The sequence below is a fragment of the Mesocricetus auratus genome, unplaced genomic scaffold (genome assembly GCF_017639785.1).
Source record: "Mesocricetus auratus isolate SY011 unplaced genomic scaffold, BCM_Maur_2.0 Super-Scaffold_4256, whole genome shotgun sequence".
Lineage (NCBI taxonomy): Eukaryota > Metazoa > Chordata > Mammalia > Rodentia > Cricetidae > Mesocricetus > Mesocricetus auratus.
In genome coordinates, this window is record NW_024429182.1 from 124,819,793 (window position 1) to 124,891,881 (window position 72,089).

The following is a 72,089-nucleotide window of genomic DNA, read 5'->3' on the forward strand; positions in this document are numbered from 1 at the left end:
TTTGGCGTTTGACTTTCTACCTCAAGATCAAAGAAGGGCAATGGAAATGGGGAGACTATCAGAGAAGGGACTATATTTTTTTGGTTTTTTGAGACAGGGTTTCTCTCTGTGTAGCTTTGGAGCCTGTCCTGGAACTCGCTCTGTAGACCAGACCGGCCTCGAACTCACAGAGATCTGCCTGCCTCTGCCTCCCGTGTACTGGGATTAAAGGCATATGCCACCAATGCCCTGCTGGATTATACATTTTTATATAGTGCTGCATGTATGATGTGAGTCCAGATACATGTATGCTGTGGCATATGTGTGGAGACCCGTGAACAACCTCAGGTATCATCCTCCACTTTCTTACCTTGTCTGAGGCATGATCTGTTTGTTGTAAGCCACTGCCTAGAATAGCTATCTCAAGAGGCTCCATAGATCATCCTAACTCTACCACCCATCCCACCACAACAGTGGGATTACAGCCATCTGCTACCATGCTTGGGTTTATGCAGCCTCTGGGGGATTCAAGTGCAGGTTCTCTTCAATGAGGGACAAACACTCTACCCACTGGATCATCATGTCAGGACAGGGAGAGTCTACTTCTTTATCCCGGGCCTCAGAAGAAGTTTCTCTATAGGCTACCATCTCCGAAGATGTTTACCTTACAAGCATTTCTCAGAAGAATTTTCAGGGTCAGTTGTGTCGTGAAGAATCAATTTGAGGAGCCTGGGTGCTGGACTGTGAACTGTCTGGCTTGATTTCTCCATTTAGTTAGGTGGTATGAATGTTGGTGGGTAAAGTTTTATTGGCATCCAGCCCATACCTGGGGGACCTTCCAGGCTAACATCAGCAGAATCAAGTGGTTACCTTAGAGACCATGTGTCCTTGAAAAGCTAAAGTATTTACTTAATGGCTTTTTATAGACACAACTTTCTGACCTTTGCTCTTTTCTCTACATTTCAAGACGCCTGTGATAATTGTTTTCATTTATCGTAGCTGTAGGCACTAATTCTTCTGAGCAGTACCCATATCCCCAATCCATTCTGAGAGCAATGCTGTCACTACCTTGTAGTTCATCCCTCTTCCCTGCAATAGCAGGCTTAGGATCTAAGAGGATTCCCCTAGGCAGTGGAAGGAGATGCTGGATTTATGGGAAGGTCTCTGGAAGTTGACTAGGGTTGATGATACCTCAACAGCTTCCCACCTCTCAGATAAACACAATTGCACAAATTATTTACACTTTCCCATTGAGAAGTCACAAAATTCTGATGATGGATAACACTTTGAAGCACTGTGACACACAGCAATGACTCCTTAATACTACTTAGCATTTTTCCTTAGGCAACAACATCTGTGGTTTCTACTACATGGCCACAACCTCTTTGCATCTTCCGATCAAAGATGAGTGTCTAATCCCAGAGCAGGTATATCAGACCTATGGGCTGTATGATGGTGAGGCTCCCAAGATCAAAGCCTTTGACTACAATGTGGCTGATGTTTATAATGAATACTTGCATCCAAGCATACCACGGATAATCTGAAATACACATCTTATTGTAGCCTAAGTATTTATAGATTTTCTGTTTTATTTTTGGAATGTTTAGGTCACACAGTCATTCCATCCCTGCTGAATCATGACTAAGATTTTCTGGAGGAAGTAATCTGGTGATAGGAAAAATGAGGACATTAGATTGTGCTGCCTAGGACCCTGGGGCTTTCTTTGCAGGGTGCCCTTCTCTTCTGTGGAATTGTTAATTCTGAGACATTCTATATTATAAATGAGACCTGATAATAGTTGTTCTGGAAAGATGGGAAGATGATTTAAAACACTTCAGGATTTTGAGAAACATGTAGATAAAAAGATCAAAACCCCAAGATATAAAATCACATATGAAAAATACTCACGCCATTCTATGATTATTCAGCAATGATGAAATATAAAAGTGTGGGTCTCAGAATTGTAGAAGCAAGAGCTCATGATTGAAGGAATGTGGATCCCACTTTAGGTGGACTGGATGGAAAGGAATCAAATCTGAGGGTTAGGCTTTTGTCTAGAATAATGTCTATTGGGGAATAGCTGCAGAGCCCCAAGTTCCAAAGTTCCCAAACTCAGGCTCCAGTTCCCATGTCCCAGTCTTCTGAACCCAGCAGTAAGCCCAATTGTCATGTAGCTTGCAGCCTGAAGTGGTAGCACACAGAATGGATTAATAGTCTAACTGGTAGTCACTAGGGAGTCAGCAACACCATTACTAGGCTCCTAGAAGGGAGTAGTTTCCTGTCACAATGTCTTGTGAGATTGCCTTGTAGAAACTTCTGGTATCCAGGTAAAGTCACATAAGCTGAAGAATGACTCCTCTAGAGCATTTTCATGGACAAAGAACAAAGTGAGCAAAAGAAAACATAAGGATGAATTGAGTCATCACAGAGTATGGGGAAAGAATGGCAACTAGAAACAGAGGTTGGTGAACCCAAAGACTGTTTCCCCAGGATGACTAGAAAGAACCTTGCATATATAAACACTGTACTCCATCTTTCTCAGGTCAACTGAGGAATCCTTAACTGTATTCTATTGCTAGCAGTTTTAACTCTGAAGTCAGTTAAGGCTGTTCTGTGATGCCTGCAAGTTAGGATGGGTACTAAGATAAGAGACAGTTAATTGTGTTTATCCCTGAGCTTACCCAGTATCTTTCAGTTCTTGTTAGCTCTAGGCCAGGAAGGAACAGATAATTATATGTATGGTCAGCAGCTTACCCTCTAGCTTTGTGGTCAGTTTAAAGCCCTGCCATGGGTTCATGTTTGAACCCAAGCTACCTTTTTGGTTTATCTTTAACTAACCATAACAAGCAGTTATTGGATTGCTAGATCAAAGGTTAGTGTTTCAGTTTCCTGTGACCTCCTTGAGAATCCACCCCTTTCTAATTTGCCTATCACATTCCTACCCCCATGATTTAGTAAAGAAAAGGCTGAATCAATTTTTAATAGAGTAGAGTGAATTACAGTTAAATATCATATCAAGCCACAGGTGGCCAAAGACCATGAAAATGAACATGGCATGAGTTACAGTAGACTTTCCTTAAAAGGTAGTAAATGTCCTTCTTTGTCAATGAGAAACTTTCTTTGGCAATGGAAAGGAGTTTGTCCAGGCCCTGCTACTCAGACTCATTTTTCTGCAAAGTCAATAAAGGAGATGAGGACTGATGAGTTAGCTCCATTGGTAAAGTGTTTACTGTCCAAGCAAAAAGGACCCGAGTTCAATCCCCAAGAGCCACTTAATAAAGGCAGGCATAGTAGTGAAATTTGTAATTTCAGTTTAGGCAGACAGAGACAGGAGGATCCCTTATGCTGACCAGCCAGGTTGCCTAATTAGTGAGTTCCGGGCAATCAGAGTTCCTGTCAAAACAAAATGAAGCAAAAGGACAAGATGGACAGCTGGTGAGTAATGGAATGGTACCAGAGGCTGGCATCTGACATCCACACTCAGGAGCACAAGCATACACACACACACACACACACACACACACACACACACTAAGTGCACACTGAGTGTACTGTCATACACATTAATAAGCATAGACATGCACATACATGTGCAAACACACAGAAAATAAAAATGAAAAGATGGACAGAGGTTGGAAGGAGACATGAAGGAGGGGTCAGAGAGCAGGGAAGAGGAGGTAGGAAGAATGGAGAAGAGGAAGAGTCAATTTGTGGTCCAGAGTCAGACATTCTTTTTCTTTAAGAAGTTCTGTGAGTAGAGTTTTTCAAACTCCTGGATGGAAGTCACCTGGATAACCAAGGATAAAAACCTTATCCACAAAATCAAACCCAGTAATGTATTATTAGAGAGCTGGGACTCTGGTCTAATCTAGCCCCTAATTAAACTGATCATTTCATACACATATTTGTGATTATAATTGCATTTGCTGCAGTTAGAAATTAGAAGCGAATCCTGGGTGTAAAAAATGGTCTCTTATTCTTGTACAGAGCTGAGGCAACAAATCGTAACAATTTAACACATCGCAATCATAAGACATGACCACATCAAGGATATTTTACAATCCCCAGCTCTTCCTTGTTGTGCCTAAATGTCCAACCAAAGTTCAGTTTTCTGGTTTTCCCTTTCCCTATCTATCCCACATGGAACTTTGATCATCTTGGGTGAAGAAAGTCTTAGTCCTCCACGGTTGCCAAGGTCATGCTGTTTGGTCTGCCTAGAGTGGAGGGAAATTCTTATGTGAATGAGGAAAAAATTTGGGGAGAGGAGGAGATGGACAACAGCACAGGCCTGCAGGTGCCATGTCCTGAGCTGAGGCTCATCTTCCATCAAGAAGACCATGAGCGTTCCCAATCAATCTCTGGCTGAATCTGCTGATATTTAGCCCCAGCCAAGATCCTAGTGTTTTGTAAAGCTTGCTTCTCACACAGACCACAGGATTCCTGCTTGAAACACAGACTCATAAGAAGTCAGTATGAAGGGCCAATATCTGGACACCTGGATCCAAAACACTTTCAAGACTCTGAAGGTCTCTTAGTAAGTAAATGAGATTCAATGGTGGTTCTTTAAAATTTTAAACCTTATTGGATAGGTAGTGAGCACCTTATTTAATGGTACTACCAGCTTTGAATGGGTCAAGAATAGATATCTTTGAATTATCTGTAACATGGGTGCAGACAGGTGTTTTCTATGATCCCCCCAAAGGGTCAGGTAACTTACTCATGGCAAGAGAAACAGTGTCACCTCTCTCCTGTAAATGTCAAAGATGGCTGAATAGTTTTAGATTTGCAAGAAATCAGTTGTTTGAAGTAGTGGTAGCTGGACTTCAGCTTTAGGTAGCCCCACTTAGACTTTGACTCTTCAAGTGACTAACAGAAAGACTTCTAACAAAAGTGATGTATAGTCCAACAAAAGTAAACACAGGAATGGTCACAAGTGAAAGATAAGTAATCTTTGGGGCTCAAGGTAACCCATTTCCATTGTATATTAGTTAAAGATAGACCAGGCTTATTTTTGTGGTCATTAGCATCACTGGTATGTAGATGCCATCTTAAACTTGAGAAAACCCCACACCAACTAAGAATACCTTTTACTCTAGTCTTCAGGGAAGCTCTTGAACAAGACCTATCAGATTGAATATGGTCAAATTCAATGTTCCTTCTCCATGAAGTTGTTTGTGCATCATCCCCTGTCTGAGACGTTGCATGGAAGAAATAAGCACTGCCATATTCCCATATGCAGCAGCCAACGAGGGTTAGCTTATGAATTTTGGTGAAACATCTATGTAAAGGGTAGCTTTTGTGTCTTTACTCTTTTTAAATAGTGTAAGGAAAGTATGAGGGTCCACATAAACCATTTGGGCTAAACATGGAAAGGTCCTTTTGACTAAGCGCTCATTTCACCACCTCTTAGGTACACATTGCCTGTGACCTCTTTCAAGTTTGCTGCCTTGTCCCTCCAGATCAACAATAGAGTTTTAAGTTCCATTCAAAGGGGTCTAGATTTGAACTCCCTTTGTTATGGGAGAGCAGGACAGCAAATAAAGGAGCTGTTTAAACATTTTAGAAGATGTTTAGCGAGAGTGGTAGTTTGGAATTAATTGACTGTTTAGAAATAATAGGAGAAATCATGCCACATAGGGGGAAAATAGATGGTGTCCTTTCAGAGAAAATTGTCCCTCCACCTTTGTCAGGCCTGTGATGTTGGCAAGAGAGGGCTGGGAACTCAGACAGCATCTGGCATGCCATGTCTGGATCCCATGGTGAGCAGTAATAATCAGGATGAGAACTCATGCACAGCAGGTGTGAACAGGTGGGAGAAGAGTGGGAAGCAGGCCCAGTGTGGTACAGGAGTTGCAGAACACAGACTGGTTAGGATAAACCCCTGAAATTACTGCAAGGGACTTGTAGGGCTATTAATTTTTAGCAGTCAGGCCCATGGGTGCCCAAATGCCATAATTAGGTCATTAAAAGCAAATGTGATAGAACTTTATATTGAACCAAATGCTTCCTCAGCAGGGGTCATGGAATAAAAACATTTTCTGATATTAAACGGATATGAAATTTCATTTTATGCATAGATAGTATCAGAATCTTCTATGTATCTTCACAGTTACAAATGAGCACTGCCACAGGCTGAGCAAATGGAATATAGTCTCCTTCTACCGATTCCCAGAAATAATGAATAGCACATTATTCTTCATTTCAAAGCAGGTTCTAGATAACCTAGGCAACAGTTCTAAAGGAGCAATGCCTCACCTGTCCAACTACCACCAGAATCTGAGAAATTGGAAAGGTATGGCCAGTGGGAACTTGATGTTGACATGTATAGTCTCATGTCCTGTGAGTTTTGGATGGCATAAATCTGTAGAGAGGTTTATTGGGAGGATTTGATCCTGTGCCTGGAGCCTCTGCTCCTCTGCTGCTGTTTGATTCAGTTTTAGGAAAGGCCTGGAGGATGGGTTTGACCTTAATGATGGGAACCATAAAGTGGAGATCTGTGGTTGTGAGACTGGAGGCCTTTAATGAACAGCAGCCAATGAGGTTTAACTGGCAGGATATGTGGACATGCACATGTTTATAAGAGGCTGGAGCTGAGTTTACTTGCTTCTGTGGAGGAAATCTTTTGGGTGTATGTGTGTTTGCCAGGATCTACCTTGAACATGTGGAGGCCAAACATCAACTTAGTATATGTGGAGGTTGGGCATCAGTCAAAGATTGCATTCTTGCTTTTTCAGGACTATCTGTTTCCTTCCTTCCTTCCTTCCTTCCTTCCTTCCTTCCTTCCTTCCATTCTTCTTTCCTTCCTTCCTTCTTTCCTTCCTTCCTTTCTTCTGTTCCTCCCTCCCTTACTTCTTCTCCCCCTATTTCTTTCCTAACACGTTGTCTCACTGGCCCAGAGCTCATTAAGTAGCTTAGACAAGCTGGCCAGCTATCCCCACCTATCAATCTCTCTCCACTTCCACACATTGGGATTACAAATTATGCACATTGATGGTTCTTTTTCACATGGGCTTGGAGATGCAATTTAGATCCATCTAGTCCACATCAAATGCTTTCCTTGCTGAGGCACCTTCCTTACTCAACTTTGAGGGACCCTAACAAGAAGAGCTCAAGAGCATTGGGAAGTAAAAAGCAAAACAAATGTCATCTTCAACTGGTGTCTCCGTTGAGTAGAATAGAAAATTCTGTTTTATTACTACCATCGCCACTAACTTACTGCCTACTTTACAACAAAGCAAAAAGTATATGTTGGGATCAGTGACCTCATTAAGCAGAGGAAGAGGAGGGGAAAGAGAGGACAAGGAGAAGTCTGATAACATAAAGGCTATCATAATTACATCAGGCATAGAATTCACTGCATTGAGACCATTTTAAAGAGTAAAATGTCTAGGAGCTGTTCTATTCCAGAAGAAAAAGTAGAAAACTCATGGACCAGCCCTTGATGTCATGAGACACAGGAAGAAACCTCATCCCTCAGAATGTTTGAAGGGCAACTGTTGATGGAGGAGAATGTGGAAAATATTTGTTAACCTCCTCTGGTGAGGGAAGGCCTTCTGTGTTTGTCTAATTGGTTGATAAATAAAGCACTGTTGGCCAATAGGGAAGCAAGATAGGTGGGACTAGGATTCAAGGAGGATGCTGGGAAATGTAGTTAAGAGAAGAAAGTCATGTGATCCTGGGAAGAGAGGACACATGAGGCTGTGTCCTCGCTAAGATAAGACTTTATAAAAGTATATATTAGTTATTATAGGTTAATGATTAAGCCAGAGCTAGCCATTAAGAAACGATAGCAAATGACCAATAGCTTCATAACTAATATAGTGTCTCCTGTGTTATTTGGCGGCTGAGACAGTGGGGGGACCCAGGCCACAGGCAGGAAGTTACACTCCTCAATGCAAAGTCTTTCATCTAATACAAGCTGTTAATCACATCTGCCCATGTCTTGTCACTAATGCTAGGTAACTCGGTTCCTGACTCATTTTTTTTCATCTCTTGTTTTCTAGTTTTGGAAAGTCACCTTATAGTCTTCTCTGTACCATGTGTATATGGCTCTCAGTCCCTCCTGTTATTGGCACTGCCCTGAAGCCCCACCAGCTTGATGCTAGCTCTAAGATACACCCAACCCCACTTGGCAGAAGCTCCTCTCAGAATTGAATAAAGCCTCAAATCATCCAATTTAGCTGTAGGTTGAGGTCCAACCAAGTGTGGACAGACTTACTTGGCTCTCTCTTCTCGTTCTCCCTTCTCATTCCAGTTCCACTGGTAGAGTTTCAGATGACACACATGGCACTCCCCAGAATAAAAGTTGGAGACACAAATGACTATTGGGAATTTTATATAGGTTTTGATCTAGAACTGCCTTTATGTTTTAAAATTTAAGAAAAGAGCTTGCCTACCCTGCATAAGTACCTGTTTAAAATTCATTGTGTGCTTCTCATGTCATGACTCAACAATTTAATACTTCCAAGGGTGGGGTTTGTCACTTGCAGCCTAGGGGCAAACACAATTGATCTTAGAACTTTAGTTGAGAGAATATATGTCGCATTAATGTGGATATAAATGATCATGTGAGACAGCCAACAAGCCTCACATTCTAAATGCAAACTTTAAAATATACTTCGTTGAAATAAAAAGGAAGACTATAATTTATTATGAACTTTTGTGGAGTTGCAAAGGTGTGGGTGGTCAGAATCTTTCAATGTTCTTGTCTCTTTGGTCACCTTGACAGCTAAATTATTAGGAGGTAGGATGTGAGCATACGTTTTAGCCAAGAAGGTAGGTTTCTCAAAAAATAGTGTTAAGGTTAAGCTAATTTATTGAAAATCTGGATAGACATGTTCTTAATTTCTTCATGACTCGTTTTGACCTCTGGGGAGGAAAGACTTTTCAAAGTTGTTATTTTTGTCTTCCCTAAGTAAATTGTTTGGTAGTGAAGATGTTATATTATTCTTTATACTTGTTTTTCTTATTTGAATAAACTCAGAGCTTACTTTTGGGTTGTTATCTTGGTTTGTCTCCAAGTGAATATGCAAGGCATACACACTGAACTAAAGAGCTTTATGTCAGGCTAATATGTGAGGCTACCATATAGGATTATTCACTTAGAAGAGTGGTAAGTTTATGCATTTTGACTTCATACTTTAGCCTTAGGTATGAGACCACTCATATGCTTTTGTGGCCAATGACCACTCTTCTCTCTTTACAGAATCTTGCTGTCCTTGCTGGTTTAGCAATAATTTGAACCTGATATTATCTCCAAACTATAAACACCGTAATCATTTAATATAAGTGGAAACTAGACAACATAGCTGGTATAACACATTTAAAATAACCAGTTGAATGCCCTGTCTCAGGAACACCTGAAAAGCCCAATCAAGTCAGAACTAGTGGTCATGAGCATAGGCAGCAAGTCACTCGTGTGTGGTACATTCATTGGTCAGCAATAAGTCTGCCTTCCAATTATAATTGTGGAATGGAGGTGAGTATCCCAATTCCTCATTGAGGTAATGCTGATGGATAAAGGATGTATCTGCATAGTGGCCAGAGTTTGCCATTCGTGTCCTACTATTACCATCATAAAGAACTATAAAATTGAGAACATTATATTATTATACTTGTTGTGAACCATCACTTTGGAACACCCAGATTATTTTTGTGTTCGTCCCAACACATCAGTAACAACACATCAGTAAAGGGGGAACTAGACAAACAGCAAGCACACAACAACAACAAAAACCCCACAGGAATTCTGGACAAATCCAGAACTCTCACAAGGGCTGCCTTCCCTAAACTCTCATCCACCAGACTCTCTGGTAATGGAGGATTACATAGAGGCGGAACCACAGTGAAGACACCATTGTAAACACAGTCTTCTGTGAAGAGGAACAAGCTGAATATGCTCAGATAATTGAGCACAATCTACCACTTTGGAGGCCAATGTTTCCTCTCAGATTTAAAGGCAATGAAACAGAGGAAACAATGCAAAAGTGTATTACTTATTCAAAGAGGCAAAACTCCGAAGATAGATGTCATACTTAGCTGTATGCCATGTATACTTACTAACATGTAAAAGCACAGTGTTTTGGTCTCATACAGGGCAGAGCTTGTAATATAGACTTAAAAAGGCTGTGTGTGCCAGAGCATGAGCTCTGTAGGACAGGCAGGAAAACAACCATAGACAGATATAGAAAAGCTCATGGGAATGACATAAATTTGTGTCAGTATTTGTTTCCTCCACCTGGCAGCTATTTTTCTGAAGCTGGGTCCTTTATCATGGTGCTAAAACACATTTACCCCAGGAGTTCCAAAATCTCCTGGAGGATCTACAGGAAAGGAGAAGCTATGGCTGGACCAGCTGCTGCCTCACTTAATCAACAAGGCAAAACACAGGCAGACAGCATTGTGTGAAACTGCCCTCCACATTTGCTGATTAGTTATCTTATTATTGTTGCTGCCTTCCACATCTCTGATGAGACACATGCTGTGCCCTACCCCAAAGAGAAACATACAAGTCTTGAAATGCTGGGAATATGGTTCTGATTATACAGTAAGAGATAAAAGATATAAGTAAGCCTGGCCATTATATATTTATCAAATTCTATCTGCTGCTGTACATTATCTGCCCATAAAGTCAGGGTTATAAAGAGCATAAAGGTTGCGGGGAGCAACTAGACTGCCTAACCCCTATAAACATAATGTTTTAGCTCTGAGACACACACTAAGGAGGAAGACTGTCCACCCAAGGCTATCAGAATAGGCTGAACACCAGATGCTGTTGCTAAGAGACAAATGTGCAAAGACAGCTCTTTCAAGTGAAAACAATTCAACAAGATTTTCAGTGCTAGTTATCAGAACATAAGACTTGTGATTTCACTTTCTAATTTGAGCCTGAGGTCCTCCCATGGAGTGTGGCCCTCAGCCCACATAAATGCTCTCTCAGGGGCTCCCTTAACAGACTTGAGAAATTAGGTAAGACACAAGAAGGCATTGAAACCAAAATACAGGATCCAGAAGAAAGCAACTACATGCAGATTCCAGGGAGGGTCAGGGATTCAGACAGAAGGATAAGATCTGCTGATAAGTGTCACCTGTTGTGGGCATTACCAGCAGGTAGTGGGCAAGAGATACCATACCTCAAGAACCATGCCCTTAAAGCTACTGATCCCCAAACCTGTTGATGCACATTGTGTTGTCATGTCTCATGTTGCAGGGGCTTTTGTCAGGTCTGTCTGACTTGTCTGGTCCAAAACTAAGAGGGGAGTATGGATTAGGAAATGGCAGGTAGAAAATTAAAGATATTAAACACACAAGCACTGGATAGAGTCGGGAGGTCATCTGGTGAATAACAGGATCTACCTCTAGCTTATTATTCAAAACACTTTTATACCCAATCAAAAGAGGAGGAGGCTAAAAACATCCTTACCAAGATACAAAGCACTAGCAAGCATAATTACCTTCTCAATTCCCAAAGCATCAAGAAACCACACCCTAAACCAAATATCCTGTTTTCAAGTCAAGACATCCACTAGTTCCTCCCTAGGTCAAATATCCTGTTGTTAATTAAGACATCCATTAGCCACACCTTAGGCCAAACATTCTGTTGTTAAACCTTGAAAGAACAATAGTGGGTTTGAACTCTCTGGCCTTAAGTCAAGGTGAAGAAGAGCCATTTTTATGGGCTCTTATATGTTCTTTGTTCCTTTGAGTCAGTAGGGAGAACAAACATTCCCTGGTCTACTCAACCACTGGAGAAGAAGGTTCAAGTAGGCCTTAGGTGCTGGTCTATGATTCAAGTTCTTGTCACTTATATCAGCCCTGGCAACAGGTACAAAACAACAACTCTGCTAACTCTATTTATAAGAGCATACCAGAAGAGAGACAGAACAGCTGCTCTTACAGCAGCATGTTTGCAGAGAAAATTCAAGTCTGGCAGCCAGGGACTTGCACCTTTTCATGCAACTCTATCTTTCTGGAGATCCAGGTACAAACAACTGTCTGATGACTGATGGAGAGCCTGGGTGCAGCCTGGACAACTCTCTCCACAGGCACTGTGCTAAGTAACAGGCTCTCTTTTACAACACAGCAGGTTGTTCATGGTGGTCCAGGGTCTCCAGAGTAGAGGTTTGTGGGTGATTGTGTGTGAATCCACAAAAGCCCAAATAAAAGGATATCAAGATTTATTAAAAAGTACTCACACATAACAACAAGGTAGAGGCCACCACAGTCTTCCCTTCTGCTCTGGGGTCAATGAAAGAAGCAATATGATCTCAAACCAACACATAAGACAGCAAGTGCCTGTCCCCTTTCTTTTAAAGGAGTTAAGTCAGCAGACAAGAAGACACGCCTCAGGTTGGTACCCCTGAATTAATTCCCACACAGAGGTTTCTCCACCTGGAACTAACAAGGAAGAACCCTTCCATTAGCTTGGACTTTAAACAACATGAAACATGTACACTTGCCTTTGTATGCTCTGACTTTGGAAGGGAGCACATTGGTTCCTGCAAGCCTTTTCAGACATGGGAAGTGTTTAAATAAGAATCATACAGTTAAATGACGGGCACAGGGTACTGGGTTGCCTGGAACTGAGATGTAGTGGATATGAGCGACTCTTCAGAAGAACCGAAATTTCCTTGTAATGTGTACAACTCAACGGCAACTTCAGTCATACCCTAGACTTCTTGATCAAAATGATGATCTTTGCATCCAATGTATAGTTTACTGAGCAGCTGATCTGCACTCCTTTCTGTTTACTTATCTCAGAGATACAGAAAGGATACAATCTACCCTTTTAAGATATCATCTGTCCATTATCTGGCACCTATCAACCATTCTAGGTGTATATAAATGAGGATGAATGTGTGCAAGTTAATGTCTCCAACAAAAACAATACAGCCAGAACCCATACTCCAGTTCTAGTTTCATTTTGGTTTCAGAGGCTTACATCTGAATACATTTGGCCAGTATGGAATGCTGGGTTTTATTTGTTTTATTCATTCTGGTTTTGCTTCTATTATGTAGAAAACCCCAAAATTATAGGGAAACATCCTCTCCCTTTCCCTTGGCTACCAAAGCTACTCAGAAAGTTTAAAGTTAAAGCCACAGTCATACAGCTCTTAAGTGACTGACCTGGCCTGACAGTGCAGGTCTCTGAGATTGCTTGCCCCTCTGGTAAACTCCTAGTTCTGCAGTCATTCTTTGGAACTCAAAAGGTGGACTCCACTTAGACTTTATACCAGACAGCCAGATTCATGAATTAAACTATTTAAGTGGCCATTATTCAGAGTAGGTACAGATATCAGAGTATTATTAAAAGCAAATGAGGGTTGCAAGAGTCATGCTCACGAATAGAGTTAAGGGTTGGTGGTGCATTGTTTTGGTCTATGTATCTCTTAGGTGAATGGAAGGAAATACATGGAGATCCATTATTTTCTAAGACTCAAGGTTTGAGTAGGTAGAGAAATGAAATGAAACTGTGAAGGTATCAGAGAGCCCAAGGAGGACAATGGACCAAGGGAAAATCATAACAGAATGTGTTATGAGGAGTGGAGGAAGGGAGCAGAAGGAAAGCAATTTGGGGTACATCCCCATTGCCGGAACAGGAAACCTTAGTTTTGATAGTTGCTCAGCTCCATTTATAAGAAAGAGTTTGGTGGTTGAGATTCAAGATTAAAAGAAAGAGGGGGGCATGTTCTTTTTAATGAAATAATCCAATATTAATGCATGTGAATTTGGTTTAAAAATATCTGTGGGAAAGAAACCATTTAAAAATGTGATTTCTCAATAACCCTAAAATTAATATTAGGAAGAATGGAAATGTGCAAATAGTCTGAATTTTAGCATTAATAAAATTAAATGGGAATTTGATTATGCTGTGTTGCAGCAACACATAATGTTCTCAAGCAGAACCTCTGCAAATCTGTTAATTCTGCCGGTGATTAGATATGTGCATCTCAACACATTGTGCTGCCCTTTGAATCTAGCACAATCAAGATGTTAGAATGTAAGTTATTTTCTGGTTATTAGGATGCGCTTCAATCTTTATCTTTAATCAACAAGATGGCTTTGATAAGCAAATTGGTGTGTGTGTGTGTGTGAGTGTGTGTGGGTGCGCATGTTCACGCATGCGTGCATGTACCACAAACTGATGAACTGTCACCCTCATCATTTGCATTTCAGAATTTGCCCTCTGGTATAAGTTATTAATAAGGACTCTTGTGAGTTTCAGTCATTGAAAAGTTTTTTGATTCTCTTAGGCCAGGCTGGGGAGGGGGTGCCTTGTGGCTTGTCCCCTTCTGTCAGAGTCTGAGAGAAGGTGGGAGTTAGTGAGGCAGAGGGAAGGCAGCCTGTTGGTAGATAACGCCTGGCTGCCCTCTGACCTGTGGGTTAAACTGCTGTCTACATGATTCAATCTGGGAAGCTGTGTTCCAGGGAGGGAGAGCTGCCAGTTATCTGTCAGCCCACCACGGACTTAATGTCAGGAAGATACACAGAGGAGATGGTGGTGTTGAGCTGTACTTCTAGCCCCCCCCCCCTCCAGTGGCTGCTCTGGGCACTCCAATGTGTGCAGCATGCAGAGTTCTCAGTCACCAGGAACCAATAACTTCTTTGGAACTTTCAGTGAGTCTGAAGGGGGCCATGTATTTACGGAGTGCTGCCTTTCAGATCTTTGTAGAGTTAGACCTGAGAGGATCGGGTAAGACTTCTCTCATAGTACTGCTATGTCTGGGAATACGTATGTAATCTGGTTTTAAGGTGTAAGGTTTCTGTGGGGGATCTGAGTGAGGGGGAGAGGTGAAGAGATAGGAAGGAAAGACAGTCGTTTTATCTGCCAAATGCCACCGGAATATGCATAGAGAGACCAGAGCTACTAAGAACAAGTAGGACCCACACTGAGACACAAGGGAAGTTACAGAGGAAATTAGAGCTCCAGGAAGAGAGACAGAGATATGAATGGAGACAGTGGCAGTCGCAGAACAACACAGACACGCAGTCAGAGAGATGCACAGACAGAGCTAGACCCAGATAGACAAAGAGACATACAGAGAGAGCAAGAAGTACAGACAGAGTGATACACACACACACACACACAGAGAGGGGGGGAAGGGAAAGAGAAGAGAGGGGGGCAGACAGAGAGACAGGCACAAAGAGACAGACACAAATAGTGAGAAAGAAAGGGGCGATCAGAAATGCAGAGAGGAAGAGAAAAAAGAACAAGATGGCAAACTGTTATCCCAAAGGAGATAGGAAGACCAAATACCACAAAAGAGGCACTGGCTGCAGAGCTTTAGCGGGAGAGCCTGCTAGGAAGCAGGGGCTCACACAGGCTTAACCACTGAGATCCATGGAAGCAAATGCAGCAGCCTGAACCCCACCCCCATGCTCTCCTAGGTTCTCCTCTAGGGACTGGGTTTCTCAAAGAGCCTTGTGGGAGGCAAAAAGGGATAGCTGATGACATGGGAAAAAAAATGGAGAAATGGAGATGGCAGTGTCAGTGGCTTCTTTGCCGAGATGCAGCCTTGAGAACCTCCTCCTTTGAGCGCCCACTCTTCATCCACAGGTTTCTTTCCCTCCGCTGTCCTGTGAATACCACTCTGCTGGGCTTTTCTTTAACTGGCTCTACAATTCAATGTATCCCTTGACTTACAATCAGGTGATGTCCCAGTAAACTATATTAAAAACGGATCCTCCCGAAGCTGAAAATGTCTTTGATGCAGGTAGACTCTCAAACAACAGAGCTTGCCACCACAGCGTGATGTGGGACATTGCTAACCTTCATCATTGCCTAACTGAGAAGTCTACTGGCCCCATATTATGAGAAAGGGTTGCCAACCAAGGAAGAGATCAAAATTCACAGAATGCTCTCCACTAAATGGATATCACTTTTTGCATAAATAAACAATAGTAGGTGGAAACATTATAAGACTTTTTGTGTTTTGTTGAGACCACTGCTATATGCTAAGCCTTTACATACAGGGCAAGTGGGTGTCTTTCCTTAATTTAAAGCTGTGTACTCTGGGGTCCTGAGCCTCACACAACATGAGCGGCAGAGTTGTAAGTGATGGATGGTGGGGGCAGAAAGAAAGGTGCAGAGATTGGTTTATTAAAGGCACGATGTCAGGGTGGTCAAGGAAGGGGACTTTGTGGTATTAGCAGTGCTGGGCATTGGCTGAAAACATGATCTATCTCCCATTTGCTGGACTGGTGGCCTATGCATTACATCATTGACATCTCAAATGTTTACAAAACTTGCACCGTATACCAGGACCTGTGTTATATTTTAGCTATCAGTGATACCAACTACTGCACAAGTAGAAACTGCATTCTTCCACCCTTCCCTTCAACTGACATCTAGATGCTTAAGAGGAAAATAGGTAAACCGGCTCAAATCCCAGAGTTGTTTGCTTGTGGCTAGTTGAAAAACCCAGGCTCTGATGACCTCCTCCCCTCTTTTGAGGGCACCCTAATAGTGACTGAATCAATTGAAACCCATACACTTCAGAGAAATCTTTGACCTCTGTCAGTGTTTGTAGGAAAGTTTACTTCTCTGAGAAATGCAGATTTGTGAGAAAAAAATGAACCCTAGGAAATTCCAGATTGATTCCTAAATGAAACTACTCAGACAGCCACTGAGCTGCCTGCCTCCAGGGGAACACGCCAACAATGGCTCATATGTGATGAAGAAAGACACTGTAAGCAAAGGGAACCCTTCCCTTCCTAGAGACATTGTCTTGTACAGGATCCTGTCCCTTTCACTTAAGATCTGGTTAAACTTAGACATGAGTGCCTGGACTTGGCCTTGACAGGGCTTGCATCTGGCCTCTTTCCAGAACGTGGAAAATCCCAGTTCAATAGGTGGTGCTGTCTTCCTTCCAGTCAACCTTAAACTGCAACCTGGCCTTGAACTAGGGCAGCCTGGAGGTAGGAGAGATCACTTATTATATTAAAGGGGGCTTTAAAGATCACTGCGGCATCAAAGAGCATGCGCTGTTCTACTTCTAAGGATTTAGGTGTAAACAAAGCAAATAGGCCCTTTTCCATGTTCTTTTAGGATGAGTTATTTACATTACATGCACATTATTCATGTGTTTGCTTATTCAGACCCTAACATATTTTTCAGCTGTTGCTCTATGCAAGGAAGTATCTGGAATTCTTATATCCAATTACAAGGCACCCAAGACAATACAAACACACACACACACACACACACACACACACACAATACATACACACTACAATACACATACATACATAGATATATATATTGTCTTGGTGGCTTGTAACTGGATATATTCTGGTGTCTGTTACTGACAGACTTCAAACTGCATTAATAAAGCAGACCAGTTAGGATAATAAAGCATACCAGTGATTTGATTTGGACATTGAACCTTGTTTCCTTTCTGTGGCTATGATCCATGGCTTGTGCTAGACAAGTGAAGGTGCTGGTTAAAAAAATAGATTAAGGATTCATTCACTAACACCCTGATAATATATAAGAATTGATGGAGGACCACATATCACTTATAAGGAGAGCCTATCTTTCTGTCTCTGAAATCCAATGTCAAGCTTAAACAACTGTCTTGCCATTTAACACTTCCTTCATCTTCCTGCATCTCAGTTTCTCAGACTGTGAAATGGACACAACATCAGCACAGGGTTCGCAGAGTTACTGTAGGCAGAAATATCTATGATGTGTTTGGGGTCTTCAAAGTACCATGTGAGTGGGTAGAAGACATTTTTATTGCTGTATTACCATATTCATGCAGAAAACCTGTCTATGGGAAATACCTTCTGCAGGTAGAGTTTATCCAAGTAAGATGCAGAGGGGAGGAGACTGATGTCACCTCAGGTGATCCATGTCCTCTTGGGAACTGGAAGATTTTGAAAACTGGAGGTCATAACTTTTGATCACCACATCTTCTCTTTTACCTCGCATAACCTGTTCTGCTTGGTCCTTTCTAGTTCATGTTTCCTTAATCCTGGCAAGAAGTCTATGATTTAGTTTTCTTATCACTTTTACTTGACCCTGTATTCTTTCTGCCTAAGATGTTTTATAATAATTAAATTAATTTATACTTTATTGCTAATAAGTGGCAGAACAGGAATTCTTCTAGATCAGAGCTGCCTGCCCCCACATCTGTCTTCATCAGCTAGAACACAGAGGAAAGGGAAGGAGGCCTCTCTCTCTCTCTCTCTGTCTCTCTCTCTCTGTCTCTCTCTCTGTCTCTCTTTCTGTCTCTGTCTCTCTCTCTGTCTCTCTCTGTCTCTCTCTGTCTCTGTCTCTGTCTCTGTCTCATCTCTCTCTCTCTCTCTCTCTCTCTCTCTCTCTGGACTCCTGTTTATAGCAAAGTGAGAAATCCATTGGTTACACAATGGTTAAGGAAAGACCTGGGATTTGACGGTGAAAGGATATCATGTCTGGCGTGTCTTTAAGGACAAGTTAGAAAGTTTAGATGGGGGAATGATTCTGAATCATATTTTTCCCAGATATACTTACATGATAATTGAAAAAGAGCTAGAATGACCCATAGTTTGGTCAGACCGTATTTTAGAAAGGGACAGTTTAGGATCTAGTCCTCCCATCGTGTCCCATTGTTGAAATTATAGGGTTATTTGAGTCTATCTTAAAAGAGGCTGTCTGGAATGTTAGATGAACGAGGAAGAAAGGTGAGAGAAATGAGGTATTTTAACAAACCAATTGGCTGCCTTCAGCTCTGCATCTCCCCCTCTTTCATTAATTCCTAGGCATGTACCACCTAGGGAAGCATTTGGAATATGCTGCCAGCCACTCTTTCATGAGAGCATGAGTTAGGGCACTTCTATAGAGCCCAAAGAAAATTGAACTCTGAATGTGGAATTTAAGTTTAAATCAAGATCTTTCTATTATCCAGAAAGATCTGCTTACAATACTCTCCCGTGAATACCCAAACACCTCCGTTCCTTTCTCCACCCTCCTCCTGCACAGTACAGCAGGATGCATGGGGTTTCTGCTCTTTTTTAAAATCATTCTTAGTATTACCAAATGCCAGGAGTGTGGCTGGTAAATGGCAGGGCTCCATTCCTCTTGCCTTTCAACAAAGCATGTAGGAAAGTGGGGCTCTTAGTAACTGCCTTTGTGGCTTGTTTATTGTTTTAATGAGCTGTGGCTGCGTAATCACAGTCCCATTATGACCTGGCTGTACCACAAGGAGAGGAAGTTCCCGGAAAACTCCTTCTCGCTGCTCATCTTTTCATGTTGCTGGAAGCCTGTGCCTCTGTCTAGCTTGCTCCACAAGCTTCCGGAGTTCACTGTGTCTTTGTTCTTATCAGTGATGCCCTCCTGTCCCTATCCCTCCCTCTCCTCTTCCTTCTTCCTCTAGACTTTGAGGCTTCAAGTATCAAGCTGAGATGGGGAAAAGTAAAAAAGCACCAGGGTGAAAAACATTTCTTAAGCCGGAACTATTCAGGAAAGAAAGGCTGGCCAGGAAAGGGCGTGTGGCAGGTCACAGGGATAACAGCCAACCCCCCTCTCTTTACTCCTCCTGCCTTTGTCAGTTGTAGATAGAAACTGATACATTTCACATGGTTTTCTCTGGAGACCACAGTTATTAAGAAAGTGCCAATAGTATATTTAACTGGACTAGCACAGAGCGGAGAAGTGTATGTATGTGTGTGAATTGGTATGAAACTGTACGGTGGGGTTTTGTGCACTTTGGGAGGAATCTATCCGTTGAATTAGGAGAATGAGCTAGACAGATTGTTCCCAAACAGAGATAAAAATTCAAGAGCAACAGGCTTCCCGTCACGTCTGCTGCATCACCAGGGCATCGCATGTGAACTCAGCACTGTCTGATGTCGCTCAGATGCTCTGCTTTGATTCGACAGCTCCGTGCGGTCCCAGGTAACATGGACTTTGGCTTTGTAAGAACTTGAACATGAATCGTAATCTCAGATATTCACTAGTGTGTTACACTAGGGCTCATTTTCTTCTGGCATACCATGGGGGAGATAATAACAAGAGTTTTGTGATGATTGGGAAAGGCAAGTCGCATAGAACACTCACAGTGGCAATCATGAGACCCTGTGCAAAAGCAGAGGGGAGGCAAGGACCAACTGCTGTTCTCTAACGTCCACATCCTCTCTCTTGGCATCCGTGTACACACACACACACACACACACACACACACACACACACACACAGAGAGAGAGAGAGAGAGAGAGAGAGAGAGAGAGAGAGAACGCTAAGTACATAGTACTTAGTACGCTAGTACATACTATGGTAGGAGCTTTATCAATATCAGCTACTCCTCGAATTCTCTTCTACCATCTCAAGCTCCTCCTCCTCTTCCCCCTTCTCTCCATAATCTTCCTTGAACATAGGTAAGTCTAGGAGAATAAGTCTGTTTCTGAATCTTTCCATGAAGAAGGCCCAGTCCAATGTGACTCTGCACTGGGTTACCGCTGAGGGCTGAGTGGACACCAAGCTCCATGGGTATCATCAAGAAGAAGAGAAGCCAGATATGTGGCAGTGGTTCATTCTCTGATCATTTTTCAGTCTTCAGAGTTACACCCAAGCTCAGCTTCCTTCCGTGATTGGGTGAGGATTCAGGGGCTATCTAGCCAGTTACTGCTTAGCAATACTCTGATTTAGAATGCAAAAAACAAAAAACAACCTAAGAAACACATGGGCTGCTGATCACAATGGTATCGTTTTATCTGTATTCCCTAAGTAGCATTTTTTTTCAGAAAGAAATACAGAAGGGTCATTTTAAATTAAGCAGACACAAAAACTTAAAACTACCAAGGGAACTTCATTCATATTCTTTTGATAAGTATTTCTTAAGTACCCCTTCTGCTTCAGGCCTGGACATAGAGTAGTAGAAAGCAAATCATCCATAGCCCCTGCTTCCATGTCAGTGGTGGCATAATGATGGCCAGAAACCTTGTTTGCCCCTCCTCCTGAAATTCCCTGTGATCTGGGCTGGCACTGTGACTATTTTGATTAAGATTGATGTGTTCCCATGTTACTCTCCTATGCCTTCAGGACCAAAATCCCACAGATCAGGTGACTTAAATAATGACAATGGATTGTCCCCTGGTTCTGAGGCTCCTTGTCCAAAATACACACAAACTATTACTTCCTTATGAGGACTCAATGCTTAGTCATCCTTTCAATGTCCCCCTAGTGATTTCATGGCAAATTTTGGTACCCCTCAAAACTTACCTTTATCTTCATATAGTGTTTTCCCATGTAGCCTTTCCTCATGCTTGCCTTTATAGAAACGACGGTCATATCGGACTTGGGCCCACCCAGTAGTCGCACCTTAACTTGACTTTCATTATAAAGATCCCCTTTCCAAATCCAGTGACAGTCCTTAAGGTTGGTAGTTGGTAGTTAAGGTTTTGGTACATTTTAAAGAACAAGATTCATTTCCCATCCATTGGTATTTGGCTCAGATTCAAACAGATCAGACCTCTGCTTCTTGTTCCTTGGATTTTGGAATTTACAAATCAGCTATTATGATGCGAGGAGTTGCTATTTGGGGAGGAACTGCGGTGACACTCCCTTAACCATTCCCAGAAGTCACATTTCCACTGGGTGAGGGTTCCATCTTGGAAAGGGAACCTGTGTTTTTGCCAGAAGAGCTGGCAGAACTCACTCCGGTGGAGCCAATATGTGGGATTACTCGCAAACCTGACCCAAACTGCATCATTAGAAGTAAAAGCAGCTGCCGTTTTAAGCTACGTGGTTACATGGGAATAGGTAAGCTTAACAATATTAATGAGGGCAGACATAATGCAAGTAGCTGCCTTTGGAAAGTGTCTCAGGGGACAGTGAGCAAGACATCCAGAATGGTGCAGTCCCAGACTGTTTGCTTACTAGATCCATGCTTATCTGGACAGCAACCTGGGTGCTTTACCTGTCGGACATTCCAAGCAGAGATATTTGGCTTTGCCTAGCTGAGTCTGCAAAGCCTCTCCTTTGAAATCACCTCCACTCTCTTTGCATGTGTGCTTCCCTTTTAGGGAGCAGGAAGGGTGGACAAGCATAAGTGGGTGATGACGGGGCCAAGGTGAAGTCCATTTCCTTTCATCTCCTTCCCAGTGGCACAGAAAATGCAGCATAAGAATATCCCATGGAAGGTTAAGTGCCCTGTAGCAAATGTAGAGGAGGCAACGAAATGAGGGCCGGCCTGAAGAGCGAGGGGGTAGTCACAGGCAAATCGTGTTTCTTTTCCTTCTCCCAGTGCTGTTCAAATTGAGCCATGTGCTACAGCAATTAATGTTAATGGGAAACCGCACAGCAGGTAAGCAAGATGGCACCTTTCGATGGGAGAGAAGCTAACACCAGCCCAGAACAAGACTGTGATCTGTAAGTAAACCAATAGCATTTTACATTCCGAGGCAGCACTGAAGACTGGGTAACCATGGACCGAGCTAGGTTTGGGCAGCTTTGTTCAGTGCCAATGGGGCAGTGCTGTGTGGGGATAGCAGGTGTGTTTAGTTGAAGGTCACTGGGTGATTGAGGTTGAAGTAGCATATGTACTTTGAACCGTATGTTCTTGGTTGGACACACTACATATTGCCTTACACGTCGCGACCACTGTTGCGGGCATTGAGGACGCTATGCAAAGCCAGTCCTGCAAAAAATTCGGTTCGTGTAACACAGAGTCAGGAAGAAAGAGCCTCCATGTACAAAGCACACACACGATTTCTCATTAGAATAAAGTGACAAACTAATGGGTTAAAGCTGTCAACCCTTTCATTCAAAGACCTTTTGTTTAAAACCTGATATTTCCTTCTGACTTACAGAATAAGGTCCAAATGTCTTTTCATGGCATTTAAGATCCTGCACAGTCTAGTTTCTATTATAGTTCCAAAATTATATTTCTTTCTGCTCTCCTCATTTCAAATTCTCATATGCTATGGTCTTGCATGGGGTAGAGGAATACCTTTCAAGTTTGAGTTCTCAGGTTCATATCTATATTATATCATTCATTCGCCATACATGTGATTTTGGGAAGAGTATTCAAGCTCTCCAGATCTCAGCACTGACTTCTTTTGTAGTTGGCTAGAATCTCCCTACCATCAGCCAAGTGACTGAAAATGATGTGGGATTATGAATGTGGGTCAGCAAAATCCATAGGAGAGCAAGCCCTATATAGCTTACTTGGTGGTGTTATTATACCTTAAATGTGTATGATTGATTTACACACACACACACACACACACACACACACACAATTTGATACTTGCTGTATTTTTATTTTGAGTACATTTGCTTTCATGTCACACTGGAAGGCTTAGACTGTGTCTATATCACAGGAATACTTGCTAGACACTGAATAAAATGAACTCAGCTTGCTGGCATGCCTTGCAGAATGGCTAAGACCCCTAACAGGAAGGGATATTGTTTCAGGGGGCCTCAAATAGGTAATTAGGATGCTGTCAATTGAAAGTGGTGAAGAAGTGCACTCTTTAGCTTAAAGAACTGCTGTTGGGAGCTGTATCAGGGGACACCATGTGTGCCAGTTGGCAGTGTTAGAATTCAGAGACAGAGCGATCTGTAAAGATTGCCTCACTCATAGCCTGGGCAGGAACTGTTCTGGCCCTCTGGAAACCATGGTGAGCCTTTTATCATTTAAATTTCATTCCAGTAGGGGCAGCAAAAAGACAAAATACTGAAAATAAAAGTTAATTAAAAAATAAAATCAAGACAAATGTGTCTCCAAGGCCACCTCTGTTACAGAGGCCACCTGTCATTAAGTGTCTCCTGTCTATAAACCTGAGATTGGAAGCCAATTGACACTTCTGTTGTTTAATTTTTAGTACCTCCTGTCTGGTCTCTGCCTCAACTATATAGGTGGAGGCTGCTCTATGGATATGTCCCTGGGCCAGAGCAATATGAGTGTTCCTGAGGGAGGGCCTGGAACTCACAGGGAAAGCCTACAGCGAGTTACAATTCCCAGCTGTCTAAGGAGTTGCTTCTTGCAATGGTGCAGGTGGGTTCTCTCACAACTAGTAAATTTGTGCCATAGGGAGGAAGGATGCACCCTGAAGAGAAGAGAACGAAGGAACATATCTTCAGCAGTAGAGCCTCTTCTTATCCATTATCTACATCTCTGGACTTCCTCAGCTTCCTCATTCAATATAAATGTGCTAAGCACCTGCCATGTGTGATACATTGCATTACATATGCAAATTAAGGCCATGACATCACAGAAAGAACTCTTTTCTTAGGACCCCAACATTCTAGTAAGAGAAAGGAAGAAAATAAATAGTAATTTGGGGTGAGTCATCTTTAAAGGTAGTAGCGCAAATTACACACACACCATCACACACACACACAGTAGCATGGTTCCCTGGTCACAGTGCTCTTAGAAGGGGGGGCAGTAGATGCAAAGGTCCTCGGCTGGACATACATGAGCATGAGTTCTTTGAGAACGCAGAAATGTCACAATGCTTTTAGGTATGGATCCATGCATGTGACAGATGGTCAGTAACCAGGCCATTCAGGACTTTAAAGCTTGGGAAACAGGGGAGGTTTTGACCCATGGATTAGTTATCAAGCCCTGGATTAGAGCATCCACTATGATGCCAAGTTCATTCTAGTAAATGCTAAAGAAATGTGGGAGATTGTGAATCTGTGGTGAGGGGACACCCCAGAATGAGCCTCTGTTCTGTTGCCTCGGCCTTGACTAGGAAACCATCTGTTCCTCACTGCAAAAATTCCATGGCTCCTGACTCCATCAGAAGCCTAGAACATTGAACTCTGCTGCCCCTCTATCCATCCCTTCTGCTCCTTCCTTTCTTAAAACACCCCATAATACACTTCATGTTCACTGTGTCTATCTCTAGCTTCAACACTGAATTCTATCTCCCCTGCTCAAGCTTTTCCACTTCGCATGGAAAACATTGAAGTTTTGCCTTCTGTCAACCACACTCCACAAAGATGGGCATCAGTTTTACATGCTGATGGTGTAGGACCCCCTACATGCCTCTACAGACCAAGATCTTACCTCTTTTCTCTGTATGGACTCCTCTGCCCCCCAAGTTCTCAGGTCTGGAGCAGGCATTCAGAGCCCTTGGATGCCACTCCACACTTAGGAAGCCTTCCTCACCGTCCAAACTAGGTGTAGGAAGGAATATTTCATCCTGTAGCAGGATAACAAGACCTGGAATAGGGTCAGCCTACAAAGAATGCAGGTGGGAAAGCTTTGCAGTAAAGTGAATGCCCGTGGAGGAGCATTGCAATGGAAGGTCTGGGAACTGGAAGTTGGAAGGGTGATTTCCATTCTGTCTCCTCGCCCTCCAGCTTTGAGCTCCTGAAGAATTTTCTAGTTTCTGTGTGCCCACCCACCACAGTAAGAACCCATTCTCTTTCTTATCTACCGTTTTTGAAGAAATCTAAAACTATTTGGAGGAATAGGGAGATAAGCAAAACTGAGGATGCATTTATAAAGTTAGGCCAGGGAAAATGCATTATTGTATTGTTTATACTGAGAGTCATAAATAACAGTTAGTGTGTAGAAACTCACTTGGGGAGGGTTTTAAGTTTGTTGTCCCAGAATGTTTATAATGTAGAAATGAACCCAAGGCTACATCAGTGGGGAGAGCAGTTTCAAAGGGGAGCAGGAGGAGATTAATGGGGCTTTTTGAGGCTGCCCTAATTAAGACATTTGTTAGTATGTTTTAATAGCTTTAAGGTACCTTGCACTCCCAGAACTTGGTATATGGGCAGTTTCTATCTCCAGAGAAGGTAACTTTTCTGTTCCAAATTACACACTGTAACTTTTTCAGGGCGAGTTTTATCTTGTGTCTTCTCAATTTTCTGTCCTTATAATGTCATCTGTTGTGCATTGTAGCTGGTACTCCAATAATTTTTGATGCCCACTGTGGGAAGGATTCTCAGGGCTAGTCACATAGTGGGATCTGTGATAGCCTAAGTGAGATCCTCAGATCGGAATCCCCAAGGTCAAACAGGAGCCTGTGATCTTGTGTGAGCCCAGCATAATCAGTCATTGCACACATACCTTACTATTTAGTCCCCAGAGTTAATCTCCCGACTGGCATGATCATCATCTTAGGAGTCTTTCTAAAATTGTCCTTGAAAATCTTTCTGTTCCTGGTCTTCTTTAGTTCAGCCATTTATTTCAAGCATTTCAACAATTCACAATAAGGCTTCAGTTTAATACCATGCCTTCTCCTTCCTGAGTAAATACTTGTACTGATCACCTCTCTCTCCCTTAAGCTTATTCGTTCTTCTCCCTTAAGCTTATTCGTTCTTCTCCCTTCCATCACCAAAATGTCACTCAGTACATTTTCTTGACTAGTTACTTATTGAATGTTCTGGTCAATTATGCAACCCCTATATTATGGGACTTTAGAAGTGTCTTTCCATGAGCTTTGCGGTATGTGACTTGTAAAATGGCTCACCATGTCTCTCCTGGAGCACTCATCCTTGCACAATCTCTTTCCCTAAAGAGTGGATGAAGCAGATAGCTTGCTTACCACAAAGATTCTGGGGAAATTATGGGGAATGAAGGGAGAGGTTCATAACAAGCTGTACCTTTTGTCTTGCTCAGTTTCTGTTCTAGTGTCTTTTGGGGTGCTGTTCACTGCCTTATCAAAAGATTAATGTATTGAGGATTTTATAGACCTACTCTTTCGTGGGGTAATTTGAAGTAATTAATAACTAATAGAGACTCCTTGCATTAGAGACAGTCAAGTCTATGAGATGGGAAGAAGGGATTTGTGCTTGCTCTAAAATTATACAGAGCATTCCAGAATAGGAGGGATTGTGGCTGTCTAACAATGTCTGCTTGTCCTGTCAGGTTTAGGTATAGTATAATGTATATCTCCTGGTATACCTTAACTCCAGACAAAGAATTATATTGACTTGAAAGACAGTTAAACTTGCCTAGAAGTGTTAAAAAACTTGAATGTTGGAAGTTCTAAGGATATCTGTTCCCCCCTTTTTATTGAAAATAGATTCTTCTCTCATATAACACATCATAACCACAGTTTCCCCTCTTGATATTCCTTTCAGCTCCTTCAACTGCCCCTCTTTCTCAAATCCACTCTCCATGCATTTTCTCTTCAGAAAAGAGCATGCCTCCAAGAGACAACAGCCAACAGAACAAAACAAGATACAATAAGACAAAGTTCTCCTATCAAAACTGGACCAGGCTACCCAACAGGAAGAATAGATTCTCAAGAGTAGGCAAAAGAGTCAGAGACATACCTGATCCCATTGGTAAGAGTCCCACAAAAACACCAAGCTAACAGTCATAGCACATATGCAGAAGCCCTTGTTTAAATCCATAGAAACTCTGTGATTATCACCAAGAATCCCATTAAAAGGGATTGCTTTATGCTCAGTTTTTGCTTGTCAGGTTGTTGAATGCAGAGGACATAGAAGAGGAATGAAAAAGACATTAAGTGGTTCTAAGTCCAAATGACTACTGGGAAGGAAAAAGTTGGGAACTTACATGTCAGACTTTGAATGAGCAAAATCTTAACTACTTTTTTTTTTTGCGTTTGATCCTTGAGTTATTGGTGCTGCTTGTTATACCAGCTAACCTAAAAATACTGACCAGAAAATAATGTTTTTCTGTATTCCATTTGTTCTACATGTCCTATATTTTAAGAACAGTTTATATTTATCCCCTTAAATAATTAATTAATGACATTATGCATTGAGTAACATTTATTTATTTCCCCTTACTTATTTGTTGAAAAGTACTGGGCTTATCTTCAGGACAATTTCCCTGGTTGAAAGAGGTAAGTAAATTGTAATTCAATTTAGTAACGATATACAAGGAACTCAATGTTTATATCACCTGATGTTCATTTTCATCACTGAGAACCCTCTGTGTCACATTTGTTGGGCATCTGTTGCATTGTAGAGGTAGGGAAGCATCCTTGTTTTAAAGTACAATGAATTTGACTCATGGGGATATGGGGTTCATACTATATATGAAGTGTTCTCATAAAAATAAAATGTACCTAAAATTACAATTTATTCAGTAAGACTTGGGGGTTTGGAGATGGAAGAAAGCGTTGCAGTATAGATTGGGAGGATTTATTAGTCAGAGAGTGAAAACTATTCTCAAGTATGAAGGGTAGCATGTAAGACTAGCTACATCATCGATTAGGCAGGATGCCTGTGGAGCCTTTTCTGCGGGCAATAGGCCAAGATACTAATGGGTAGAAATTAGTTATGAGAACAAATTCTATATGTCCAGCTACTTAGTGTGTAGTGTCTCTTTTCTTCCAGCCATATTCCACCAGCAATCTACATTTCTAGGTGTTCAATGTTCATTCCTTCCAGTTGTCTCTGGATATGTGTGTTTTAGCATTTTCATTATGTGAGTCGCTATACTATCTTATTTGTAAGGTATAACTGTTAATTAAAGCTATAACGGCTTGTGTCTAATTTTACCACAATAAAAAACCCAATAGGGACAAATATATGTGAACTATTTATATTAAAATACATTTCCTATACCCTTTTGGGGGGATTTTTGAGACAAGACCAGTCTAGACAACAAAGGCTAGCTGTTCATTGAGAAATAAGATTTTTCTAGTGGGAGTGGTCTGTGTTCCTTGTGCTACCACCACTAATTCCTGGAACAGAGTGGATGATTCACTTTTTTTTTTTGGCTGGTTGGTAGAAACTTCAGGATTGCTTGCAAAGTTTAGCAGGTGCCACCTGTAGGATGAAGATGGCTGTTTGGCCATCAGGAGCAAGAGATTCATGGTGTTGGTGAGATCAGGCCTCAGGCAGCCTTGGAGGTAGAAGACTGTGAGATATGTCAAGAAGTGCCTCTGCTTAGGCTTAATCTCTTGGGTCTGCTAATGTGTTAGAGCAGCCTGAATGAATTAAGTTGATCTTTGATACTGACCCTTCCTTTACTTAAAACTTCCTTTACTTAAAACCTTTAATTATTTTGAAGCTTTGCAAATGTTTGTATTAAAATACAATCTGTAGCCGGGTGGTCGTGGTGCATGCCTTTAATCCCAGCACTTGGGAGGCAGAGGCAGTCAGATCTCTGTGTGTTTGAGGCCCAGCTGGACCAACAGCCTCCAGAACAATACAGAGAAACCCTGTCTAGTAAAACCAAAAATAAATACTATTTGTACTAGTATTTCTGAATTGCTGAATTTCTTTCAACATCTTTGATGTCTCTTCAGTTCTGTGTCTTGGTTACTCCTAGCCTTTTAGCCTTGTGTTCCCCAACTCAATGTCATCATGGCCCATTCTTTATGGGAAGAGAAAGTAGGAAAACTCCCAGGATCAGGTTCAATCCCCCGTGAAGTCTTCTACCTGTAAGCAGACACCTCAAGCCCTTAAATTTGCAAAGAACAGACTCGGTGACCCACACAACAGTGCTAAAATTTGAAGGCTTTTCATTCATTGGAAGGAGAGAGTATTCTTTACCTGCCCTAGCTATATAACATCACAAGAACAGGAACGAAAAATCTGAAAATACTGCTTGTATCAATGGGAAACATATTCTCCACCTTCCCACCCTGCATGACTGTTGATAGAGTGCTAACGCAGCTCCCAGGGTCTCCATGGGTTATAACAGCAGAAGTAAACAGCAGAGACAAACAGCAGTAGAACCATGCGTTATAAGTCAGTCACACGCTTTAATGATGTCTACTAGATTTATAAGAAGGAAACCCTGGGAGAGATATTTCTTTCCTCTCCTCATAAGATGTCATGGCTAAGAGCATGGTCTTCAGTTCTCCCACAAGCTCAAGACAATCTTATTTCCCACTCTAAACCTTAGTTTATTCCCCTGTAATGTGGGGCCTGATAGGACTTGCGCAAGCATTCAAACTTTGGTTCAGTTCAGCATTTCTGGAAACTATCATTCAAATGTCATGGTATGAAAAATGAATCAAGAAAAGTATGTGGGGGGAAATTACAAAGTGTCTTTAGCTTCATGAAGGATTCTGTGGAAAAATCCATGCTCAAACCTCCACTGTATACAGACTACATACACATTAATCAATAGTGATGGGAACTATTAAAATTTTATAAGGTCAATAATGTTGTTAACACTACAACTGCATGAGAATACACATGAAAGTGTTATCTTCCTTGGGTGTGTAACCCTTTAGACCTTCAATCAATCATTTTAGCTGTGGCTTAAGGAAAGAGATTTGGGGGAGAGGAACTTACTGAAGACCTGAGTTCAAATCCTTAGCATTCCCACAAAAAGTTAGCCATGGCCACATGCACTCACAACTACCCTGGAAGTGTGGGAAGAAGAAGATAGGGTGACCAATGGGGTTGGTGACTCCAGCATAGATTCTGGTTCAGAGAGAGACTCTGTCTTGCGGGAATTAAGGCAGAGAATGACAGGGCAGGACACGGGGCATACTCCTCTGGTCTCAGTATGCAAACAGGGGAACATACACCTGTACATACTGGTGAACACATACCACAGACATATACAACACAGACATGCATGCATACATATATACGTACATACATTCATACATGCATACACACACTAAATTAACTAAGTTAAATGATAAGGTCGCAAATATGGAAGTGTGGTTAAAGAGAAAGCTATAGGATACCCTAGCCTAGTCTGGGAATATTGTGTCTGGGGGAAAACTACTGAAGCTAAAGTCATATACAGGCATCTTGGAAGTAAAGGGTCCTTATGATCAAGTAGCAGGGTGAGAGTGCCAGATTGGTTTCTGGTGTGACATGTCAGCTCCAACTGACCTGCAGTGACTTCTAGGCAGAGTACTCTGAGAAGCACTCTGACACCACATCTGGTTCCATGATTGCTTAGTGATGTCACCTTCAGGGACCTACTAATTCCTAGAAGAAATTAGAGCTACCAATGTGACCTGCCAGGATATCCATAGCCTGAGGCTGCAGAGGCCACCAAGTTGTCTAAAGAATAGAGCTGTGCTCTTATGCTTTGCAACATAAGAATGAGAGGACACAGGATACAATGTCTCTTCGCTGCAAACCTCCTGCCCACAACATAAGAAAGGAATTTCCAAGGTCTCCACTGAATGAACTAGACAGGATCTCCTCTCTGGTAGGAAATAGGCAATAAGAAAGTGGGCAAGTGTCTTGAAATCACGTTAGTGTAGGCATGGTTAGAGCAGGGAAGCATGAACTCATCTCCAGTTGTAAATTTGTATTCAGAGGACTGATAAAACATTGGACCTATCTGAGGACAAAGCTGCCATCGTGAAGACAGCCTTAGGGTGGATGGCCCAGCTGGCTGGAGCAGAACCTGCCTTGCCCAATCAAAGTCAAACCAACTAGCAATGCAGTAGGGGTACTTTGAACTAGAATGACACAACTAAACCAAATGTCTATCCTGGGGACAAGACAGAGTTGGAGACAAATTAGGGTAAGGTGGATATCTATGTCTTGACCAAGCTGGAAAATGGTATAAATTTAGACATAAGACATTAATGATGTTTCCTCTGTAATTTAAACTATTTTAAGCCATTAACCAACCTCAGTGTGTTACAGGAAGGGATCATCATCTATATTATTTTTTCCTTTTCAATACAATTTTCTAACTGATTTTCTTGCTTTGATTTTTGTAGAGATAAAGGTTAGCCCAACAACCTTGCACAAGGATTAGTGGGCTTTGAATTAATCAGTCAGACTGTGGGACTCTTTGTTGCTGTATCACAAATGTATGCACACATGTATCTCTCTCTCTCTCTCTCTCTCTCTCTCTCTGTGTGTGTGTGTGTGTGTGTGTGTGTGTGTGTTATGTACAAAGAAGTCAGAGGAGGACATCAACTGCCTTACTCTAGCACATCAGTTATCAAACATGTGGTTCTCCATCCCTTTGGGAATTGAATGACACTTTCACAGGGGCCACACATCAGATATCCCGTATAACAGATTTTACATTATGATTCATAACAGCAGCAAATTGGTAGCTGTGAAGTAGCAACAAAAATTGTATGGTTAGGGGTCACCCCAACATGAGGAACTGTATTAAAGGGCTGCAGCATTAGGAATGTCTAGAACAGCTGCCCTGGTCCTTTCTGCTTGATTCCCTTGATATAATCTCATTCAACCTGGAGCTCACAGTTTGCCAACTAGGCTTGCTGGCCAACAAGCCCTAGCATTTCTCTTTTAGTGCCCACCTCCATAGCTCTGGGGGCCATGCCTCAATTCTTATGTTCCAGGGGTTCAGATGCAATGGGCATAGGGATGCACGGTCTTAACTCTGGAAAAGTTCTCGGCAGAGTTCCCACACAGTGCAGGAAAGGGAGCAGTGATTGTTATTGGTATTATCGATCTACCTGTGTACTAAAAGATGTTTGCAGAACCGTCTGGAAAACTAAAAAGACAGGGTCAAAGTAAATGGCAGATTCAATCAATTTTGTAAAATAAAAGTCATTAGTGAAAAATAAAAGCATATTGCTCCGAGTGTTATTTGGTTTCACAGAAATACAAAATACAATTTAATGCATTTCCCCTGTTATTTGGGTGCCCCAGATTCTTAGGTGCATGACACAAGCAAACCTTTGGATTTGTTCTTTACCAGAAAGTATAAACAGAAAAATTCAACATGTCATGTTATCTATTTTCTTCCTTTCTTTATTCACCCATTCATTTGGAAAGTATCCGGACCAGTTTTCCATGGCAGTTACTAATAGACACATAATATGTAAGGTAGCTTTCTTCTGAGAGGTTTCAGTTTAGTGAGTGAGGCAGTATTGGGTAAATCAGGAGACACTATAGGGAAGAGCATACGGACTTTGTGGAGAAGAAACTCACTTAAGAGTCTTCGGGTAGTAGGAGTGGTATTTAAATTGAACAGCATGGAAAAGAACAGCAATTCCACCAGGTGAGGCAGGAAGTTACTCCAGCAGAAAGATGTAAGAGTCTGGAAACACATTCCTAGATTCTTGTTACTCAAAATATGATCCTCAATGCCAGGCTGGATGGCTGGATGGATACATATATAAATAGATACATACACACGTACATACGTACGTACGTAAGTACATACATACACACACACACACACACACACACACACACACACACACACACATCAGAATGGCTTCTCTGTCCCATGGGAAAGCAGAGTTTTGGGAGCCAAGATCCAAAGATCCTCATGTGAGAGCCTTGTGTGGAAACTGCTGTCCACATGCTCTGTAGGGCAGTGACTCATAGCTTGTAACTCAGCATCTCCCATTCACTCACTGGGCATAATGATGTGGAGCCAAAAAAAAATCATGGTTGTAAGGTTTTTGCCAGTGACTGAATGAACCCTAGTGTCTTTTACTGACTTCTCAATTATGCAAAAGCCCAACAGTACATTGCCTTTGTGTCAGAAGATCAACAGCAGCAAGAGACCTGGATGGTGTTTTGTCTTTGATAATAGCTCAGGACTGTGCCGGGGAATCCGGGGAATACAGATGTTCCTCTTTCTGTTTGGCTTCCAACAGGTCAGCAGATTCTCCATGGTAACCTCTCCTGTCACCCTAACTGAGGAAGCAGCTCTGAATTCACTGGTAAGGAAAGTAAACCCCAGTTATCAGTAGCAACATTTCTAAAGTACTTGAAGGTCACCTGGGATTCAGGCAGGTACAACCCACACTTTAATATAGCATGCTGCTGTTTTAATTATGAAAGTCCCTATGAACCAAAGGAAAGTCCTGGAAAGAAAAGAAGAAAATCCCAGCCACTCCCAACAGGTGAATAGCCTTTGGCTGGAGCCTGGGGCTCAGGCATAGGCTTTCAAGGGCTGCTGATCAAAGACGAGGCAGAGGCAGTGTGTGGAGACTGCCATTCTCATCTCCTTGACAGTATGATTTTGCAGACCAGTTTGCCTCTGCTCTTCCACACCTCCTGTAGTACTGAGCAGCGACTACCCTGAAGAGATTGGAGGCATGCAGTATTAATGTGCACCTATTTCTCCCTTGTGCTCTTGACAAAAATGTGCTTATGGCTATCACATTTTGCCCAGTTCTTGCTTAATAAGAAGCAGTGATTTACTTGACAGAGTGCATGTGTTTACTCTCCCTGCTGCTGCTGGAGGTGATTTGTTTTCGTAAGAACAGACAAAGTGTACCCGTGTCTCCGACTTCACAGAAGCTCTGTGACTCTGCTTCCCTGGGAGAAGCCCGTGCTGCTAGGAGTTCCTCTCTCTCTCTGTCTCTCTTTCTCTCTCTCTCTCTCTCTCTCTCTCTCTCTCTCTCTCTCTCTCTCTCTCTCTCTCTCTTCCCCTCTCTCTCTCTCTCTCTCTCTCTCCCTCTCTCCCTCTCTCTTCCTCTCTCTCTCTTTCCCTCTCTCCCTCTCTCCCTCTCTCCATATATATATATATATATATATATATATATATATATATATATATGATTTTGTAGTATGCCTGATGTCTCAGAAGAGGGATGTGTCTATTCTAACAAGCATCATTTTTACATAAAATAGAAGGTATTCACATTATGTCTTTATCTTCTATATCTCAACTAGTAACAATATCAGAACTGTTCCCTCTTGACAACTATATTCATTTCTCATTAAAGATATTTCATGTTTTATTCAGGAATTTAAATGAAGCTATCAGAGCCCGGAATGGCATCCGTTTGGTATAATTGTATCCCTCGGATGCCAGCCCCAAGAGTTCTAATTAATATATATTTAGCTCCCTGACTGTCTTTAGACCAAACGGTTGAGTGTGGAAGACAGGAAGGGGGGAAAAGCATAGAGATTTGAACAGGGGAGTCTGTCTTTAGAAAGACAGAGTTTCAGTAATTGTGCATTTTGAGTGCTTGGCTCTTATGTCAGAATTACTTTCAGGCCACCGAGCACTTTATGAAAAATGGGCTGCAAGATGATAATTATTTTTATTGATCACACATTCAAGTTATCAATTTTTTAATCTCCTTTCTTTCATTTTTTTCCAAGAAAAAAATGTTCCTGTCCAGGGAATTACGTGCATTCACAAACCTCCTTCGCTCTCCCCTCCCCTCTCTCTGCCCCTTTTCTTCCTCCGACCTCACACTATTAAAAAGCAATATTGTTCCTCTTTGCCAACGTGAAAATAACTGGAACTATCATGGGATTCCTTGGCCTCCCTAAACCCATAATATGAAAAGAAGCTAATTGGGTACCAACCTCGTTCCTTGTGGGCTTTGCCATCCTCCCTCATTCCCTCCAACCGCATCCCCATTCTCCCTTGCAGGAAATGAGTTTGGGGACATTTCCCATGCTATCCTAACATTGGAATTCATAGCACTTGTGTGCACTTAGAAGCCTCAATTCACTCCCGTTTCTGGGATGCTCTGGGACCATGGTTTATAAATCAATCCTGTGGTGTACTGTATGCAGAGAGCAGGGCCTTTGTGAACTCTAGTCAGATTGAATTGCACAGGCAATAGGGCGACCTTAAGAGTCTACAGTAAAGAAAAACAAAGGCTGAATAAATAGGACAATTCACCGGACACTTGCAACTATCACAAGGCACTATTGGAAAGGCAGGGGATGCTATTTTCTTTTGTTTCCAATCTTGGTCCCTCTTATTCACTATTTACTGAGAATGACTGTTTGATAGGGCATGGATTGGGGTCTAGAAATAGCCAAGATTTCAACCTAAGTTGCTTTTTAAATAAGTTAAGGCATTGTTCTGTAGGGTTCCCCCCCCATTCTTAAACATACCATGAATCTGACTCACACTCTAAAGACCTGATCTCTTCCCTGAACCTCTGCAATGACAATGGCACTGCCATTTCTTTGCATCTTCATGGAAGACGTCAGCAGCTCTTCTCTTTTTGGCAACTTGACTCAAGGAAGCAAGTCTTCTAAAGCTGCAAACATTTATAAACTAATTTGCTTCATTAGCGATTCAGTGTAACAGGATTAACAACCAAAGGAGCAACTTGGTACACTGCACTCATCAGCTGCCCAGTCACTGTGTGCAGGCTTAGCATCCACCTTTCATGGGCCGTAACAAACAAGGATCATTTGGGAGCTTGTCCAAAAACTACATGACTGTCCTAGTAAAATCAGTGTTTTAAAATCTATATTTAGCAGGGAGAAGCTCTGTCTCCTTGGCAGCCAGGGCAGGTATTTGGAGGGAAGGAAGTCTGCAACCGTCTTGATGCAGGTAGGGTTTGTGTCATGCACAGTATAGCTCCATCTCTGCTGATTTCCAGATAGATCATCCCACAGTCTCGCTGGCCACTATGCCCATCTGGCCAGACTCAGAGGAGTTTGTTATCTGACGCTCCTCACTTCACGGATACAGTGACAGGTGTGTCAAGAGGGGAACAATAACCAGAAACAGATGTGTGGAATATTCACCAATATGTCAGCAACTATGTTGCACTTCAGCACAGTCCATTCTTATCCTGGACAAATAAAAAATATAAGAAAGAAAGAAAAGGGGGACATTTGTTTCCATGAGGCCAATATCCATGCCAAACAGTGCATCAGTCTGGCTCTTGTGTTTGGTATAAACAGTACTCAAACACTCAAAAGTAATGTCAAAAGTTCAAAGGGTGAAGAGTTAAGAATTCTCACATGGGCAAATAAATGAGGTCTGCCAATTGGCTGGCCTTCGCTCTGCTCTCCGTGAAGTGTCTCCTTGGGACTGGGGTGATGTGTGGCTTTGATTCCCTGGCCTTGTTCTTCCATAACCTGGTTTGGAATGTATCCCAGTCCTAAGAGATTGGGGGTCACTCTGGCTTGATAGAGTAAGGTCAGAAAATGGAATGAAGCTAGGATATCTCAATTGAGATTTGAGCGTATATAAGTATAAATCAAAAAAGGAAAATCCTTGAAGGGACACCTTGCAGCTGTCGCCACAAATGAAAAGTTTCAAAATAAGGAGATCCAGAGCACTGGGATGACTGCAGATGATAATTCCCTGCTGGTCCTTCTAGAAAAACACCAATGTTCAGATGAGCATTCCCAAGTAAAGGATTCATGCTCTCCCAAGAAATAATGCTCACCCAGATTCTTTAAATAAGTCTTAAAAGTTACTTCTAGGACAGGATTTTAGGTATTGAAAAAAATTGCCTCCATTACATACCTTTCTTGGCATGGTGGAAATTAGAAAATTTACCTCGCAAGCCCGTAAATATTAGAATTTGCAGGAACATTTTTTTCTTGGAAATTCATATTGCTTTCACAGTTGAGTCATTCATTCAGAAAGAAAGGAGAAAGCAAGTAAATTATGTCTCCTTTCCTTCCTAAATGCCACTGTCTCATTTCGCTGTAGGATAGTCCTGATTTTATGTTTATTTAAACAGACATTTCTCTGGTTTGTGGGCATATTCCAGAGTAGAGCTGCATGTTGCTTCGAGTGCAGTTCTTATGGGCAAACACCTGATCCCCCTTAATAAAAGATAAAAGGGAAACAGTTCCCTTGCCATTCATATACCCCCTCCATGCCCTGCCGACTGGCACTCAGCCTCCTTGTTTGACCTTTCTTTTCTGGCACACCACTGAATGTACTGAACATTGTACAGTGGTTGCAGAAGATGCCTCTAGTGCCAATTGAAAGCCACTACTGCAGAAATTGTTTGCATTCAAGAGTGCTTAGGATTATGGTGAGAACACAAGTCCCTGGAGTTTCAGTAGATCACGTGACAACACGGAGAACTGCTACTCAGCCGAGTCAAAGTCACCTCTCCCTCTCATATTTTCAAGGCAGCATTTTCTAAGAACCTCAGTTTAGCATCCCCTGCCATGCTCAAGAAAGGCAGCACTACTCACACAACTTTCCCTCTTAATTCAATTCATCTCTTCAGTGGGCTTCTCGTTCTTTGGAAGAAGTCAACGCATTGCGTTCACACAACGGAGTTTGTGTGCTCATCACCTTGATGAGCATTCTCCAAAAGACTTTATGTAGAACACAGATTCAGAAGACTGGGAGAAGATTTTTGATTTAAGAGTGACCCAGGGTCAGATAATTTTAAGTAATATTGAATTAAACTTAGAAAGCTGTATTAAGTACAGAATTTCTCAGGACCTTTCATCTGTGCAATTAGATGCATGGGATTGCTGAACAAGGGATGAACTTGTGATTTTTCTTATTTAGGTTCATTATCAGTTATTATTATTACTATCATCATCATGATTATTATTATTGTTTTTGTCTTTTTGAGCATTTTATATAGTGTTTCACACTTAGTCAATTCTGGCCTCAGACTCACAATATTCAGCTTGCCTCAACCTCCCGTGTGCTGGGACAACAGGTATGTGTCAACACAGAAGGCTTTTTTCCTACATTGAAAAATTTTCCTTCACTTTAAATATTATCTCCTTTTTCTGGGGATGCCTTCCTCTGCCTAACGTTCCAGGGGACTTAGGAAGTGCTGTTTTAATGTGGTGATGCTTTTCTTCCATCCCAGAAGAAGAAAACTTGCCACTTCTCAAGATGGCTTATGTCAAGAGCAGGTGACATTGGAGTTTAAATTAGATTAACTGGCCTATAATTTTATTTAAGCCACACTGAGAGATATTTTTTTTAAAAAATTCCCACAAATTGACAAACTGTTATGCACTTGAAATGGAAAAGAAAAAAAATGGAATAAAAGCTTTAAAACATGAGGACTAACCTCTTCAGCAGACACCCACATAGAGCTTCGTAAATCATTTAAAATGTGACAAGAAAAAGAAAACCTGATCAAGTGATTGTCCAAATAATTATAGTTTATTCTTCAACTTTTCCTCATTGAAATCACATTGTCACTTGAGTAGTCATCTTGACACGACTAATTATTGCTATCCAAAGAGAAACGAAAAAAAAACCCTTAAAATGTAGTTTAACCAATTTTCAACTTCAGAAGCAATCACCGAGACAAGGGGTCTGTGAGGAATGACACACTCCCACCTCCCTGCTCCGGCTATGCTGGCCTAGGCAGGACGCTGCGGTCTACTCACTAGCCTTGTTTGTAGCCCTTCACCTGCCACCTTGACATCCAGCGTTAGCTTTCTGTTTCATCCAAGACAATGTAAATGTGCCACACTGATAGAGAAAAGCACACTTAGGTATGGCCAAGGTCCTTAGGTGACATGAGTCAAGGCTGACCCTGTGACATCTTTACCATACACTCAGCCTCTGTTGGCTCCACCTCTTTCCCTGTGACATGCCTTTGTGAGGTCAGATAACACCAAGTATTCCCTGAAGCTGGAATGGCATATGCTGCTCTGCCTTTCTGTTCCCATGCCCAGTCTTCCCCAGGAAGCCAAGCGATGACATCTGAAATGTTGGAATTAATGTCACAGTTCTCAATGATTGGTTACATTTGCCCTCAATGGAAATGGGGTTGGATTAAAGAGGAGATGAGATTCAATGCCATCTATAAGGAGCTATCTGAATACGTGTGCTCTCAACTACTGAGCCTTGATTAGAAACTATTAAATTTTTTTGTTCTACACTCTGTCACAGTGGACAGTGCTCAAACTAGTCACTTTGATGAATCATTCTCAAAACAACTAAGCAATGAACTTGAACACATCCATGGGCTCCTATGCACCAAAAGCACTAATTGCACTGGGATTATCACCACTTTGCTCATAGGGAAAGGAGACTGCACATCTGCATGATTCCATCCAAGGCTCAGGCACTAGCTAAATCACCCCTGGAAAGGGAATGTTATACAGCGATCATCATATTCACCACATTTCGTTCTGTTTTGATGTAATCTCAAATCAGGTATAAGGAAAACAACTCATTGAAAATGAAGTTGCCCAAATATTTCAACACAAGCATGGTTTCAGATTGCCTGTGTTAGGCTTGCTTTCCCACCCTGGAGAGTTCCAAGGTCCTTCCAGGGAACTTGTTCTAGGCGATGAGAATGAGGCCAGTATTTGCTGATGTTAAAAAGACATGGCATCTGCACTAGGCCGGAGAAGGGGCTGGTTGAACAAATTAAAGTCAAACACATCATAGCCAGATTAGCAGAGTTGAGTGAGCTGCCTCCTGTGTTTCTCCCTTTCCTTCATTCTTTTTTTAAATGTTTATTTCCCTCTCTAAATAACAAGAAAACAACAACAACAAATCTCTCTAATTGTTTTGTGTCATCATCCCTTCTTACATTCACCAGTTCCCATTTCACACTCTGTTTTTTGGGAATTGCTTTTATAATACAACCTGAAGGAAAATTTAAATACAGGTAGCTACATAAACTGTCTCTGATTTGTTCTGGTCAGTAGGAGTTTTCACTTACATACAGCTTGTATATACAAACCCACTGGAAAATAATAATGCTTGCATCTTGTATTAGAAAAAAATTGTCCTGTTGCCAAAAATCAGACAAAAATAATGTACTGTGTCCCTCCCATCTTAAGCAGATTTAGAACTCATTGGAGCCACCTTTTCATGTACTAGATGGTTGCTCTCAATGGGTGAGTTCACCCATGAAGAGCTTTAATTACTTGATATTTTAAAAGAATTCTTTATTTTATTAGTAGAGGGAGAAGGGCAAGAGCAAGGAGGGAGAGTCATCTGTGTGGGAGAAGTTGAAAGCAGCATGTGGGAGGCATGAGTTTTAAAATATAACATCCTTAATGCACGGAAACTTCATTCTCAAAACAAGGAGCTGATGTGGGAATCGGTCTTGGCCTGCCAACAGGATAAAAGCACAGTTTCAGGAGACATCCTTATTTTGAAGCAACTCAAAAAAGTAAAACAAATGGCAAACAAGCAAACAAACAAACAAAACCCAGCAAGCATCCATTTAAACCAAAGGGAGAAGCCAACAGAACATTTCAGTTGTTGTTTTAGATTTTCCCAACATTAATTTCCTCAAAGAACACGGAATGGGAGGCTTGCAGGCTTGGACCAGGAAGAATTGCAACACAAGCTCAGAGGGGCTGCAGCGGCTTCCTGCTCTCCTTCTGCCCCCCAACTTCCTTTGTTCCTTAATCATGAGGCAGCTGTTTCCTCTGGAATCACACACCCCAGCTGACAGGTCTCTGCCTCCTGGAGCCTGTTGTATAGAAAGCACATCAGCTCAGAATGTTGACATCAAATCTGCTTCTTCGCAATCTGCCTCCCTCCACCCAGTAGCCCCTCTCCCCCAGGCCCTTGGGTTCATGGTGACCTTCACAAAAGACAAAATCAGAAGGGAAAAAAAAGCAGCCCAAGCATTTCAGATTTTCATCTTCAACGGGCAAAGCAAATGTTGGTAAACTGTCAGGATCTCAGGTTTCAGACTGAGAAAATGTTTCCAGGGTTGTCTTCTGAGAACAAAATGTTGCTTGGCATTGGTTTCCTAGCTCGCTTGCAAAACTAGTGCTCTGTAACACACATTTGGTGTAGAATCTCCAAGGTGAGAGGTGCAGTGAGTGGTGAGCTGTGCTTCAGAAACTTAGTTCTATTATTTATTTACATTGACATTTTGAGGTAAAAAAAAAGCACTATAAGAAACCCCATGCACTCAATATATTGAAGGGGGAGCATACAGAAAATGTAAATTCATAGTTAGATCACTGTGGAAGAATGGAGCATTTGTCATCTGCTATAATATGTTGGTAGAATGTGGAGTGAGGAAGAGAAAATTATGTGTGTGTTGGTGAATGCAAGGTGAAGAAATGAATCAAGGAAGGTTAATATTAATCAGGGTTCCCCAGAGAAACTGGACTAAAGCAGGGTGCTAGACAGATAGACATAAAGATTATATGTGGGTGATGGTTAGAAAAATATAGATGATAAAAGGAGATATATGGTAGATATAGGTCCACAATAAATATAGATATAGATAGACAGACAGACAGACAGACAGACAGACAGATAGATAGATGATAGACTGGCAGACATAGATGATATGTGGATGATTTTTAGGAAATGACAGAAGATAGGTGATAAAAATACATATAAGATATATATATATACATGATAGGCAGACAGATAAATGGCATCTATAAGATGCATGATACATTGACACATAAATGTATACATACACATAGACAAACAAATGGAGTTATTATTAAACTTGATTTGCATAGGTAAAGAAGAAAATAAATTCTAGTACCTTGTGTGTACAAGTAGGAGAATCAAGGAAGTCTAGAGTATAATTCATTCTATGCCAGAAGACCTGACACCTATAGGGAGGATATAAGTTTGTGTTTGATTACAAAGACTGGGAAATAAGGAACATCAAACATCCCTGGCAGGTGACAGTCCCAGTTTGAGCAGAGAGCTAACCTGTGCTCTTCTCCCAACTTTATTAAATTATAGAAACAGTAAAATTATTTTTATTGTTGTTGATGATGATTTTATTAAGGAAAGGCCATCTTTAAGATGTTTGAAGGATAACCTAGCTAGAATCAATGTTCTCCATAAAATCTAATGAACTCAAGTTGAGCAGTTAAAGATGTCAAAGGGATAATAAGCACAATGCAATGTTTCTGGTGTATTAAGAAGAGACTTTAGAGCCTTGCTCTTTTACGGTGGTATCTATATATGAAAATTTACTTGGAAATCCATAAATAGTATCATAGTTTTGAATCCTTGATGTTGCATGCATTCAATGCAATTACAATTATCACATAGTCATAGAGAAATGGTCATTATGAGTAGTGATGATAAGTCACTTGACATTGAATTCTGCCACGTTACAGCAGTGAGCAGAGGGCAAGCCATGTAATCTGTCTAAACTTAACTTTCTTTATTCACCAGATGGAGCTGGAGTTTTGTTGGGGAAGGCTTATTTAATATGAGCAAATACAGGTGTCAGAATTATAATTATTTAATTTGTAAATTTGAATTAGGAAAAAAGCTTACTTCACATGTCAATCCCAGCTCCCTCTTCCCCCTTCCTCCTCTGCTCCCCACCAGACCAACCAGCCCCCCACCGAATACCCACTCCATTCCCCAGGGAGGGTGAGGCCCTCCATGGAGGATCTCCAGAGTCTGTCACTTCATTCAGGACAGGAAGTAGGCCCTCCCACATATGTCCAGGCTGAGAGAGCATTCCTCAATGTGGTATAGGCACCCAATGCCCATTTGTAAGCCAGGGATAAATGATGATCTACTACTCAAGGTCCCGTAGATTGCCTAGGCCTCCTCACTGACACTCATATTCAGGGGGTCTGGATCAGACCCATGCTGGGCTCGAAGAGCTCCCCTTGTTCAGGTCAGCTGTCTCTGTGGGTTTCACCAGCCTCGTCTTGATCCCTTTGCTCATCCCTCCTCTGTCACAGGGTTCCAGGTGTTCAGTTCAGAGTTTAGCTGTGGGTGTCTGCCTCTGCTTCCATCAATCACTGGATAAAGGCTCTAGGATGGCATATAAGGTAGTGGTCAAACTCATTATCGTGGGGGGGGCATTTAAGGTAGTCTCTCCACTATTGCTTAGTTTGTCATTTGGGGTCACCCTTGTAGATCTCCGGAAATCTCATTAATGCTAGATCTCTCCTCAAACCTATAATGCCTCCTTCTATTACAGTATTTCTCATCCTGCTCTCCTCTATTCTTCCCATGACTCAAACTTCCTGCTCAGCCACGTCTTCTTCTCCTCTCTTCTTCTCCCCCTCTTTTTCACTGGGTCCCTTTTCCCTTCCCCCATGCTCCCAATCCACTCATTTCTGTTCTCTAGGGTATCATGCATATCTCTCTTAGGGTCATTCCTGTTTCCTAGACTTTCTGGGAGTCGGATTGTAGGCTGGAACTCTCCTGATCCATATCTAAAATCCATACATGAGTGACTATATACCATGTTTGTTTTTTTGTGTCTGGGTAACCTCACTCAGTATGGTTTCTACTAGTGCAATCCATTTGCTTGCAAATTTAAAGATTCCATTGTTTTTTTCCACTGATTAGTACTTCATTGTGTAAATGTACCTCATTTTCTCTATCCACTCTTCAGTTGAGGGGATCCAGGTTGCTTCCAAGTTCTGGCTATTGCAAATAATGCTGCTATGAACATAGTGGAATAGACATCCTTGTTGTATGAATGGGCATCTTTTGGTTAAAAACCTAAGAGTGGAATTGCTGGGTCTTGTGGTAGACTGATTCCCATTTTTTCTGAGGAATCTCCATACTGATTTCTAAAGAGGCTGTACGAGTTGTCACTCCCACCAGCAGTGAAAGAATGTTCCCCTTTCTCCACATCCTCTCCAAGCATAAACTGTCATTGGTGTTTTTTATTTTAGCCATTTTGACAGGAGTAAGATGGTATCTCAGAGTTGTTTTGATTTGCATTTTCCCAATGACTAAGTATGTCTAAGTATGTTGAGCACTTACTTAAGTGTCTCTCAATTATTTTAGACTCCTGTATTGAGAATTGTATATTTAATACTGTCCCCCAATTTTTAATTTGGTGTTTTGGAGACTGCTTCTTGAGTTCTTTGTAAATTCTGGAGATCAGCCCTCTGTCAGATGTGGGGTTAGTGAATATCTTTTCCCATTTTGCAGGCTGCCCTTTTGTCTTGTTGATTGTGTCCTTTTCCTTGGAGAAGAGTCTCAGTTTCAGGAGGTCCCATTTATTAATTGTCAATCTCAGTATCTATGCTACTGGTGTTATGCTCAGGAAGTGGTCTCCTGTACCAATTCATTCAAGGGTACCTCCCACTTTCTCTTCTAAGAGCTTCAGTGAGGCTGCATTTATTTTGGGGTTTTTGATCCATTTGGATTTAAGTTTTGTGCGTAATGCTAGACATGGATCTATCTGCAGTCATCTACATGCCAGCATCCAGTTATGCAAGCACCATTAGTTAAAGATACTTTCTTTTTTCCATTGTACAATTTTAACTTCTATGTCAAATATCAGGTGTTCATATGTGTATGGGTTAATATCTGGGTGTTCAATTCAATTCCATTGGTCTACCTGTCTAATTTTGTGCCAATACCAAGCTGCTTTCAGGACTATAGTTCTATAATAGAGCTTGGAGTGGTGATGCCTCCGGACATTGCTTTGTTGAACAGGGTTGTCTTGGCTATCCAGGGTCTTTTCTTTTTCCATATAAAGTTGAGAATTGTTCTTTCAAGGTCTGGGAAGAATTAAGCTGGGATTTTGATGGCGATTGCATTGAATCTGTAGATTGCTTTTGGCAAGATTGCCGTTTTTTTTTTTTTTTTTTTTTTTTTTGGTTGATCCTACCTTTCTAAGAGCATGGGAGATCTTTACATTTTCTAGTGTCTTCTTAAATTTCTTTCTTTAAAGACTCAAAGTTCTTGTGATACAGGTCTTTCATTTTTTTGGTTAGTGTGACCCCAAGGTGTTTTATGTTGTTTGTGGCAGTTGTAAATGCTGATGTTCCTCTGATTTCTTTCTCAGTCCTTTTATAGTGTGCATATAGTAGGGCTGCTGGTTTTTTTGAGTTGATCTTGTATCCTGACAATTTGCTGAAGGTATTTATCAGATGTAGGAGTTCTCTGGTAGTGTTTTTTTTTGATCATGTATGTAAGCTATAATATCATATGCAAATAGTGAAAGTTTGACCTCTTCCTTTCAAATTTGTATTCCCTTGATCCCCTTTTGTTGTCTTATTGCTCTAGCTAGAACTTCAAGTACAATATTGAAGAGATATAGAGAGAGTGGACAGCCTTGTCTTGTTCCTGATGTTAGAGGAATCGCGTTGAGTTTCTCTCCATTTAGTTTGCTGTTGGCTGTTGGTTTGCTCTATATAGCTTTTATTATGTTTAGGTATGTTCCTGTTATCTGGGATCTCTCGAAGACGTTTATCATAAAGGGGTGTTGAATTTTGTTAAAGGCTTTGCCAGCATGTAGTGAGATGATCATGTGACTTTTGTTTTTCAGCTTGTTTATATGGTGGATTACATTGATGGATTTTCATATGTTGAACCATCCATACATCCCTGGACTGAAACCTGCTTGATCATGGTGGATGATTTTTCTGATGTGTTCTTAGATCTGATTTGCCAGTATTTTATTGAGTATTTTTGCATCAATGTTCATGAGGAATATTGGTCTGAAACTCTCTTCTTAGTTGTGTCTTTGTGTGGCTTGGGTATCAAGGTTATTGAAGTGTCATAGAAAGATTTTGGCAATGTCCCTTCTGCTTCTATTAAGTGGAATTCTTTGAAAAGAATTGGTATAAGCTGTTCTTTGAATTTCTGGTAGAATTCTGTACTGAGGCCATATGGCCCTAGGCTTTTTTTGGTTGGAAGACTTTTGATGGCTACTTCTATTTCCTTAGGTATTATAGGGCTATTTAATTGCTTATCTGTTTTTGATTTTATTTTGATAAGGGATATATATCCAGAAAATTACCCATTTCCTTTAAATTTTCAAATTTTGTGGAGTACAGATTTTCCAAGTATGACCTGATGATTCTCTAGATTTCTTCTGTGTCTGGTGATATGTCCTTCTTTCCATTTCTGATTTTGTTAATTTGCATCTTCACCCTCTGCTGTTTGGTAAGTTTGGGAAAAGGTTTGTCTATCTTGTTGATTTTCTGAAATAACCAACTCTTCATTATATTATCCTTGTATTGTTTTCCTAGTTTCTACTTTATTGATTTCAGCCCTCAGTTTGATTATTTCCTGGCATCTATTCCTCCGGGTTGAGTTTACTTCCCTTTGTTCTAAAACTTTCAGTTGTGCTGTTAATTCTCTAGTGTGACTATTCTCCAGTTTCTTCATGTGGGCACTTAGTGCTATGAACTTTCCTCTTAGCACTGCTTTCAAAGTGTTCGATAAATTTGGTTATATTGTGTCTTCATTCTTATTGAGTTCTTGGCAGTTTTTAATTTCTTTTTTTATTTCTTCGTTGACCCAGGAATGGTACAATTGATTCTCTCTTCAAATCCATTCTTTTAGCCTATGTCTTTTTATGGGCTAGTTAAGACCATTAATATTGAGGGATATTTATGACCATTGATTGTTCATTCTTTGTTTTGGAATAGTTGTTGTTGGTGGAATTGTATGTGGATTTCCACCCTTTTTTTCTTTTGGTTGTTGGTAAAGTGGGATTATCTATTGCCTTTATTTTTCTGGTTGTATTTACCTTCCTTGGGTTGGAGTTTTCCTTCCAGAACTTTCTGTATGGCTGATTTAGTGGATATGTATTGTTTAAATCTGCTTTTGTCAAGGAATATCTTGTTTTCTCCATCTATAGTGATTAAGAGTTTTACTGGGTATAGTAGTCAGGGGTGGCATGTGTAGAAAACCTATCCAGAACCTCCTGGCTTATAGAGTTTCCATGGAGAAGTCATGTGTGATTCTGATAGGTTTACCTTGATATATTACTTGCCCTTTTTCCTTAGCTGCTCTTAATATTCTTTCTTTATTCTGTATTTTTGTGGTCTTGATTATTATGTGGCAAGGGGACATTTTTTGTAGTCTACTCTATTTGTTGTTCTGTATGATTCTTGTACCTTCATTGACAAGTCTTCCTCTAGGTTGGGAAAGTTTTCTTCTTTGATTTTGTTGAATATGTTTTCTGCCCTTTTGAGGTAGGCTTCTTTACTTTCTTCTATACCTATTATTTTTAGGTTTGGTCTTTTCACGGTGTCCCATATTTCCTGGACATTTTGTGTTAGGGATTTTTTGGACTTATGATTTTCTTTGGTGGATGAATCTATTTCCCCTAGTGTATCTTCAACACCTGAGATTCTCTCTTCCATCTCTTGTATTCTGTTGGCTATGCTTGCATATGTAGTACCTGACTGTTTGCCCAGCTTTTCTAATTCCAGCATTCCTCTCCAGCATAAATTGTCTTTGGTGTTTTTGATTTTAGCCATTCTGACAGGAGTAAGATGATATCTCAGAGTTGTTTTGATTTGCATTTCCCTGATGGCTAAGGATGTTGAGCACTTTCTTAAGTGTCTCTTGGCCATTTTAGCCTCCTCTACTGAGAATTCTCTATTTAGCTCTGTACCCCACCTTTTAATTGGATCCTTTGGTGTTTTGGAGACTTGTTTCTTGAGTTCTTTGTAAATTTTGGAGATTAGCCCTCTGTTCAGATGTAGGGTTAGTGAATATCTTTTCCCATTCTGTGGCCTGCCTTTTTGTCTTTTTGACTGTGTCCTTTGCCTTACAGAAGCTTTTTAGTTTCAGAAGGTCCCATTTGTTAATAGTGTGTGAGATTTTATGTGCATTTTGAGCTTTAGTAATGTTTCTTTCACGAATGTAGGTGCCTTTGTATTTGGGGCATAGATGTTTAAATCTCACCTATATCAGCTGCACATCTACATTGCCTCTACTCAGGTTCCCTGATACCCTCAATTTTCACCACTACAGGAAGCTATACAAGTATCAGAGGTAAAATCAAGCAGGAATAGCAAGCTGCTGCTCAACACCACCGCAGGGGAAGCAAACATTTCTGCTACTCTACTGTCCATGTGGTTTTTATTAGTTCCCATCACTCTACTGTCCATGTGGTATCTACCCTGATGGCATGTTCTTCTTAGACATGCTAGTCTTACCAACAAGGCTCTAGGCTCTAGTGCAGTGACTTCTCCCTGCATCTCAAAGTCACTTCTGTCACCTCCTTTCATGTGCTAATTTACTCAACCCAAACCTTTGAAGGAAGCTGAATTTCCATCTCTTAAGTGGTCCTCTCTGTGTCTAAGGCACTGTGTCTTCCTCTCTCCAAACACTCTGACCATGGCTAGAAAACTTAGTTTTAGCAAGAACACACTCTTAGGGGTGTTTTGCTATTCTTAGCTTCATTCTGGATGACGTTTAGTGGCTTGAAAGTGTGACTAACTGAAATGCAGATGCAGTGATCTTGTTGCATGAAAGGACATCTGCCACTGAAGTGTTTCAGAATATTCTGGAAGAAGGATGAACAGGGAGCTAGAGGAAGAGATAGGGAACCAAATCTTGAAATAGATTTTAATGTAAGAGTATAGTTCTGCAGCAGGAGTAGATGTTAAGGGCACATGGACATGTGAAGGTAGGGTAATGTCTGAAGCTGCATGGATATCAGATGTTTGGGACTACTTTGGTACACTTACATTGAGGAGCAGAGGAGACAAATAATATGTGAATAAGGAAATCAGTCCTCCATCTCCCTTTGACGATTCGAGTGTTGAACATGAGTTGTGAGAGTTTTAGAGTAGTAAGCCTGGATAACAACTACTGAGTGTTGAATGGTGGCTTAGCCCTTGAGTGTAAAACACAGGGACACCCAAAGACAGCCAATACTGCAACCATGATGGAACAGGATTTTAAAGGTTTCTATACCACCCCTAAACTGCTAATGTGCACAGGGACCACACTGTTGCTCATTGTGTTACTGCTTTTGTCTGCATTCTTGGTATCCTTGGAGACCTGGATTCCTGCAGTGCAGGAAGATCAGCTGCAGGCATAATGGCCATGCTCCAGGAAAAACTTAAACAGAAATATATCCCCAGAACTCTCTATATCTGATTCACTTAACTCTGGTGAAACATTGTAGGATTACACAAGATAAAGGAACCCAATGTTTAATTGGGGAACTCAGAAGGCTTTTCTAAATAAGGGATATGGTATTGAGGTTGAGAAGCCTTGAGGACACTCTAGAATTTTGACAGGTGGAATTGATATGTTAATTTTCTAGTATAATCTTGGGCTTAAAATGCTTCTTTGTGTGTTCTGTCTTTCCTTAGCTGAATTTGCATCAGGAGGATAACATCCAGGTAGCCAGGAATCTTATCATGTGGTATTTCTACTTTTTTAATGCAAATTTCCACTTTCCTACTCTATTTGTCTCAGATAGGCAATGCTGTATATTCTTGGGAGGACAAAGAGTGCTGGTTGTTTGATAGAGATACTGTTTTGAGGGTGCAGAAACTACATTTCATCCAGAAGATGAAGAGAAGCATCACATTGTTAGACTAAGGGAAATATCCCCAAGAAGTGAGGCATTATGTATGCATTGTGCTCATAGATAGAACATCCCCAAAGAAGGGATACCCTATAAATCATGCTTGCAGATGAAGGCCCTGTGTGATACTCACAGATGGGTCAGTCCTAGCATAGTTTTCTTCTCCCTTGTAGCAAGAGTGGAATTTCATGGAATGCTTGCTATTTAGCATTACCATTTCTTTGTCTATAAAGTGATAAATAACAAAGATGAAATGTGTGCTGAAGACATAGATTGCAATATAAAAGGAAAGGATTGTGTCTAACCACACTGGCATACTCACGTGAATTCTGAAGAAGCTGATAGTATTAATCTGAGAATCCAGTGTCACCATAAGCCACTAAAGCATCTGCCATTCATTGTGGAATTTATCTTCAAAATGAGTTTTTCCTTCCTAGAATATATAGGAACAATATACAAAATGCCTAGAGACAATTTTTCAGTAACAAAATTACATTCTACTCTTAGAAGTTTCTCCATGGAACTTTAAATTGTTTCCTTAAAAGACAGGACAAAGCTCATATATGTGTTGCAATTTGGTTTATTAATATTTTAAAATTAAAATATAATTATATGTCCCACTTTTCTTTCCTCCCTTCAATCACTCTGATGTACCTTCACCTCACTTGTTCCATTTCTTTACATATATATGACTAGATATGTAAACAACAACCTGCTCAGTTTGCTTAGGGTTACTGTGTATATATCATTTAGTCAGGGTTGACCACTTGTTACTAGATAACAAATTAAGGGCACATCTCTGTGGGAGACTATTTCTCCCATTCTTATTGGACCCCCCCATATAGACATCTTTTTTTATGCAGTATGATATCCTTAATAAAATAGAACATAGTGTTGAATTTTTCAAGGTGGCTATAATAGAGAACATGACTTCCTAACATTTTTGAAAGCATAAATGAATGAAACCTTATATGTTCTTGTGTTATTTTGTATTTCCTATAGTTCAGCTACATCATTTCGATCCCTCTAAGGTCCTTCTTTAAGAATTACTGAGATAGCATTCTTTTTTTCAAGTAACAGTGGGTTGGCCTTACCATAGCCAGTCTAATTATTCAATAGTTTTATTCATCTTTTTTCATTTCCATTGTATCTTTCCCAGTTTTCTTCCCTCATAAATGCTAAGATGGTCAAATTCATCACTTAAAAGAAAACAGAGCTCATCACATGCAATTCAATAACTTCCCCTATGGGGAAAGCAGGCCACTTTGAAGTTTTTTTTTCTATTCTCAAACTTCATTAAGTTTATGCCAGTGTTGTCTCAAATTAGGTTTATAGAGAAAGGCCTTTTGCAAATTTGTCATTTATAGATTGCATTAAACTGACCTGATTTAGCGATGCTGTTTAGAGAAAAGATATAATGTGTATTTATTCTCAACTATTAGGCAGTAAATATATAGCAATTACTAGAAATGTACAGATGTTCAACCCCCTAAGTGATGAACACATCTTATCTAGAAGACCAAATAGTTTCAAATTCACTTGTTTAACAAAATTATACCAAACATATATTGTATGCCAACATTATGCTGCACTTTAATATTATCAAGTCCAATGGGCTAAGGGCAAAAGCAGGGAACCCAGACAAATGATTACAACTAACACATAGTGATGTGTGTGCTGATGAAGGACAAGGGAAGATGAGAGAGAAGCATCACTCTTAGAAGTCACAAAGAGTCCTGAGGGAAGGCTTGAGGGGTGAAAAGAAAGTGATGGAAACACGGGGAAGCTTCTACAGAGATGGTACCTTGCAAAAGCCATTCTTCTCAGGAAATGTCATGTTGCCCTAGTGGGAGCAGAGCAGCGTTTAGGGAGGAGAATCAATGGGAAGCAGATCACAAATGGCATTGCAACATTCCGATCTAGTCGGAGAAGCTTCCGAGAAGAGAAACCTGTTAGAATTTGTGTTCTAGAAGCTTCTCTATCTAAGTGATACATGAGGAAAAATAGAGGTTGTAGGGTGTGGCTGAAGAACACGGATTAGACATCTCTAGCTCTGTGGGGGAATCCCTGGGAAAAATAAAAATATCCATGAGAGGTAGGATTTGAGTGATACTTCAAAGATATAATTTATCTTTGAGACATGTTCTTCCAGGCAAATCCACACAACAGGTCTCAAAACAAGCAGCAGTGAGGAAATCTGGTTTCTTCCCACTGATTGGTACATGCCATTAGCTTCCTTCTCATCACAAGTCAATAGGAAAACAAGGCAGGACTCTGTTCCTTGGCGTTCTGTATAATTAGATGTGGCGATAGACAACTTTCTGCTTAGGTTTTCCTGGAAATGATACAGTGTTCTTACTAGTCCTTTGTCCTTCTGTCCTTTCCCAGGTACTGTCTTGATTGTAGGGTGTTTGACTATCCTCCTTCTCAGCTGGGTGGAGTTAAAATGCCATCAGTGGCCAGCTTCCAGAAGAGCCGCCCACACAGGAAAGACATCAGCCCCTCCAAGACCCCAACCCCAGGGAGCCCAGCTTCAGGTGAGATTGGGTCTCCAGCGGGGACCGCCCGCCCATCACCCATCCCCCTCCATCTTCGGGGCCACTCCCGGCTTCCAGAAGAGCCGCCCACACAGGAAAGACATCAGCCCCTCCAAGACCCCAACCCAGCGAGCCCAGCTTCAGGTGAGATTGGGTCTCCAGCGGGGACCGCCCGCCCATCCCCCATCCCCCTCCATCTTCGGGCCTCTCCCGGCTTCCAGAAGAGCCGCCCACACAGGAAAGACATCAGCCCCTCCAAGACCCCAACCCCAGGGAGTCCAGCTTCAGGTGGGATTGGGTCTCAGGCGGGGAGGACCGCCCGCCCATCACCCATCCCCCGCGATCTTCTGGGCTGCTCCCAGCATCCAGAAGACCCGCCCACACAGGAAAGAGATCAGCCCCTCCAAGACCCAATCCCCAGGGAGCCCAGCTTCAGGTGAGATTGGGTCTCCAGCGGGGACTGCCCGCCCATCACCCATCCCCCTCCATCTTCGGGGCTGCTCCCGGCTTCCAGAAGAGCCGCCCACACAGGAAAGACATCAGCCCCTCCAAGACCCCAACCCCAGGGAGTCCAGCTTCAGGAAAGAGATCAGCCCCTCCAAGACCCCAACCCCAGAGAGTCCAGCTTCAGCATCCCCAGCTTCAGCTGCAGTAAGGAAGGAGACCAGTGGAGACGGAAAGACCACACCAGCACCCACTGGAAGAAGAGATGGGAAGAAGACAGAATAAGAGATCACCCAGCAATAGAAACACCAACATGACCCCACCAGAATCCAGGGATCCAACACCAGCAAGACCTGAAAAGCACTACATAGGTGAAGAAGAGGAGACAGACCTTAAAAATTATTTCATGAAGATGATGGAGACCCTCAAAGAAGAAACGAGGAAATCCCTTAAAGAAATAGAAGAAAAAACAAACAAAAAAATCCATGAAATGGGGGAAAATTCAAGAAATAAACAAATCTCTCAAAGAATCTAAAGAGCACCAAGAAAAAACAACCAAGAAAATGAAGGAAACAGCTCAAACAGTTGAAGGATTGAAAGCTGAAATAGAAACGATAAAGAAAACACAGAATGAAGGGATGCTGGAAATAGAAAAGCTCGGTAAACGGTCTGGAACTACAGATGCAAGTATCACCAATAGAATACAAGAGATAGAAGAGAGATCTCAGGTGTTGAAGACTCATTAGAGGATATAGAGTCGTCAACCAAAGAAAATCTCAAAACCAACAAATCCTTAACACAAAATATCCAGGAAATATGGGACACCGTGAAGAAGCCAAACCTGAGAATAATAGGTATAGAAGAAGGTGAAGAACTTCAACTTAACGGTACAGAAAACATATTCAACAAAATCATAGAAGAAAACTTCCCTAACCTAAAGAAAGATATGCCTATGAAAGTACAAGAATCTTACAGAACACCAAATAGGCTTGACCAGAAAAAGAAGTCACCTCGCCATATAATAATCAAAACATCAAACCTACAGAGTAAAGAGAAAATATTAAGAGCAGCTAAAGAAAAAGGCCAAGTAACATACAAAGGCAGACCTATCCGAATTACACCTGACTTCTCAATGGAAACGATGAAAGCCAGAAGATCCTGGTCAGATGTCCTACAAACGCTTAGGGAACAAGGATGCCAGCCCAGACTACTATATCCAGCAAAGCTCTCAATTACCATAGATGGAGAAAACAAAATATTCCATGACAAAGCCAGATTTAATCAATACGTATCCATGAATCCAGTTCTACAGAAAATGCTAGAAGGAAAACCTAGAGCCAAGGAAGATAACTACATTCACAAACACACAGGCAATATATAATCATACTTTACAAAACACCAAAAGAAAAAGGGAGGAGAAACTACACAAAATAACTTCACTAACAATAAACCAAGTGCAAACAAGGATCACCAATCAATGGTCATTAATATCCCTCAATGTCAACGGCCTCAACTTGCCTATAAAAAGACACAGACTAGCAGAATGGATACGAAGACAGAACCCTTCCTTCTGCTGCATACAAGAAACACATCTCAACACCAAAGACAGACGTTATCTCAGAGTAAAGGGCTGGGAAAAGATCTTCCAATCAAACGGCCCCAAGAAACAAGCGGGCGTAGCAATCCTAATATCTAACAAATTAGACTTCAAATTAAAATCAATCAAAAGAGATGAAGAAGGGCACTTCATATTCATCAAAGGAAAAATACATCAAGACGAAGTCTCGATTTTAAACATCTACGCCCCAAATACAAAGGCACCTACATTCGTGAAAGAAACATTACTAAAGCTCAAAATGCACATAAAATCTCACACACTAATAGTAGGAGACTTCAACACTCCGCTCTCACTGCTAGACAGGACCTCCAGACAGAAACTTAACAAAGAAACAAAAGAATTAATAGAAGTTATGACCCAACTGGGTTTAACAGACATCTATAGAACACTCCACCCAAATACAAAGGGATATACCTTCTTCTCGGCACCACATGGAACCTTCTCTAAAATTGACCACATAATAGGAAACATAGCAAATCTCCACAGATACAAAAAAATTGGAATAACCCCCTGCATCTTATCAGACCACCATGCATTAACATTAGAATTCAACAATAACACAAATCACAGAAACCCTACAAACTCATGGAGATTGAACAATGCACAATTGCACCATCCCTGGGTAAAGGAACAAATAAAAAAAGAAATTAAAGACTTCCTCGATTTCAATGAGAATGAAGACACAACATACACAAACTTATGGGACACTTCGAAAGCAGTGCTGAGAGGAAAGTTTATAGCACTAAGTGCCCACATGAAAAAACTGGAGAACAGTCATACTAGAAAATTAATAGCACAGCTGAATATTCTAGAACAAAAAGAAGCAAACTCCCCCAGGATGAGCAGACGCCAGGAAATAATCAAATTGAGGGCTGAAATCAATCAAGTAGAAACCAGAAAAACACTGAGAAGAATCAATGAAACAAAGAGTTGGTTCTTTGAGAAAATCAACAAAATAGACAAACCTCTGTCCAAACTAACCAAAAGACAGAGAGAGAACATGCTAATTAACAAAATCAGGGATGAAAAAGGGGACATAACAACGGACTCTGAGGAAATCAAGAGAATCATCAGGGCATACTTTGAAAATCTGTACTCCACAAAATTTGAAAATTTAAAGGAAATGGACAATTTCCTGGATAGATATCACTTGCCAAAACTAAATCAAGAACAGATAAATAATCTAAACAGACCTATAACCCCTAATGAAATAGAAGCAGTCATCAAAAGTCTCCCAAACAAAAAAAGCCCAGGCCCAGATGGCTTCAGTGCAGAATTCTACCAGAAATTCAAAGAAGAGCTCATTCCAATACTTGTCAAAGTATTCCACACAATAGAAACAGGAGGCTCACTGCCAAACTCTTTCTACGAGGCTACAATTACCTTGATACCCAAGCCACACAAAGACACAACTAAGAAAGAGAACTATAGACCAATTTCCCTCATGAACATTGATGCAAAAATACTCAATAAAATACTTGCAAACCGGATTCAAGAACACATCAGAAAAATCATCCACCATGATCAAGTAGGCTTCATACCAGGAATGCAGGGATGGTTCAACATTAGAAAATCTATCAATGTAATCCACCATATTAACAATCTGTGAAAGAAAAACCACATGATCATCTCACTAGATGCTGAAAAAGCCTTTGACAAAATCCAGCACCCCTTCATGATAAAGGCCCTAGAGAGATCAGGGATAACAGGAATGTACCTGAATACAATAAAAGAAATATACAGTAAACCAACAGCTAACATCAAACTAAATGGAGAGAAACTCAAAGCAATTCCTCTAAAATCAGGAACAAGACAAGGCTGTCCACTCTCTCCATATCTCTTCAATATTGTACTTGAAGTTCTAGCTACAGCAATAAGACAACAAAAGGAGATAAAGGGGATACAAATAGGAAAAGAAGAAGTCAAACTTTCACTATTTGCAGATGATATGATAGTTTACATAAGTGACCCAAAAAACTCCGCAAGGTTACTCCTAGAGCTGATAAACACCTTCAGCAATGTGGCAGGATACAAGGTAAACTCAAAAAAATCAGTGGCTCTATTATATACAGATGATGAAGTGACTGAGAAAGAAATCAGAGAAACATCACCCTTTACAATAGCCAAAAACAGCATCAAATATCTGGGGATAATGTTAACCAAGGAAGTGAAAGACCTGTATATCAAGAACTTTGTGTCTTTGAAGAAAGAAATCAAAGAAGATACCAGAAAATGGAAAGATCTCCCATGCTCTTGGATTGGTAGGATCAACATAATAAAAATGGCAATCTTGCCAAAAGCAGTCTATAGATTCAATGCAATCCCTATCAAAATTCCATCACAATTCTTCAAGGACCTGGAAAGAACATTAATCAACTTTATATGGAAAAACAAAAGGCCCAGGATAGCCAAAACATCCCTATACAATAAAGGAACTTCAGGAGGCATCACCATACCTGACCTCAAGCTCTATTATAGAGCTATAGTCCTGAAAACAGCTTGGTATTGGCACAAAAATAGGCAGGTAGACCAATGGAACCGAATCGAAAGCCCTAATTTTAACCCACACACCTATGAACACCTGATTTTTGACAAAGAAGCTAAAACTGTACAGTGGAAAAAAGAAAGCATCTTCAACAAATGGTGCTGGCATAACTGGGTACTGGTATGCAGAAGACTGCAGATAGATCCATGTTTATCGCCTTGTACAAAACTTAAGTCCAAATGGATCAAAGATCTCAACATACATCCAGCCACACTGAAACTTTTAGAAGAGAAAGTGGGAGATACTCTTCAACGAGTTGGTACAGGAGACCACTTCCTAAACATAACACCAGTGGCACAGGCACTGAGATCGACAATTAACAAATGGGACCTTCTGAAACTGAAAAGCTTCTGTAAGGCAAAGGACACAGTCAAAAAGACAAAAAGGCAGGCCACAGAATGGGAAAAGATATTCACTAACCCTACATCTGACAGAGGGCTAATCTCCAAAATTTACAAAGAACTCAAGAAACAAGTCTCCAAAACACCAAAGGATCCACTTGAAAGGTGGGTACAGAGCTAAATAGAGAATTCTCAGTAGAGGAGGCTAAAATGGCCAAGAGACACTTAAGAAAGTGCTCAACATCCTTATCCATCAGGGAAATGCAAATCAAAACAACTCTGAGATACCATCTTACTCCTGTCAGAATGGCTAAAATCAAAAACACTGAAGACAATTTATGCTGGAGAGGATGTGGAGAGAGGGGAACACTCCTCCACTGCTGGTGGGAGTGCCGACTCATACAGCCTCTTTGGAAATCAGTATGGAGATTCCTCAGGAAATTGGGAATTAATATACCACTAGACCCAGCAATTCCACTCTTAGGCATTTATCCAAATGAGGCAGGTTCATACAACAAGGGCATCTCCTCCACTATGTTCATAGCAGCATTATTTGTAATAGCCAGAACCTGGAAGCAACCTAGATGCCCCTCAACTGAAGAGTGGATAGAGAAAATGTGGTACATTTACACAATGGAGTATTACTCAGCAGAAAAATACAATGGAATCTTGAAATTCGCAGGGAAATGGATAGCACTGGAAGAAACCATCCTGAGTGAGGTAACCCAGTCGCAAAAAGACAAACATGGTATGTACTCACTCATATATGGATTTTAGATATGGATCAGGATAGTGCCAGTCTGCACTTCCACAGATGAGAGTCTGGGAAACAGGAAAGAACCTAAAAGATATGCATATATGCATAGTACCCAAGAGAAGAGGATGGAGACAAGATCCTCTGAATGGATGGGGAACACGGCGAGGGGTCCGGGGGAGTGGGACCCGGGAAGAATAGAGGGGGTGAAGAGAAAGGGAGTTGGTCATGGGGGAACAGGAAGTTGAGGGGGTGGGGGTAGAATAGGGGGAAGAGGGAATCATAGGTTCGAAGACAGATCAGGCACCAGAGTGACCTCGAGTGATCTAAAGGTATAACATCAATTGGCAAGCTAAGCAATAGTGGAGGGACCACCTCGAATGCCCATTCCTGATAATGAACTTGATGTCTATAACCATCCGGGAGCCTTCATCCTGTGACTGATGGAAGCAGAGGCAAACACACAACTAATCACTGAACTGAACCCAAGGAACCCAGGGACAGAGAGAGAGGAGTGATGAGCAAATTGGCAAAGAATGGGCTGGCAAAACCAGCAGAGACAGCTGATCTGAACAGGGGAGTGCTCTTGTACCCCAGACTGACAGTGGGGAGGCCAGCATGGGACTGATCTGGACCCCCCCAAATGTGAGTGTCAGTGAGAAGGCCTGGGCAACCTATGGGGCCCTGAGCTGTGGATCAGTGTCTTTCCCTGGTATACAAACTGTCTTCATGTGCCTATAGCACAAAGAGAGATGCTCTCTCAGCCTGAACTCTTAGGGGAGTGCCTTGACCCTACCAAGAGTAAAATGACAGACTCTAGATATCCCCTATGTGGAAGGATTTGGCAATAGCGTGGGAGTGAGGGGGGGAAGGGGAGTGTGGGAAGAGGGGAGGGAGAGGGAACTGGGATTGACATGTAAAACAAGCTATTTAAAATTAAAATAAAAAATGATAAAAAAAAATAAATTGCCATCAGTGAAGGCCCAGCAGGGAAGTCACACTATTGATCATACCTCCAACAATGAAGGGAATGGAGTCACTGGAAGATGCCATGGTCTCTGGGTCTGAGGGATTCAAGTCCCTTTTAGCATCCTACATGCTCCATAGACACCTGTCAAGAGAGTTTGTAGCAATGCAATTAATTGCATTGCTTTGATCATATGCTATGGAAGGCAGCTTCAACCTAATACAAAACGATGGCTTAGGAAAACAGGTATGAAACTGACTGGCCATGCCTGGAATTAGAATCAAACAACTGTCATAAACAATAAATTAAGGAGCTGGGAGATGACTCATTCCATAAAGGAATTCTACACAAGCATGAAAACCTGATTTCAGATCTCTAGTACCCTTATACAATCCTGAACAAAATGGCATATGTCCATATCCCAATACTGGTAGGCCAAAATAGAACATATGTGGTTTACTAATTAGTCAGTCTAGCCTAAATGAGGAGTTCCAGGTCAATGAGAGATCCTGCCTCAAAGAATAAAGGGGACACCTGATATTGGTTGACATCTGGCCTCTACATGCATATGAACACACACACACACACACATACACACACACAGACACACACACTCACGAGCATGTATATGTACAAATCCAAACAAATAGGAAAATAAATGAAGAATGAGTGAATCAAGCAAGTTGATATTTTTTAATGAAAGATTGTGAGATTGTGACTGGCTATAGAATAGTAAGAGGCAGGAAGAATTTACAATGATGCTCTTCTTTGTTGGGTGTGCAGACTTTACCTTTACCTTCACATGCCACAAGTTTTGGGACTGCTTACTCTGATCTGTCACCTTTAGTCTCTTGCTAAGATTCTGCTTTATGTAACTGGCCCCTCACCTCCATCACACCCTCCTTCCATCTGAACTATGGGACACTGGGCTCCTGTTTTGCTGCCTCTTTCATATTTGTGAATACTCTCTTACGTCTGGGACATCAGATCATTTAAATTTAATTTGAATTTCTGTTTGAAGAATCAACCTGAGACATCAAAGAGAATCCAAAAATGAGTTACACAATAAATGATCAAATGGTTTCTGAAAACATCAAACCTTTATATCTGGAAATATTGGATCAAAACTCCCATTTATTTTATTGTTAAAACTAAAGAGAGACTTAAAAGCACTTGCCATGTGAATTTGACACTACATTTACCTAACAGACAAACTGTTAGAACCTGGTGAGGTTGGCATTATTAATACATGTCAGATTTTTCTTGATTGTAAAGTGTTGACTAAGATTCAAGCTAATTTTCCTCAAAAATCCATAGAAATAATATTTAGAGTACAGGTCACAGATGCCTAACTTGCAATCTGAGAATAAATATGTTACTAGTTTATCTGCTCAAAATACTCTGAAGTTGGTGTTGAAACGTGGCCTTTGGGAGACCACCTTCCCCAAAAATATCTCACCAGAATTATGTGTGAATTTGAATTTCAAGACTGAAAATCCCTTTCTGCATGTTAACATATTTAGGAATGGACCGTAGACTGCACAGAATCATAGTGAATTAGCCTCAGTGAGTCTGGGCAGGTACTTGGGAAAGCACATGGGTTCAAAAGGGCAAACAGGGGCCTTTATGGGTACAAAGATATGCTCTCTACCTAACACAGAAACATGGGAAGAGTGCCTTCCAAATGAGCAAGTGACCATAACTTGCCCAAATAAGAACTTAACAAGTGACAGAAAACTTAATGACTGGTCCCTTGGCATTCCAAGAATGGTGACACAAGGAGACAAGTTATGAGTTGTCCTACATAGAAGAAGGTCCAGATAAGAGAGGACTTTTTTTCCTTCTGAGTGATTCATGATGATGTGCTTGGAATCTGATGCTCAGGTAAATCTTGCGAATTATATAGTCATAAAGACTTAACATGAGACATTGTATCTTAGAAAACAACTTCCATGATCTGCTTTATCGGTTCTGGGACAAAGTTAGCAGGCAATAACTATCTGCATGCTTCTCTTTATCATTTCTCTGCACACAACAGCCAGGATACTGAGTTTATTAGCCTAGGTGCCCTTCATCAGATAGATTGATACAGAAAATATGATATAGAACACACACACACACACACACACACACACACACACACACACACACAATATATTGCCCACTCAAAAGGAAGAACCAAATTATGTAATTTTCAGGACTGTGGGTGAAAATGTATGACATTGTGTTAATTCAGATACAATAAACTTAGAAAGACAAGTGTCTTATTTTCCCTTAGATACATAATTTATGGGGTAGGGAAAGGGTATAGGCTTATAGGGGATAATATAGTAAAGAAGAGGGAGGGGAAAGGAGGGGAAGGGATAAGTAAAGGAATGAAATAAATATGTTAAATCACATTATACACATGTATGGAATTATCATAAGTCAACTTGCAACAAGTACAATTAATATGAGCTAATAAAAACTCTGAAGCATTGAAAGCTTCAAAAAAGCCATTTTTGTTTGTTAAAGATAAGGGAAATGACTGTGACATACTGGATGTGTAGGAGCATCCTTCCCGGATACCTTCCTGTTTTGTTTTAGGAAAACCCACTGATCAGTCTTTCACCAGGCTCTACCCCCTCCACCCTGCTTCATAGTGGAGGATAGGCTTCTTACAGAGTACCTAACTTGTCTGTTGAATAGTCATGGGGGTGTGAAATCTGTACCCTAGCAATGCAGCTTAGATTTTAGAAGATATGGAGAGAAGAAAGTGACAATGGCTTAAATCCATGCTGGGGATCCAAGACCTCCCAAAGCATCAAAACACTTGGGAGTGAAACTGTGTTTAGACAGCAGTCTAATCCTCCCAGATTCATTGATTTCACTTGTCATTCTATGCTGATAGTGCTCTACTTACATCCTCATCTTGACTAGAGCACAGAGATAGCCCAGTCATGTCCATGCTTTGGGAAATGGGGAGCACGGATTCATTTGTTGTTCTTGTTTTTTTATTTGTTTGTTTGTTTGTTTGTTTGTCTTTCAAGACAGGGTTTCTCTATAGCTTTGGAGCCTGTAGACCAGGCTGTCCTCAAACTCACAGAGATCCACCTGTCTTTGCCTCCCGAGTTCTGAGAGTAAGGTTTGCTCCACCACTGCCCGGCGAGCAAGGACTCCCTGGGGCAATGGAGATGATGCTTGAGGAGCATTAATAGAGGAGATATAAATTATTATCTAGACTATGGAGGCTAGGAGTATTGTAAATATGTAAATGGACCTCTCAAGTAGAAGAGGTGGTGGCGTAGTCCAGAGTGTGTATGCTGGTATGTTTGTGAAGCATGATGGGATAGACCTCATATTTACATGGGTGTGAGTAGTCAGGGTGACACCCCTCAGCTTGTATGCTGATGTGTGTTTCAGTCAACCCTAAGAACTAATCATCTTTCTTCAGAAAGCCAGTAGAATGTGAGGCTGTTCCGAAAACAGAAATGTCCCCAACCAGAAACGTTGACTGAGGAGATTAGGTGCGCATAGCTGGACCACCAATCCCTGCCCTGCTCAGCTGTATTCAGCTCTGACACTAGCATCCACTAGGTTTGAACCCTTAGAATCTTGGCCTTTTAAAGACGAAGGACAATGGATTGTTTTTAACTGAAAGGCAGGATTGCAGCTTGGCCAAGTCTGTTGGTTTTGATGGTCCCAAAATACGTGACTCTCAGCCTTGGCATCTGCCTGGAGCTCATTTCCATTGATGAAGCTATTTTTTGAAAGCATGAGTTACGTCTTGTTGTCCTTAACAAAAAAAATTCATAACAGTGGTCCCTCATCCTTTGAACTCTGCTTTCTCCTGTAATTCCCTACCCACACCCATACCTCCATGAGCATGCTAATGACAGAAAACCTGGCATTCTCTAGCAATGGTTTGCATATTGTTTAAATGTCTTGCCATCCCCAGTTCTTCCTACCCCTTCTATCAGAGTCCTCAAGAAAAAAATCTCTCGTCTCCTGTTTTTATGAAAACATTTGTTTAAAAATATTCCAAATGATGCATGAACTACTCTCCATTTCAAGATAATGACATTATATTTGTAAATATGAAAGGGATATAAAAACTGCCTTGCTCTATAAAGGCTTATGTTGATAAAGAAATAAAAAAACAAGTATTTTCACAATATCATATCATTTCTATATTGCTGATTTGAGAAAAACCAATGATAGAGTGACCAGTCTGCAGCCCACCAAACTAATAAAAGATTTATGCTTAAAAGGGTAAACAAAGCAAAATATACAATTTGCTCAAAATACTTTAATGCTTTTTGCATGATAATGATACATAATAATGTCATTATGTTAGTAACTGCACATATGATTATGTAATTGTATAAAATTAATTAAAAATCAAAGAACTATAGTCAATGGGCTAGATGTATTGGTAGGCTATAGTCTTTTATATATCAAACAGCTTGCTAAAATGAAAATACATCACAAAATATTTTGTAAACTAATAAAACATTGAATTTTAGAGAAAAATATATTCAGAGTCATGGGATATTATTTCAACAAAGATGTGCCTTAATGGAATTTTCAGGCAACCAAGCATTATAAATATTATAATAATGAGCTAATATCGTGGATAAACAAATTACTCATGCAGAACATATAAGCCTGCAAAAAATATTAGTATGCAGAGAGCAGAGTAAGAATTGTAGAAGATCAGAGGGAAGGAGGAGAGACAAAATGAAGGCTGTAGATGGGTGTGTCTCAGTAGCAGTTGGAAAGAGAAGAGAAAGAAGGCTGGGAAGGAAACAAGAAGACCTTAAAGATAAAACAAAAACAAAAAAGCAGAGGAAGAGATAGTAAAGTAAACATAAACAACACTTAGCCAAAGTCAAAGTTAGATCCTTATGAGGGTACATCTTTTAAATCCTAATAACATAAAATAACTCAGCCAAAAAAAATTTCTGGTGAGTTCAATGAACCTGAATCCACATTCTGCTCACTCTTTTGTCATCTATATAAGAGCATACAGGCAAGCTTCCTCTCTGTTAGCACTAAAAATGGTCAACTACTTCCAAAGGCCAGTGAAAGAATGACAGAATCCATTAGTGCTGATGGGAGGAGAAATAGCAATGGAAGGATTGAAGATACATTTTACACAGATGTGAGACAGACTCTACTACACTGAGCAGTTCTAAGGGCTGTGTCCAGCAAGGAAGAATTTGTCATCTAAGACGTTTGTGCTTGCCCTGCTCACCTGAATAGATAGGGAAATCAACTGAAATGACTTGGACAGAGATGAGAGATATGAGGAGCTTATTGGGGTCCATATTGTATGCAGATACTGTGAATACAGGGGAAATCTAATTACTCCTCTATGAATGAATATGGCAGGGGCAGTTTTATTAGATATATGAAAACGGGGCTTGCCAATATGCATCTAATACACATGTCCTTGGAAATGGAAGAGACCATCTAAGAATGACGTGTAATGAAGAAATTGAATGGACTGTACTCTGGAGGTTTGGGAAAAACTAAGTTGAAGTTTAAATCAAGGAGCAGAAGCCTGCATATAGAAAAACAGCAGTCAATCAAAGAAGTGAGATGAAAGTCAAGGCTTGCTATAAATGTCAAATAACAAGCTTTTCAGTGAATGGAAAGTTGGAGTCTTCAATATCACAGACTATTGGTGAGGAAGACAAAAGAGAGTTTGTTGCATTCTGCAACTAGTGGTTACTAGTGACACTAATACAAAAAATATTGAGTGGATTATGCAGAAGATAAGTATGAGTGAGAAGAAGCAACTATGAAACCGAAAATAGATGCTATTATGGTAAGAAGTGTCTTATGACAAAGAAAAAGACATGGGATGGTAGTAGCTAAAATAGCTTCTAGAATCCAAGAAACATTGTTTTTAAAGAATACAAGATGGTACATGTGCTTGGGTGGTGATAACGTGGCTTCAAATTGAGATGGGAGACACGAAGAGTGTAACTCTAGAAGCAGTGTTCTTGATTAGTCTACATGGTTACAATGAGTCCACAGTTCAGTGTGGAGAAAGGAAAGGTTAATACAGATTCCAAAATTTGGCTGGTGGAGGAATGAAAGACCACCAAGTCAAGGAGGGTGAAAGAGAGAAAGACACTGGGTCCAACAGCTTTCTGACTTCTTCAAAGAAGTGAAACAAACAACAGACTCTGAGGAAATCCAGAGAATCATTAGGTCATACTTTGAAAACCTGTACTCCACAAAATTCGAAAATTTAAAGGAAATGGATGACTTCCTGGACAGCTATCATTTGCCAAAACTAAATCAAGAACAGATAAGCAATTTAAATAGACCTATAACCCCTATGGAAATAGAAGCTGTCATCAAGAGTCTCCCAACCAAAAACAGTCCAGGTCCAGATGGCCTCAGTGCAGAATTCTACCAGAAATTCAAAGAACAGCTTACACCAATTCCTCTCAAAGTGTTCCACACAATAGAAGCAGAAGGGTCTTTGCCAAACTCTATGAGGCTTCAATAACCTTGATCCCCAAGCCACACAAAGATACAACTAAGAAAGAGAGCTTCAGACCAATATCGCTCATGAACATTGATGCAAAAATACTCAATAAAATACTGGCAAATTGGATCCAAGAACATATCAAAACAATCATTCACCACAATCAAGTAGGTTTCATCCCAGGGATGCAGGGATGGTTCAACATACGAAAATCCATCAACGTAATCCACCATATAAACAAGCTGAAAAACAAAAATCACATGATCATCTCACTAGATGCTGAAAAAGCCTTTGACAAAATCCAACACCCCTTCATGATAAAGGTCTTGGAGAGATCTGGGATAACAGGGACATACTTAAACATAATAAAAGCTATATACAGTAAACCAACAGCCAACATAAAACTAAATGGACAGAAACTCAATGCAATTCCTCTAAAATCAGGAACAAAACAAGGCTTTCCACTCTCTCCATACCTTTTAAACATGGTACTTGAAGTTCTAGCTATTGCCATATGACAACAAAGGGGGATCAAGGGGACACAAATTGGGAAGGAAGAGGTCAAACTTTCACTGTTTGCAGACGATATGATAGTTTACATCAATGACCCAAAGAACTCTACCAGGGAACTCTTACAGCTGATTAGCACCTTCAGCAAAGTGGCAGGCTACAAGATCAACTCAAGAAAATCAGTAGCCCTACTATATACAGATGATAAAAGGGCTGAAAGAGAAATCAGAGAAACATCACCCTTTACAATTGCCACAAACAACATAAAATACCTTGGGGTAAGGCTAACCAAACAAGTGAAAGACCTGTATCGTAAGAACTTTGAATCTTTAAAGAAAGAAATTAAAGAAGCCCTCAGAAAATGGAAAGATCTCCCATGCTCTTGGATAGGTAGGATCAATGTAGTAAAAATGGCAATCCTGCCAAAAGCAATCTACAGATTCAATGCAATCCCCATTAAAATCCCAGCACAATTCTTCACAGACCTTGAAAGAACAATAATCAATTTTGTATGGAAAAACAAAAGACCCAGGATAGCCAAAACAACCCTGTTCAACAAGGCAACGTCCGGAGGCATCACCATCCCTGACCTCAAGCTCTATTACAGAGCTATAGTCCTGAAAACAGCTTGGTATTGGCACAAAAATAGGCAGGTCGACCAATGGAATCGAATTGAAAACCCGGGTATTAACCCACACACGTACGAACATCTGATCTTTGACAAAGAAGCTAAAAATATACAATGGAATAAAGAAAGCATCTTCAACAAATGGTGCTGGCATAATTGGAGACTGGCATGTAGAAGAATGCGGATCGATCCATGTTTATTGCCATGCACAAAACTTAAGTCCAAATGGATCAAAGACCTCAACATAAATCCAGCCACACTGAACCTCTTAGAAGAGAAAGTGGGTGGTACCCTTGAACGAATTGGTACAGGAGACAGCTTCCTGAACATAACACCAGTAGCACAGACAATGAGATCAACAATTAATAAATGGGACCTACTGAAACGGAGAAGCTTCTGTAAGGCAAAGGACACAGCAAGACAAAAAGGAAGCCCACAGAATGGGAAAAAATATTCACTAATCCCACATCTGACAGAGGGTTGATCTCCAAAATTTACAAAGAACTCAAGAAGCAAGTCTCCAAAACAGCAAAGGACCCAATTAAAAAGTGGGCTGCAGAACTAAATAGAGAGTTTTCAATAGAGGAGTCTAAAATGGCTGAGAGGCACTTGAGAAAGTGCTCAACATTTTTAGCCATCCGAGAAATGCAAATCAAAACAACTCTGAGATACCATCTCACTCCTGTCAGAATGGCTAAAATCAAAAACACCAATGACAATTTATGCTGGAGAGGATGTGGTGAAAGGGGGACACTCCTCCATTGCTGGTGGGAGTGCCAACTGGTTCAGCCACTTTGGAAATCAGTATGGAGATTCCTCAGAAAAATGGGAATAAACCTACCACAAGACCCAGCAACTCCACTCTTAGGCATATATCCAAAAGGTGCCCATTCATACAACAAAGATGTCTGTTCCACTATGTTCATAGCAGCTTTATTTGTAATAGCCAGAACTTGGAAGCAACCTAGATGTCCCTCACCCGAAGAGTGGATAGAGAAAATGTGGTACATCTACACAATGGAGTACTATTCAGCAGAAAAAAATAATGGAATCATGAGATTCACAGGCAAATGGATGACACTTGAAGAAACCATCCTGAGTGAGGTAACCCAGTCACAAAAAGAGAAACATGGCATGTACTCTCTCATATATGGATTTTAGACATAGATCTGGGGAGTGCCAGCCTACAATCCTATGGCCAGAGAGTCTGGGAAACAGAAACTTCATTTAGTGACTGATTGAAGAAGAGGCAGACTCCCTTGGTGAAGTACTGAGCTGAACTCAAGAAAGCCAGTAACAGAGAGGGAGGACTGATGATCAAAGGGATTAAGTCTGGGCTGGTTTAACCCCCAGAAGCAGCTGACCAGACAAAGGTTAACTCTTGAATCCCAGGCATCAGCCTGGGAATCCAGCATGGGACTGATCAAGACCCCCTGAATCTGGGTGTCAGTGAGGAGGCCTAGGTAATCTATTGAGCCTTGGGCAGCAGATCAGTACCCATATCCCAAGTATACACACGGACTTTGGACTCCCATAGAACAATGTGAGGTGCACTCTCACCCTGAACTCTTGGGGAAGGGTCTAGGCCCTGCCCTATATGAAATGACAGACTATGGACACCCCCATGGAGGGCCTCACCCTCCCTGGGGGAATGAGGGGATAACAGGGGGGTTGGGGGGAGGGCACGGGAGGAGGGGAGGGAATGGGAGAGGGACCTGGAACTGACTTGTGAAGCAACCTCGTTTCTTATCTAAATTTAAACTGGAAAATAAAATAAAAAAAAAACTGGTCTAGCCGTTCAACTCTGAGGGCTTAATAACAAGCATTCATAGCAACTTTATTTCTGATTGTTGAAGTAAACACTTCAAGCAGATGTAGTTTATTATAAACTATTCTTATCTCAATGAAAAACATATCCACACGATCACAGAAAGGTGTTAGTATAACATATGCTAGAAGGGGATGGGGTTTTTAATGGTATGAATCTGAAATGTCTCCTTTTATTCTGGAAGCTTACTCTGCCCCTGGTTTTCAGTGGTTATGCAACCTTGGGAAGAAGAGCCTAGTTGCTGAACTAGGTCACAAGAGTTAGGCCAGTGAAGATGACAGCTGACCCAGCAACCTGCCTCACTCTCTGACTCTTGCTCCCAGTTCTAATGTGAACAGTATTTGCCACATGCTGTCACTGTCAATGTCTAAGGCCCTACCCTGTCCCTCGCCCCATCCTGATGGTGTGAAATCATGAGTGTAATGACTCCTCCCTAAAGGTGTTTTTGCCAGTCACAGGGACAAGTGGGACCAGAGAATTTGGCTGTTTCCATGACTAAACTCGGCCAAACGGTTTTTAAGCCTTTAAAACTGGTCTATGGGAAGAAGTTTTTTGGATTGCATATTTGGAGTTGAGAAGCCCTAGGATGCTGAAAGATGGCCTTAATGTACCATTATGTTGGGAGTTTGGAAGACCAGAATGCCGACACAAATGCAGGAAGTAAGGCAGTACTAAAGATGTTATAGGTAGGAGTGACATACAGGAACTGGTTTAGAAACCATTCTGCTATGCACTGGCAATTTTAAAGTTATTTTACCTATGAACTAACAGTCTGAGAGAGACTGAAGTTCCAAAACAATAATTATCTGATTAATCTGACAGAGACATATCTAGAAAGCATAGCAATTATGCTATAGCATGATATTTACTGGCTTCATTTAGTTATGTTTATAGTGACATTAGTGAATAAAATTGTGACTGAAAATTACGTACTTTAGCCACAAATGGGGTATACTTAAAGTGGTGACTTTTAGCTTGAAGCAACGTCTGTGATGGTCTGTGATAAAGGTTAATTTGTCAGCATTGACAAGAAGCAGCGATATGGGCTTCTGAGCAGGACTCTTGGGGAGGGGAGTTATCTTGCTTGTGGTTCAATTGAAGACTTCTCACTGTGGGTAGGACCTTCCACTGGACAGGAATATCACAGAATGTTTTAGATATAGTGGAGCACTAACATGCATGCATTCAGCCCTCTGTTCCCTGACTCGGGTTGTGCTGTGACTAGCAGCATGAGGCTCCTCCTACTTATAACTCCCAGATGTGATAGACTGTATCTTGAGCTATGAGATTAAAAATTAAAGTTCTTCTCCCTTAAATGGCCTTTTGCAAGGTATTTTGTCACAGCAAGAATAAAAGAAGCTAAGATGAAGCCTCAAGAATCTCAGGCTGGCTTCAAGTTCTTGCCTCTACCTCTCAGCCGCTAGGAGCACAGATCTAAGGTCACCATGATCTGTAGGGTAAGACTAAGCCTCAATCCCTGCCCCCTCCAAAAGGTGGGGGGAAGCCATTAGATTTAGTAATTTCATGTAATAACTTGCTCTATGGTACATTTTTTCACTTTGCTTCTTTTTTTTTTTTTTAGTTTTCATACTTCATAGACTCATTGTATATAGTATTGGGTTTAATATATATATTTTTTTCACTGAAGTAGATTTTCTGTTCTGTCATTGTTTTGAAATAGTATTTTGTTATACAGGCTGGTATCCAATTACGTGTATAGATGAAGATGACCTTGAACTACTTATCCTCCTGCTACTAGTCAGGTGCTAGAATTCTAGGCATGAGTTTTCATGCTTAGTCTCTCTCTCTCTCTCTCTCTCTCTCTCTCTCTCTCTCTCTCTCTCTCTCTCTCTCTCTCTCTCTCTCTCTCATTTTTCAAATTAGGGTTTCTCTGTGTAGCTTTGGCTGTCCTGCAACTTGCTGTATAGAACATACTGACCCAGAACTCATAGAGACCAGCCTGCCTCTGACTCATGAGTGCTGGGATTAAAAGCATGAGCCCCCCACCACCCACTTCTTTCTTTTTAGCTAAACATGGATAATACAAATCAGCTGTGGTTCTACCATGAGGTAGAATATTATTCACTTAAGTATCTAGGACAACCCTATTCCAGTGTAATGATATTCATGACATTTAGATAACTTGATCCTAAAAGAACACACTAATTGAGAAGAAAAAGGTTTTTTCAGCCTAATATATCCCAAATATATTTTCATGACTTTCACTTTTTTCATTATAATGGTGTATATAATTTTAAATATATAACAAGTTTGTACTTTGAAATGATAGATAGACCTGAGGGTAGTGACTAATGTCTATAATCCCAGTACTTTTCAGGTGGGAGAAGCAACAGGAGTGTCAGGAGTTCAAGATCAGCCTGGGCTTCATGAGGCAGTAACATAATGACTAATTAATTAATTAATTAAAACAAAACTACAACAACATAAAATATTGGGCAAAATGACTTTAATTGTTAAAAAAATAGTGCTATTAACAAGTAATCAGCAACCTGAAATGGAAGAGTTTACAGAGTAGCTTAAGGGAATCTCAGGAGACCTCATCCATCATTGGTTCTGGAATATAAAAATTAAATACTTTCCTTTCATGAGAAAGATCCAGAAAGATGCCCAATTGAACAGTCTTCCTAGTATCAGCTGCCCAGGTGCTCAGAATTCATAGCACCAATCATTCAAAGAGACCGAATTGCTCCCGGAAGCCATCAGCAGGCAGAGCTTGGCATCATGCTGGTACTGCTGGTCTTTCAGGCTCCAGAATGCAAGAGCTTCTGGAAGCCACATATGCTTGCACCCAGAGTATTAAGAAAATTCTGAGATAAGACTATGTGTAGGAATGGTGTTAATTCCCTACAGTGATTTCCTAGTGTGTGGATGCATGGAGCTTTAGGAGAAGCCCCAGTGGAGATCCTAGCATGTTAGAAATATAAGAAATATCAGGTATCTGCCAGAAGAAGCTAAAGAAGGGTGTAGTCAACATAAGAGGAGATCAAGGCCACAGGGCAGGGCTGCCTAAGGTCACTGGAACTCAGATAATGCTACTACACACCCAGGATGTAATACCAGACATAGAGCTGCAGGATTTAATATTGTTCAGTTTAGATGTTTCTCTTGTTTTCATCTCAATTCTTCTTTCTATGAATTTCCCTATTGGATGACAATATTTATCCTGTGTCAGTATAAATTGTAAATATGATTTTATTTTGTTTTACAGATAGGAGTATTTCTGGAGAGCGGGGTAAGTGGTAGAACTTACCTCGTGTGCTGAGGACCTGTGTTCAATTTCCAGTAATAAAAATTACCTAATTAATTGAAGGTTCTTACTTCAGGTCTCAAAAGAGACACTGGATTTTGGACTTTTGAGCAAGGTACCACAAAGACTTTGGCTGTTTGAAATTGGATTGAATGCATGTCGCATTCTGAGGTAGCCACAAGAGTTTTGGTGTAAGGAGAAGAATGTGTCGTTCAAACCTGAAATATCCAACATGGGCTCATGATTTGCACATGTTCAGCAGCGTCACCACTTTGGGATGCTGTGAAACCTTTGTGGACTGGGACCTAACTGGTAAAAGTGGACTTCCAGATGCAGATCTTTTATGCTTGTACTCAACCCTACTTCCTGCGTCACCAGCTGTTTCCCCATCCCTTATGATGATGCCATTAGTCTACCACCTGCCATAGGAGGTTGGAACCTTCAACAACCTCGAATCCAAATAGCCCTTT

The 72,089-nt window shown here is 41.0% G+C and overlaps 1 long non-coding RNA gene across 1 annotated transcript; it reads left to right on the forward strand.

Annotated features, from left to right (window-relative positions):
* The first annotated feature begins 21,537 nt into the window (after positions 1–21,537).
* LOC121135411 lies at positions 21,538–52,218 on the forward strand. Its single transcript, XR_005872546.1, has 5 exons — positions 21,538–21,718; positions 22,203–22,327; positions 27,059–27,211; positions 33,421–33,486; positions 52,084–52,218. It is a non-coding gene; the product is annotated as an uncharacterized LOC121135411 (long non-coding RNA).
* The last annotated feature ends 19,871 nt before the right edge of the window (positions 52,219–72,089 follow it).